The sequence below is a fragment of the Carassius carassius genome, chromosome 36 (assembly GCF_963082965.1).
Source record: "Carassius carassius chromosome 36, fCarCar2.1, whole genome shotgun sequence".
Classification (NCBI taxonomy): Eukaryota; Metazoa; Chordata; class Actinopteri; order Cypriniformes; family Cyprinidae; genus Carassius; species Carassius carassius.
Window position 1 is genome coordinate 28086048 of NC_081790.1, and position 72089 is coordinate 28158136.

The following is a 72089-nucleotide window of genomic DNA, read 5'->3' on the forward strand; positions in this document are numbered from 1 at the left end:
ATGCAATGACTTCAGTTTTTTCCTTGTTTAACTGAAGAAAGTTCTGGCACATCCAACTATTAATTTCATCAATGCATTGGCAGAGGGAGTCAATGGGGCTGTAGTCATTTGGAGATAAGGCTAGGTAAATCTGGGTATCATCAGCATAGCTGTGATAGGCAATTTGGTTCTTTCTCATTATTTGACTTAGTGGGAGCATGTACAGGCTAAACAAGAGCGGTGCAAGAATTGGCCCTTGTGGGACTCTGCATGTCATGGACGTCCACTTAGACTTATGCTCTCCTATACTCACATAATAGCCTCTCCCTTCTAAGTATGACCTGAACCATTTGAGTACCATCCCAGAAAGCCCGACCCAGTTTTCCAGTCTCTCTAGTAGTATGTTATGATTGACAGTGTCAAACGCAGCACTGAGATCTAGCAATACCACCACCGATATTTTGCCAGAGTCACAATTTAAGCGAATATCATTTATTATCTTAATGAGTGCTGTCTCTGTGCTGTGATGCGGTCGAAAACCAGATTGAAAATTGTCCAGTAGACAATTTTAGGTAGGTAGTGGAACCACTGGCAATAGATGGTTTCTGGAAATGCAAACAGGTCTACCTGAGCAACTCCGAACTGTCTCTAGATCAGCTGAACAACCTGGGGGTGCAGTCTCCACTCTCCTAGAAGTGCCAGAGACAGCTCATCGGCTGCCCTATTGAACACTCCTGGGATGTGGATGGCACGAAGGGACCTCAGATGCTTCTCACTCCACAGGAGGAGGTGGCGGATGAGTTGTGACATGTGATGGGAGCGTAAACCGCCTTGCCAGTTGATTTATGCAACTGTCACAGTGTTGTCTGTGTGGACCAGAATGTCCCTACCTGAAGGCGTCATCTAGAGGCAGCTCAGGGCAAGGCATACTGCTAGCAACACGAGAAATTTATATACCAATGCAGTTAAGGACCCGGCCAAACCACTGAGACTGCATGCCCGTTGTACGTGGCCCCCCTGCCTGTAGCCGAGGCATCTGTGAATACCACAGCATGCCTGGATACCTGTTTCAAGGGCACTCCTGCCCATAGAAACAAGGGATCTGACCAGGGGCTGAAGATTCTGCGGCAGTCCAGGGTAATCTGAACCTGGTGAGTACCGTGTCGCCCCTCCCACCTCGGGACTCAGTGCTGAAGTGGAACTATCACAGCAACTCCATGCCAAGAGAAGAGATCCTCTGTGTTGGCATGAGTTTGCTCTTTTCCTAGTTGACCTGAAGACCCAACTGGCTGAGGTGCATGAAGGGCAGGACCCACTGCTTTTCATGTGCACAATGGAATAAAGGCTGTAAAACCCCTACCTCATATCGGCTGGATGGACCAGCTCTATCGCATCCATTTGCCAGCAGGACTGCGATTTCCACACGCCAGACAGGGGCATCGACAGCCTTGAGTGAAGTAAACCAGATGCCCCTAAACATGATGGGACTCCGAGACGGACTGGAGAGCGCTAACCAGGCTCCGAGAGATGTGACGGCCTGGCCTGTGATGGCAAAGGGTGGAGTCTGGGTGTAAAGTGTAACTCACCTGATTCCTCCGTGTGCAGGAGAAAACACAGGGTCTCAGCTTGAGGCTTGTGAATGCCTGGTGGGTGACTGCATGAAGTGAGGATTCGAATGCTAAAGCCCTTATCTGGTTCCATGAATAAGCAGGAGGGGTGCTCTTTGGCAACCCACTGCTGCCTGCTGGCAAGAAAGGAGGAGGGATGTGACCCTGTGATGTTCTGCCTGTGACCGGCTCCAAGATGCTGCCAGATGGAAGGCTGCTGCTGCATGGGGGTGAGGGCAGCCACAATGGGGCACCCACGGCGATGAGTAGGCTGAGGAGCTGTGGCCTGGGTGAAAGCAGCAGGTTTCCTCCAGCCCATAATGTGTTTGACAGCCTCTGTCTGCTTCTGTGCCACAAAGAGCTGCTGGGCAAAGCTCTCGACAGTGTCGCCGAAGAGGCCGATCTGTGACATGGGAGCAGTCGGAAACTGTACCTTATCATGCTCCTCCATGTTGGCCAGACACAGCCAGAGATGGTGCTCCTGGACCACTTATGTGGACATTGCTCAAAATGCAAGGTCTGTCACAGCACACAGTTAATGTAGAACAGCCAGGTCATGGCCACCCTCATGCAGGTCTCTCAGGGCTTTGGCCTGATGGACCGGCAGTAGTGACATTGCATGGAGGGCAGAAGGCGCCTTCCCACAAGCTCTGTAAGCACTGCCATTTAAGCCTGACAAATATCTACAGGCCCATGAGGGGAGACACGGGTCCCCCCACAGAGTGAGTCAGTTGCGTGGAGTGCTTGAGGGGTGACAAACTTCCTCTGGGAAACCTGTCACCATGGTACTCAAATAACCTCTGACTCTGTCGGACGCAGTGCCACATTTAAAGTAATGGAGTCTTCCATGCAATGCCAAAATGGTCATGTCCCCACTAAAAGAACATGCACCATCCACGAACGCTTGCTCAGCATTATCAATGCCCAGACATGTGAGACAGCGATTATGACCATCCCCTAGGCGCCAGAAAGCGACTGCACCCAGAAACCCACGGTGATGAGACATCTTTTTTCTGTGAGACCACGACCACCACTGCAACACCGTGACGCCCACATTCTCTCTTGCAATCACTCGAAGAGGAGAGCAGTAGTGATGCACCACCGCTCGGCTCCGGGGGCAAAAAGATAAATGAATGCGGTGCACCTGCTGCCTCTTATACTCACGCGGGGATCAGCTGCAGCTGGATGCAATAATCGCATGCCAATGTGCATTGGCTCTTTTGGTTTTCACTCAAAGTGGATTGGTCTCTCTGGCGAGATCCCAATTCGTCGGTCATCACCGATGTGACGTTGAGAGTGACAGACTGAAAGTGAACCCTGCAGCTCTTTTCAACAGCATAACATTATTTTGCCTCCCTGGGTGGGCACGAGCATATTCACTACATCAGCTACCAACTTGTTAGATCTAAAGTAAGACGATTATTGTTATTCTGCTCTGTTATTCCCAACAAATGATGAATTAATCTATGACACAAACTGTTTTTTCACTCAACTACATTACTTCATGTAATCTTTTCTTTTTTCTCCTGATGCACTAAACACTAGTTACTTGTTTATTGATTGCAGATTTTTTATTTTAATTCTTTACTTCGTAAACTCTCTTAATGACTTTTTTTGATTCTCTCCTCTGATTCAGATATAGCAAAATCTGTCTCTCAAAGTCCATATTAATTCAATGCAGTTACGAAACATGGCTCTCATAATTTCTCACACACATGCACACACGCTCCTTTCTCTGTCAAGACACTCTTTCTGCATCATATACTCATTCTTATTATATGAAAGAAACAAACAACTTAAATATTTTTACTTTATAAATGGTGACAGGAAGATGTCCAAATAATCTATGTACAGTAAATAATCAAATGGAAAGAATCTAGCCAAATTATAGGAATTAGTTTTAGTTTTTGGAAATAATTCTTCTAGTTTTTCAATACACACATTGGTTTGCTCCATACCATAGAAGCCACAAACTTACACAAAAACGTTACATTCAACACATTAATTTTCACGCAGAGCTCATTACAGCACAGTTAAGACCTCAGCCAAACGATTAATATAACACACTCAGCTCCTAACACTAAAACAATGAATATCATTTTTTCAACATTTAGACAATACAAAATAAACACTGGCCCAAAGAATAACAACTATCTGTTCTCTCAACTCATGAGCACCTGTAGATTAAGGCCTTCTTCTTTGAGGGCTACTATTGGGGCCACTCTAACCCACCTGAAAGAGGCTTCCCAATTCTCCCCTCTCACCTCCACTTCGAATGCAGTATCCACAGGTTTTACTCCCCTCTTGAGCAATGCATATCTCATGTTAAAAAAAAAACTCTTTATTAATATATTTACTTAAATTATGTGCAACTTTTGAAATCTGGAAATTTTGTTTCCTGTTCTACCATTAATTCTAGATTAAATTTGTTGAAGCCCTTTCTCTGATCACCACCGAAGGCTGATATAGCAGGCCATGCAAACAATTTTGAAATAAAGCTGGAAATCTGTGCCCTTTTTTTACATGTCATTCCCCATACTTTTCACATTATCAGTACAGAATACTTGCAAAATCTCTACCCTAACATTTCAAACTCAGGCAATTATCATACAGAATAATATGACTGGTTTTTCATGTATATTAATATACATATATTAACATTCCTAATATTATATCCTAATACCTGTAATTTAGGGCACCACCATAGTGTGTGAGTTACAGAATGGAGAAACCTGGAAAAATGCTGTGCAATTTTACCTTGGATAAGTATAATCTATGCAATGTTTTTAACTGAATTAAATTATGCCTTACATTAATTGAACAGGTAAGTGTGTTCTCAATGCCTTCTTCCCAACTGTCTGAATGGATCTCTAACCTTAATTCTATCTCCACGGCCTGCTTAATTTTGCTGCAGAATACTATAGAAACATGACGCAGCCCCCCGATGCAAATGATTAAACTTATTAATTTCTTCAAATACATTGTGTTGTCATCACATTAATATTTGACATCTTTCTTACACAAAATCTCTAACTTAAAAGTAGAAATATTGATATTAAAGGTTTTTTTTTTTTTGCTCAAATGAGGCAAATGTCCCATCTATATAGAGATATTTAAAATTCTTTGAATGCCGTTCTTCTCCCATTGGGTAAAACTTGAATCAAGCAAACAAACCAAACCATATACTATCTGTGTACATGTCAGGAACCATTAAATAGGCTTTAATCTGTTTCCATATTTTCGGGGGATTATTTATAATAAAGTGATAATCATATAAGGCCGGGTCAGTTCTAATAGGACTTAAGAAGATCAGCAAGAGATGTCCTGTTGCAAAATGCTTGCTCCATTCTAATCTAGGACAGATCTCTATCTGAATCAGAAGGCTGCTTTCTCCACCATGTGAAAATGAACTTAGATTAGCTGCCCAGTAGTAACATTTTTTAGTTTTGCATAAATGTTTCTTTGATGTTCTCACATTCTTATAATTCCACACAAAATAGTACAATTATTGTGTTTAGTTGCTTAAAAAACTCAGTGGGATAAAACAAGGGATTGCCTTTTAAATGTACAAAAATCATTGGAGTACTAACATCTTGCCATTGACATGGGCAATTTTCTCCAGGATTCAATATTTTGTTTTCAAATGATCTAACATTCATTGATAATTTATCTTAAGCAGATCTTTAGGTTACATTTTAGAGTTTTAATGAACTGACTGGGTTTTACACACATTATCAGTTTCCACACTATCTAATCTGTAGCATCTCCCTTTTCCGGAACTTCCTTCTGTATTCTTTATTCATAAGAGCAGTCAGTCACATAGGCCATAAATCAGTTAATCTGGCCTTGAGGCCTTCAAATGCACTTGGATCTCATACTGCACATGGCAGAATAGCTTACAATTACAAAAAAACATACAAAGGAACTTCTTCAAATGTTTTGTATAGGATATGAAATATTTCATCACACATGGTAATATTATTTACTCCCACTGAGTCAATACAGTGACTGGTGATGTGTCTTTTCACTCCACCCATTTCGTTGGAAGTGAAAGTCAAATCAAACTTCTCTGTATAGTTTACAGCACGGCCACCACAAGGAGAGAGAGAGAGAACATTTACAGAAGCGGCGAAAGTAGCCTATGGAAGACAAAAATAGAAAATCTGCAAGTCAACATTCAGGTCAGTTAAAATATATGCTTTTATTAAACTTACATGCAAACCTACGCAGATAGTTCCAGAGCGCTGCTGATTGTCCAGTGTTATTCTAGACGAAGACGAATGTTGCCTTCGAGTCTAACAATAAAAAACAACACGAGGCAGAAGTTATAGAAATGTAAACTCAATTTAAAAAAGTGAAACGTTTAAATAACGGTAGATGTTTTGCGACCCACCCACAGCGACATCTGCGCATCAGAGTAGCGCGTCTTAACGCGTTATTAAACGCGTTACATTCATATTCAGGGCTCATCTGATTTTTTTGTAAATAGTATACTTTATAGTATGATGTTTAGTAAGTTTGGTGTTTTAAGGTCTTGGACCGCAGTAAAGATAGTTTGCGGTTTGATATTCTGATTTCTTTTGGCTATTAATACGCAGTGCGCTGTCATAGACATGCAAATAATACCGAATATCGTTCTGCATGATTTGTGAATTCCGGTGACGCTGTCCTTTGGGCCGAAATCAGGTTTTGGTAACACTTTAGAATACTGTTTCTTACTTATTACATAACTAATACGGAACTATTGAAGAACTAACAGGTAATTTTTCATTAACACTCACTACTGTTAACTACTAAAGAAGATATGTTAACTAATCAGTATGTAATACAATTTTATGATTGTGTTAAGTAACAGTTAGCTAATCAATAACTAATGTATTCTGTCATACCTCCTGAAGAACTACTATTAATTATCTACTACGGTTCAAGAAAAATAACTATGAAGTAACTACTAATGAACAGTTATACACAATTACATTGAATTGTGACCCTTTCATATAAAAGTTATTAGCAGTAGTAGTAGTAGTATAAAAATGCAGTATTAATAAATGCAATACATTTTACAGAGGTTTTGCCTGTATAGTGAATTGTTTTGTGAGTGTGTTTTGTAAGAAATCAGCTTCCAGTAGGAACCCTACCAAGACTCCAGTGCCTTGCGATAATTACCTTAGTTTTTATATTTTATATATAGTACTGTATGTGTGCCTCATCAGCATATACCACATTACCATTAATTCAGTTTCTTTATGTAAGGCAAAGTCTAAGGAAAAGTGAAAATCCAGGTAACCAATTAGTAATTAATAAAGAATTATCAAATAATTCTGCATGACTTATTTCAAACCTGGAACATTAGGCCTACTCTAAAGTGAAAATATTGGGAACCCATTAGTAATTAATAAAGAATTATTCGAAAATTCCTCAAGAATTATGTAGAACCTGAAACAGTATTCTAAAGTAAAACATAGGGAACCCATTAGTAATTAGACTTTCGCCGAGCCCCGCCCACCTTAGTTACTGTTGCTACTTCCGACAAACAAATGGTCAAACACGACCAGCGCGACAGATTGCCATGACGGGAAGAGGTATACCCGTGCGTGTCAGTGACCTTTTTTGGAGTAATACCTCCGTGCAGAGGTGGAAAGAGTACAAAAATATTCTACTCAAGTAAAAGTAAAAAGTAGCTCATTTAAAATTTACTCAGAGTAAAAATTACTTAGTTACATTTTAACAGTGGGAGGGAGTCAAAAATGGGACAGGCCAACGGTGTCAAACTCAGTTCCTGGAGGGCCACAGTCCTGCACAGTTTAGATATAACCCTAATTAAACACACCTGATCCAGCTAATCTAATCATTTAGGTTTATTCAGGGCTGGACTGGGACAAAAAATCGGCCTGGGCATTTTTGCCCAGACCGGCCCACTATATGATCATAAACACCACCCATCTTTGCACGCCCTTAATCATATGCATACCAACTCCTATTCATTAAAACCACTAATGCCATGTAATGAGTGAGTATAGGAACGAGTGAGAGTTAACCGATGAAATAAGTCAAAATTGTATATTTATTAATACAGTTGAACTATACTCCACAGCGGTGAATTCTAAAACAAGCTATAAGCGGCTCTGGCATAGCAATACCAGTGTTTTTTTACAGGATTTTTGTTAAAACTATGGTGGTGTCTCCTCGGTCCTTCTAGGGGGGTTCGGGGGCATGCTCCCCCCCCCCCCCCCCGTGAGAAAATTTTGTGCATTTTAATGTTAAATTCATTAATCTGGTGCACTTTGAGAGTTCAAAATTAAAAGCTCCAACCCATATTCAGTGTGCAAATTAAACAAAGAAAAATTCAAACCTCTTTTAGTTACAGTGTCTATTTACATTACACCTATACATAATAATAGTTATAATATTAATCCAATGACAGTAATAGCCATATTTTGTAAAACAAATGCACAAAAAAATAAAGGAAAATTTCTTAATTAGTTGTACCAATTTCTATACTTGAAAGAGATAAGCACATGATCTTTTATTTTGACGCAAACTGCATCAAGCTTTTATTTTGGCGGAAAACATGGTTTACAAACGCCTCTTATTAAATTTCTAGTGAATTGCGGTAATCGTCAACTATGCAGATGTGGAAATAATCTACACTCATGACATGGCCTAAGTGTTTTGAAAGTAGTTCTGCTTACCGCAGGCTCTACACTTTCTCATCTCTGTCCTGATCCTCCGTCCTCACTATCATCATCTGCCACAGGAGCTGATGAAGGTCAGAAAACATATATTTTGACACAGTTTACAGTGTCTGCTTTAAGGGCCTGGTTCTATTTTTTCACGCTATTTATCTGCACATTCCTTGCGTTTCTTCTCCATCTTTTTTTACAGATACACACTGACACTGCTGCCGCTCGCTCACTCGTTTAGAGTTGTGATTGGGCCAGCCCAGTGTCAATCAAGAAAAGAGCCAATGGGCCGCTGATCTACATGTTTCATGGGCTGGTCTGTCAGAAAAAAAAAAACTAACACTGACTTTGACCAATGCATTACACCGGCACAAACCCAGCGCCGCAAGCAAAACAAAACGAATGGGCCGCCGATGTACACATTTTATGGGCCGTTTAAAAAAAAAAAAAAAAAAAAAAGTATGAGTATGAGATATCGGCCCAAAAAGCACATCGGCCCACCGGGCAAATGCCCGGTATGCCCAATGGCCAGTCCAGCCATGGGTTTATTTGAAAACTACATGATATGTGTGCTGGAGCAGGGTCAGAACTAAACTCTGCAGGGCTATGGCCCTCCAGGAACTGAGTTTGATACCCCTGGGATAGGTCTATTAATCTCAAACTAGTTGTTTTTAATTAAAGGAATCAGTTATTTAGAATAATAAAACATTTGGGCTGTTACCAGGCAAATCAGTATCAACAAACTCATCTTTTAATGCAGAAGATTCATTGGAAGTGGCATTTAGATGTATTACACTGTTTAGTGAAGGACAAGAATGCATTTAACCTGCAGTTACAAATGCATGAATAATGTTTTGATATACAAGACATAAAATGTTGAATACTCATTTGAAATGATAAGAAATTAATTATTTTAAAAAATCAAAAGATACTTTAAATGTGAAATTAAAATGGCCAGTATGTGTCAGCAAGTCACTGTTAATAAGTGAGTCATTGCGATTGAACCGAATCATTTAAACGGTTGATTCATTCAGGAACGAAACACTGTCACGTTGCTCAGAGACGCAAAACTGTGCATTGGTGGCTGTGTTTGGATTATTTTCTGTTGTAGAAATAGAGCTAAAAAAGGCAATATGGTGTCTAAAACGCAAGTCTCTTAATTAACTTGTTTACTGAACTGTTATATATATGTATGTATATATTCATGATGATTTTTGGAGGAAAAGATGGCATTCTTTGTGTGATTTTGATTTAATATATGAAATTATATAAATATGTGAATTTTCTGCCCCTATATCTTCAATTTTGTGATCATTCTAAATGCATTTTAGGAGACTGAATTACACAGTGAAAGAACGCACTATAAATGCGCGCGCACATCATTAAAACAAAAATAGCACACTCCTCACCACTGTCTTTTTGGCTAATTTGTGCAAAACCTCTTGCTAAAATGTCAAAGCTTCATTTTAACCACCAATGCAACGACGCAATTATTTAGCTTACCTCTACATTCTTGCGAAGGGTTGATGTCTTGTCGAGATTTTATAAGCTGCTAGTTTGGTCTTCCTAGGCAAGTACAGCTTACACTGCATAATAGAGCATACATATGGCCATGGGTTCACTTCATTTCCTTCGAGTTCAACTTCAGAATATTACGGGGTTTCGTTTTCAGCGGTGTCTGCACCACTAACGCCTGTTTTGACCGTCTGCATCTTTCTTGTGATTTTAGCGCCAGTTTGCCCTCCTGCCCATTATTTACTGCCGTAGTTTCCAGGGAGCGATTTATTTTTTTTATTTTTATTTTTTTTACTCAGTAATTAATATGTTTTAAAATGTAGCGAAGTACAATACTTCAATCAAAATATACTTAAGTAAAAGTAAAATTACAGATTTTAAAAATTACTTAAAAAAGTATTAGTACACAAAAAAGCTACTCAATTACAGTAACGCGAGTAAATGTAATTCGTTACTTTCCACCTCTGCCTCCGTGATATCCTCCAGATCGAGGTAAAAGGGGTTACAGTATGCCGTGGAGGGAAAAAAGCGAAATCTGAGAAACACCATGACCTGTACCTCAAATGCAACCAGCACAGCCTTGTGTACCAGTCATGCTCTTGCACTGCCGGGAAAGTTCTCTTTCATATGTTATAGGTATGTGACAATCTGACCTATATACGCACGAGCGCTTTGTTCCCGCGGCTGTGTTCCCAGCAGGTAATCAGCGCCAGACGCGTCGGTGACTTAGGAAATCTTTCTTATCTTTGCTTTGTGAATACCTCTAAAGCCCATATACTAGTAACGTAAATTACGTCCTCACGTTGATTCTCACGTTCGAATTTCCAAGTTGTCTGCCGTTAGAAGAAAGTTATAAGCGAAGCAACATTTCTCTCGTGTTTGCCATCAAAATCCGCTATGAAGGCGAGTATTTTTTTGTTTCAAACCCAATACTTTTGATAGAATATACATTAAACTTGAATTAGGTGAAGTTTGGGATGGATTGTAACATTCGCATGTGTTTTTTTACGATCCGTTGTTGTCAAAAGCAGAATCGGCCATTCAATCATATTGGCTTCCAAAACTTCTCCCAGTTTTCATCAATCCGTGCAGTATTTTTCAAAGAAATCATACACAACGAAGGCTTAGAATCTCTAGATTACATTATTGGCATGATTTTGTCAAACATATAAATAAATACCATGGATGGTTATGTATTTGTTTAGGAACAACTGTGCTTCTGGCTGCCTGCTAGGTCATGTGACCCGTTTCTGGCAATCTGATTGGCCGAATCTTAACATTTCAGCCCATGTGTGCTGTATTATTCCTACAAACATTGTGAAAATAATTCAATTTTACCAACTCTGTGCAGAATAATACAGCACACATGGGCTGAAATGTTTGTAAGATTTTTTTTCAAAAGTAAGTTAAAGCAGCAAAAAAAAAAAAGTCTGTAGTACTTGTAGGCTTACAAGTATATATTATATATAAGGGTATATTACTTTTTGAAATATAAATATCATATTATACTTAAAAATAAATAAATATATACTTTTGATATAATGATATCATATTTTTAAAAGGCTGATTATTTAGATTTCATATGGAAATATATGCGTGGATTGATGCTCTCGGTTTCATTAATTAGTGGTTAATTAGAAATAATAATTTTTTATATATACCTTTTAAAAAGAGATCATCTTAATCTTGTTGGGCAATTAATTACCTACACTGTGGTGTTTTAATGATGCAAATAGACCAAGAAATGAGGAAGTTATGATATTTTGAAGTGTTTGATCAAGCGGAAGAGGTCACAGGTTTTCATTGTTTTATTGTTATAATTAGGTACAAAATGACCCCTAATTTCCGAATTTAAAAATTCCATAACTTTCTTAATAATTATCCGATTTTAATCATTTAAAAAACATTTTAAAGTTATTTTTATTATCTATCATATGGTTATGATTATATATTAATTTTCTAGTATTGATTTTTTTTGTCACATACCTATATGTTATGGTCTATTATTGTCTATTGCGAGTAGCTATTTTTATTATTATCTTGGTGAATAAAGGTTTTAAAAATGATAACTAAATACTAATTGAGTCTTAAATGCATAATGTAGACATATAGGCTAGCATATAGGCTGATGTTGGCATTATTCTTTTATTACATTTCAGCTGCTATGGCGAAGCAAAAAAGGCAGAGTCTTTATCTTAATTAATTTCGTTATTGCCAAATACCCATCTTAATTTAAAAATTATCTTAATTAAAATTTTTAAAAAAGACTCGTTTTTATTGGTGCGTTGGCCTATTTATAGGCTAAATGAGTCTATACCTAGGGCTATTTAGAGTTCTGAGATGTTACGATGTCACAGAGGACTTATTTTATTTCTTTGTTCAAACTTCCAAGTGGCCTATTACGTTAGTCATGTATAAATTGTTAAAACATGTATAAATGACTCATTCTTGACAAAAGGCAAAAGAGCTGTGTGCGTGCGTACATTTGAATAATGTCGGGCTGTAAACGGGTTCGGGCTTTTAAAAAGCTGTCAATCAAAATGTACTTGTACCTGTCAGGCCTAACTTTTAAGGCCCGATTACAGCTCCATAGTGTCCGATTTACAAACGCCGTGGGCACACCGCTTCACCATCTTGCTTGGAGTCAAAGTTTGTCGGAACTGCCTCACATAGTAACGGTTGCTATGATGTGTGATTGGACAATGGCCGTTTTGGGGGAGGGGCCGGCGAAAGGCTAATTAATAAATAGTTATCAAATAATTCTTCAGGACTTATTTTGAACCTGAAACAGCAGGCCTATTCCAAAGTGAAATTATAGTGAACCCTTTAGTAATTAATAAAGAATTATTCGATAATTCCTCAAGAAGTACTTAGAACCTGAAACAGTATTCTAAAGTGAAAACATAGGGAACCCATTAGTAATTAATAAATATTTATCAAATAATTCTGCAGGACTTATTTTGAACCTGAAACAGCAGGCCTATTCCAAAGTGAAAACATAGTGAACCCATGAGTAATTAATAAAGAATTATCAGATAATTTATATTTTATTCAATTTTAACATGCATACTGCCCACATTTAAACTAATTTAACAAACATTTCATAATAAAAACTTAAACATTTAGAAGCAAACAAAATGCATATTTAATTTCCATTATAGGCTAATAAGTGGACTTTAACAAAGTTGGAACTGTAGTAGTACTTTGTACTTGTCCTTTTACTCAAGTAACTTTGAAAATGAACAGGCCTACTTATAATTTTACTGGAGTAATATTTTATTGGGGTATCTGTACTTTTACTCAAGAACTTGATTTGTGGGACACAGCCTGATTATTATAGTGATTATTTGCATATAACTGTTCATTAGTAGTTACTTCATAGTTATTTTTCTTGAACCCTAACTAGTAGATAATTAATAGTAGTTCTTCAGTACTAGGTATGACAGAATTCATTAGTTATTGATTAGCTAACTGTTACTTAACATAATCATAAAATTATATTACATACTGATTAGTTAACACATCTTCCTTAGTAGTTAACAGTAGTGAGTAGTGAGTGTTAATGAATAATCACCTGTTAGTTCTTCAATAATTCCTTATTAGTTATGCAGTAAGTAAGAAATGGTATTCTAAAGTGTTACCCAGGTTTTTTTTCCGTAGTGACTCTTAATTTTATAATGCCTATAGCCCCGAAAGTTGGACACTTAGAGACTCCTCTAGCCACATTAAGTGTTTTCTTATAACGGTTTTATGGGAGGAAAAGACTTAGCGTGTTATTAAACGCGTAGCATTCATATTCCAACGGCTCATCATTTTTTTTCTGTAGATACTTTATTAGTATGATGTTTAGTGAGTTTTAGTAGCCTAAATCCTCCTTCGGTTGTAATATTTATTCATATTAGTTTTCATATTCATATTCACTGCCTTCTATGTATGTTTTTAACATTTTATTTTACTATAATAATGTTTTATTTTATTTATTTATTTATTTTTGGGTTCAAAGCTGCATACTTTTTCCCTTTTTCATGTGGAGTGCTGCTAAATTAATGCATAATTTGGATTATGTTTTGTACAACTTTTTTCTACTTACAGTTAACATTATTATATATCAATTGAATCCATGTTTATTATTATTATGAAGAATTTTAAGTCACATTTTAATAGTTTTAAGTGCATATGTTACCATTCAGTCTGTACATGCTTTTGTATGGTGTATCCTGCTGAAAATCAAAATAAAATGAGGGGGAAAAACTGTTTTCATGTCATTTCACTGTTTCATTCTTTAATAATTGCATGCCAAAAGCATGAAAAATAGTATCTTTTTCACTCTATAGTCATATTTGAAAATTCATAAAAAATAAAATCAAATTGTTTTCTGCAATCAGCAGACTCTTGCTGTACACATACATAAGTACCACTAAGATGATTTTCATATCCTTTAACTATTATTAATAACTATCATTATTTAATAATTGCATGCACAAATCGTGAAAAATGCTATTTTTCACTATGCAGTCATATTTGAATTATTTATTTTTGGCTGTTGACTGTGTATTTGACATTATGTTTGGCTTAGTGAAGGTTTTGGTAATTTTCATTCTGCCTTGTGTGTTCGGTGTCTCTGTCTTGACATACAACATGAATATGTCATGACTTACAGGTGAATGTTTACAAATATTTATATGTTAGTTTAAATATACATTTATGTAGCCTTTTCCAATTTAACATTTTATCTGGTCTACCAGATAAAACTTTCAGTGTTGTTATGTACTATAAAATGTCAATTTTAATGTACTTATCCATTATCACTAATCTCATGTTATTGTCACTATCCAGCAAGATCATCACGGTCAGAAAGGTATTACTGTTAGTATAGTGATTACTAATTTGTATATTGTGGTACATATCTTCATTGTGGTGATTGGTAGAATTTCTCAACAATTCAACAAGTCAATCTAGTATTCCATCCAAAATGTTCTATGGCGTCGTTCTCATTTCAGAAGGATTTTCTTTATATTTTTCAGTGCGAATGTATTTTACTACATTTTTTAAAAGTAATGAAAATTTATGTACAAATTAAGCTGTGGAACTGAATGTGGCAAGACTGTTGAGCTGCACAAGCAAGGCTTCTCACAACGCGTTATGGGACAAGTGGAAATATATATACAAATATATATATTAGAATAAACACCTTTTCAACATCTTTTCAAGATCACCGGACTCAGAGAACTTAAAGTATATATATGTGTGTGTGTGTGTGTTTGTGTATATATATGTGTACACATGTGTGTATGTGTGTGTGTGTGTATGTATGTGTGTATGTATGTTTCTGTGTTTAAACACGGTGGTCAAAATTATAACAACACTAGAATTTTTACCAGCTAAAAATAGCTTAAGCAATTATTTATTTTGCTGTAATTAATTCAATTATTTTTTGTGTCAGCAGGAAATATCAGTATACATTTCCAAATATTTATTTTGCCATTAATTGTAATAATCCACTGAGATTTTTGTCTGACAACAGCGAGTGCTTTACACAGAGATCTAATCTTATCATCATCATCAGTCTGTCTGGAGTGACATGAAAAAACAGAACAACCTGAGACAGACTCGATCCAGAAGAACTGTGGCAACATCTCCAAGATGCAACTAAAAAAAATTCCTGCAAAGCTACAGTACTGTTAAAAGTTTTAGGCACTTATGTAAAATAATTTAATGTGTAAAAACATTAAATCAACATTTGGTGTTAGCATCCTTTACATTTTTAAAGAGCTTTTGCCCTCGGTGCACTTATGCATTGTTTTTAGGTAGCTTTGCATGTGGTTTTATAGAGGAGTAAATAGCATCGGACAGGACTTTGGTAAGCAGTTATTAAAAAATTATACAGCAAAGTAAAATGACAATCACTACAAGGGACCTAGGGAAATGTAGAACAAGAATATTTTGGAGTTAGCAGAAAACGAATTGAATTGAATTTTTTTTAATGTCTTTACAGTGAGGCAGTAGATTGCATTGTTCATGATTTGGTAAGCAATTATTAAAGAATGAAACAGTAAAGTAAAATTACAATCCCCACAGTGGTACTTGGGAACATGTAGAACAAGAGTCTAGTGAAGATTCCTGAAAACAATGTATGAATTTTCAAATAGGACTATAGAGTGAAAAATATACTATATTTCATGATTTTGGCATGTAATTATTAAAGAATGTTACAGTAAAATGATTTGAAAATCACCACAGTCATACTTAGGGATGTGTACAACAAGATTCTGGTGATTGCAGAAAACAATTTGATTGGATTTTAAAATATGAATGTTTAGTGAAAAAGAGAAACGTCGTGGTTGCGTATGGTAAAGTCTCGGTTATGTATGTAACCCTCGTTCCCTGAAGGAGGTAACGGAGATGTTACGTCAGAAAGAGACTGACGAATGGGATCTTGCCCGAGAGCCCAGTTACCTTAGAGTGGTTACAAAATGTCAATGGTACGCCGAGTACCTTGACGGTATTTGCATCACTACCTCCACCCCACAGAGCGGGTATATAAGGAGCAGCACGAGCAACTCGCATTCAAGTCTTCACTGAGGAGCCGAGCCCAGAGACCCGGCCGTTCAGCGGAACAGCAATGTGGCAAGGGGACGTAACATCTCTGTTCCCTCCTTCAGGGAACGAGGGTTACATATGTAACCAAGATGTTCCCTTTCAGTCAGTCACGTTCTACTTTACGTCAGAAAAAGAATGATGAATGGGGTCCCTTACAAAATACCACATGGCTTCCAGTGACCTGTATGAGTGATAGCACCCTGTTGTGAGGCCAGCACGAGTGAGGGCCTATAGCTTACACGGAATACACTGGGTAGCATATTCCAGCGGGACATATGCTAGCAGGCTGCCTGCTCGTAGGAGGACTTACGAAGGCAGTTATCAGCCAAAGGTGGTGATACACATGAACTCTGAGGTACCCATCCCTTAGGGTGGAAGTTTCAATGACAGAGCTGGCAAGGTGCTTGCCAAGGGAAAAACACATGCTACGAAGAGACTTACTGTGGACTTACACACGTGGGATTGCCCAGAAGGGGAATCACCACACATGGAGGCACCTAGTCCCAACACAGGGCTGACCGAAGGGGCATGTACGCAAGTGCTGGACATCAACAGTGCTGGAGGAACCCAGGGTTATGAACTGGGGAACTCACCTGAGGAGAATAGCGCACGCATCCAGTCTGTGGAGTGGAATGGTGCAGCAAGCGGATTGACACAGAGCAGCTCCATACTGGCCTGAAGGGGTGAATACCCAGGAGAACACTGGCTCTCTACGGAGATTATAAAATCTCTCAAATGTGTTAGGTGTCGCCCAGCCCGCAGCTCTACAGATGTCTGTTAGCGAGGCGCCATGTGCCAGCGCCCAGGAGGAAGCTACACTCCTAGTTGAGTGAGCTCTCACCTATAAGCCAGGACAATAGCATCCACTATCCAGTGGGATAACCTCTGCTTGGAAACAGCCTTTCCCTTCTGCTGGCCTCTGAGTCTGGTCTGAGTTCTGTCTACATAAGTTTGGAGCGCATGTACTGGACAGAGCAGCACCAGGGCTGGGTCTGCCTCCTCCTGGGGCAGCGCTTGCAAGTTCACCACCTGATCCCTAAAAGGAGTGTTGGGAATTTTGGGCACTTACCCAGGCCGGGGTCTCAAGATAACGTGAGAGTTTGCCGGGCCCGAATTCCAAGCACGCTTCGTCAACTGGAAGTGCCTGCAGGTCCCCTACTCTCTTCACCGAAGCCAAAGCCATCAGGTGTGCAGTTTTAAATTATAGAAACTTTAGCTCTACTGAGAACAAGGGTTGGAAGGGAGCCCTCTGCAGTGCCGATAGAACCACTGCGAGGTCCCAAGAGGGGACTTGCTGAGGGCGAGGCGGATTGAGCCTGCTGGTCCCTCTCAGGAACCTGATGATCAGATCATGCTTCCCAAGAGACTTACCTTCAACAGGGTCATGGTGAGCCAAAATGGTGGCCACATAGACCTTCAGGGTGGAAGGAGACAGCCTTCATTCCAACCCTTCCTGAAGGAAGGAAAGCACTGACCCGATCGGGCATTTCCAGGGGTCCTCACGACGTGAAGAACACCAAGTGATGAAGAGGTTCCACTTCAAGGCATAGGCGTGTCTGGTTGACATGTATCCAGCTGAAGTGATGGTAGTTACCACCTGAGGTGGCAAGGTACCTAAACCTTCCGTGACCCGTCCAGAACCCACACATGTAGGTTCCAAAGATCGGGACGTGGGTGCCAGATGTTGCCCCGTCTCTGAGAAAGAAGGTCTTTCCTCAGAGGAATTGGCCAGGGAGGGGCTGTTGCGAGGAGTACAAGTTCGCGAAACCAGGTCCGGCTGGGCCAAAAAGGCGCAACCATGAGGACCTGCTCCTTGTCCTCCCTGATCATGCACAATGTCTTGCAAACAGGTCTACCTGAGCATCTCCAAAGCATTCCCAAATCAGCTGAATCGACTGGGGGTGGAGTCTCCATTCCCCGGGACGAGATTGTTGCCGTGAGAGCTCATCGGCTGCACGATTGAGCCTGCACAGGATTTGAATGGCATGAAGCGACCTCAGATGTTTCTGACTCCACAAGATGAGATGGCAAGCGAGTTGCGACATGCGGTGGGAACGTAGACCGGCCTGGCGGTTGATGAACCCTATGGTCGCAGTGTTGTCTGTACAGACCAGAACGTGCTTGTCCTTTAGCAGGGCCCTGAATGCGGATGCCATATGCCCCAGGAGCCTCTGAAACAGTTACAGTGGAACTGCTCTCTTGCCCTCGAATTGTCTCAGGCAATTCAGCAGTGACTGTGTGCGCTTGTTCGTAAGCCGCGCGAACATGGCGTCCGAGTCTATTTACATACCAAGAAAAGAGATCCTCTGCACAGGGGAGAGTTTGCTCTTTTCCCAGTTGACCTGAAGACCCAGCCAGGCGAGGTGTCTGAGCACCAGATCCCTGTGCTTGCATGACTGCACTCGAGAGTGAGCTAGAACCAGCCAGTCGCCGAGGTAGTTGAAGATACAGACACCTCGTTCCCTGAGAGGAGCCAGGGCTCCCTCTGCGACTTTCGTAAAGACACGCGGAGACAGGGCCAACCCGAATGGGAGTACTTTGTACTGAAATGCCTACCCCTCGAAAGCAAACCGAAGAAATGGTCTGTGTTGGGGAAGAATGGAGACATGAAAGTACGCGTCCTTCAGATTGATTGCTGCAAACCAATCCAATGGACGAATGCATTCGAAAATGCGCTTGGGCATTAGCATCTTGAACGGAAATCTGTGAAGAGCTCGGTTCAAGGCGCGCAAGTCCAGGATTGGCTGTAACCCACCTGTATTCTTGGATATTATGAAATGGGTGCTGTAAAAGCCGGACTTGTCGGCAGGAGGGACCGGCTCTAGCGCGCCCTTTGCCAGCAGGGTCGCGACCTCCGCGCGCATGACAGTAGCATATTTGACCACCATTGTCACACAAACACCCCGAAAACCTGGGGGGGATGCCAGACTAACTGAATTGCATAGCCGAGCCTGATCATTCGGATGAGCCAGCGGCCTGGGGAGCTCTAGCCAGGCTCCCAGAAACCGATCCAGCGGGGTCAAGGGAACTACAGGCGTACCCACAGTGGGGCAGCGAGGTGGAGCAGACAGGTCCCTTAGCGGGGGCAGAGTGCGGGCACTCATCTGACTCCAAGTAGCAAAGAGGGAATGAGAAGACAATGCATTCTTGAGCTGGCATTGCATGGAAACTGCCAAGGGGAGAGGAAAATGAGAGCGGCGAGGAAGCACGTTGCTAACTGTCATTCGTGGCCTCTTGGCACCCGGAGGTAGAGGAAACAGCTCTTAGTGAACAAAGTGTTCTCCCCCGGCCCTCCTCCAGGGAAAGGAGTGGTCCTGTCACCATCTCCTGATGAGCTGACATCCCCAACTCCGGGTCACCCGTCTCAGGAACGCCACTTGGCCTGCCGCTTGGCAGGTTTAGGGGCAGAGACGGGCTGCACCGGCCTTCTGCAGCCGGAGTGAAGGCTGCTGCTGTGGTCAAGCGGGAGTGGCGTGGACCGCAGGGGGGTGCCCTTGGCGACGAGAAGGCTGAAGCGGCACCTCTGCCACCGATGCAGGATGGCCTCAGACTGCTTCTGGGTGGCAGAGAACTGCAGGGCAAAATTCTCTACAGAAGAGGCCAGCCTGGGAGACTGGGGAGTTGAGTCAGATCTGACTCCCTCATGTCTGCCAGGGTCAGTCATAGGTGGCGCTCAGTGCTTAATTTGTAAATTGTGAGGTCCCGGAACAAAGCGGGGTAACGGATCTGGCATGTGATTACAGGAGGGAGATATAATGGAGCACTCGCGCACATTGCTGGACCAGTTTAAGTGATTTTAAGAGCGTGCATCAGTTGCATTTAGGGTCTGTAAGGTCATGAAAATGCCATGCGATTTTATAACAACAATTTCCATGCCTAAAAACGTTTTGAAAGAGTTGTGGAATTTTATTTTTCAAATCTCTGTGAAATAGTTATATTTAATCAGGTCCTACATTTCTGTAGTTTTAATAATTCTCGCAGCTTTCAAGTTTATAATGAGGTAAATCCCTGCATTTATTCAACATAGCTTGTAGGTTTGAATAATAAAATAAATCCACACAAACAAGATTCAATCAGTCGTTCGAAACCATAAACTCTCTCGGAGCGTGCTTCTCATCAGCGCATCTTGTCTGCACTTCAGCGACCTGCTGCAAGCTGCGATACAAGACTCACTCACATTTCGATCGGGACAGCTGACAGAGCTGTCACTTGACTTGACTAATCGGGCGTGACTAATTGTTGCATTGTCACAAAAATGTATAATTTGAACACCTTTTAAGTATTTTAAGCCATTTGGTACTCGGGCGCTCCACATGCTGTATTAGGCTATGTGCCCTCGCAGTCACATCCAAAGCTTGCACATATAAAGCGGACTCGCGAGTATTATATAAGAGTTATTTTCATAGTTTGTTGAGTTTAAGCAACCAAATACACACAATATGATGTCTGATGGTTGTTGACAAACAAAACAGTTTCATGGCACACTCTACTAAAATACAGGGGGGAAGGAAAGAAAGGGGGGGGGTGTAATCTATAATTAAACAACACTGTGTCGTCAGTGTTTGTGTTGTATCAGACATGTACAATTAACATTAGGCTATATAAAACAAGCTCAAATGGAGTTAACAAGGTCTTTGGCTGGCGAATGAGGAGATCTGTGTTTTGTCCGCATCTGAGGCAAGTGCAGTGCATTTTATGCTATCATTGCCTTTTAAAGGCTATATAACATTTATTTTTGCTATATGTGCGCTTAGTTTTTCTTGTTGTTAAGTAAACTTGGCCAATGTCTCATGATATAAACGATAAAGCGCTTATGCACGGGATATTCAAAAACGTACAAAAGTATATTGACTAGATGGCAAAAAACATACTTCTCCAGTCTTCAAACACACACAGACAATAGCCTTTACAGACATAGTGTTTGAGTAAAGAAAATGCTGTAGCTACTATTCAAACAGTTTGTTTGCCCTTGCTTTGCGGATAAGCGGAGATCTGTCTCCAGGCTGTGCGCGCATCAATCTGAGTGGAGGCGCGTGAAGTGACGAGGTTTCGCGAGAGCTTGAGGATCCAATGTTTTACTGACAAGCTGTTTTAAATACTTATCATTGGTTAAATATTTGTAAAACCCTCTGATTTAAAATAATAATAACGAATTATAATAGAGATATGAATTTTGGTTAATTTTTAACGGAACATATCTGTCTTCCGTACGGAAACGCCACCCCTGGAAGAGGGGGATCCGCCAAAATGAGGTGCCGGATCCAATTTTGCAGGTGCCGGATCCGGCTTGTTCCGGCACAAATTAAGCCCTGGTGGAGCTCCTGGACCACCAAAGTGGACATCACATGACCCAAGGAGCGTGAAGTAACCTTCGTCGCCCAGAGAGCGAGGTCGGTAGCAGTGCGCGCCTCCTGCAAAACCCCTGGGTCAGCACTGCCCCCGTGCAGCTCTTTGAGCAGCTTGGCCTGGTTGACTTGAAGGGTGGCCATGGCGTGCAGAGCAGAAGCGGCCTGACCCGCAGCTCTGTAAGCCTTGGCCACAGTGTGGATGAGAACTTACAGGCCTTGGAGGGAAGCTTGGGACCACCATGCCATGCGGAGGTGCTCTGAGGACACAGTTGCATCACAACAGAACACTCCACTGGGGGAATCCCAGCATACCCCTTGGCCACTCCGCCATCGAGGGCAGTGAAGGCGGAGGAAGCACCAGAACGGTTTCAGGCAGTTAAAGGTGCCCTCAATGAACTGGTCACTTCCTGGTGCACTTCCGGAAAATACTAAGCGGGGGCTGCTGGCGATCAGCATGAGCAGCCCCCTGGAACCAATCATCCAGCCTCAAGCGCTCGGAGCAGGGTGGAGGATTCTAGTTAAGCCGATGCACTCAGCTGCCCGGGAAAGCATGGCTGTCAGCTCGGGATCAGACTCTGGCAACGCTGGCACTCCTGAGGGAGGCAACTCAGCCGAATCCTCATCTCCCGAGGACTCAAGCCGGCCTAGTGATGCGGCGCTCGATATAAGATCTTCCTCCTGAGCCCCGAATGAGATGTCAGGAGCCTGAAAGGGTCCAGGAACTCATACAGAAACTCAGCTGGCTGCGGCGTTTGTGAGGGGGGTCATGAGGATAAATATACAATTGCACCCAGAAACACATGGGCGAAATTATGTCTTTAAAAAGACGCAAATTCAACCTGTTACTCTTTTGTGAGAGAAAAACTCTTTCAGTGGGGCTGAAGCGCTCAGGGGAACGTGGGAGGTAACTGCAGGAAACCCAGATGAACCGCTGAATTTCGCCGTCACACCAACACCAGCTGACTCACTTGTAAACACTCCAGTGAAAGCAGCAAGCGATGTGCTTGGCTCCGAAGTGAAAGCTTGAATGCGAGTTGCTCGCGCTGCTCCTTATATACCCGCTCTGCGGGGCGGAGCTCACAATGCAAATTCCGCAGACCAAGGTACTCAGCGTACAATTGGTGATTGGGCTGTTGGGTGTGATCCCATTCGTCATTCTCTACTGAAAGGGAACCCTCATTCCGTGAAGGAGGGAATGGAGACGTCACGCTGGTGACTAATTTGGATATCGCTTCTATAAACCAATCTACTTTGATTGTAAACTAGACAAGCCAATACACACTGGCATACAATTATTGCATCCAGCTGCTGCTGATCACAGTGTGAGTATAAGGCAGCAGGTGCAATGCATACCAGGTTTTCACTGAAGAGCCGGTCCGGTGACCCGGTGGCTCAGCAGTGGTACAGCAACTGTGGTGATGGGAAATGATGTCTCCGTTCCATCGTTCAGGGAACGAGGGTTACCATATGAAACCGAGACGTTCCCTTTCAGTCGGTCACTCTTGACGTCACATTGATGACCAACTAATTGGGATCCCTACCAAAGCGCCATGGGTGCTGCCCCTTCCAGTTCCCTGTGCGAGCTGTCTGCGCCCCTATTAGGTGTAGGCCACGGAACAAGTAGTTCCACTCACCATTGTCAAAGCACTACCGTCTCGCTTGGAACAGGTAAGCTGCAGAAGCCCCAACCTTCCCGAAGGAGTTTTGGGAAGCAAATATACATATAGCATCCATTTAGGTGTATATGGAGAAATTTGAGGTGATTAAAACTGACACTAACCGGGGCCTCTCTGTGCCACTTCCCATTCTACACGAAGGCTATAGAACCTAGTGAATGTGTTAGGGGTTGCCCAGACCACAGTTCTACAAATATCTGTTAACTCTTTGAGTTGATTGAGCTCGCAACTTTAAGGGGCAGGGCCCACCATGATAAGCCAGGGTTTTGGCGTCCAGAATCCAGTGGGCCATCATCTGCTTAGAGATGGCATTCCCATTCTGTCTGTTTCCATAAAATACAAAGAGCTGGTCTAAGGTCCTGAAGCTTTGTGTCCGTTCTACGTAGCATATCAGTGCTTGGATGGGACAGAGCAAAGCCAGGGCTGGGCCTGCCTCCATCATGGGCAGTGCTTGCTGGTTCACCTCTTGGTCTTTGAAAGGTGAAGTGGGAACCTTGGGCACGTAGCTGTGCCGGGGCCCCAGGATTACCTGGGAGTCAGCCGGCTCAAACTCTAGGCACAAATCGTCAACTGAAAATGCATGCAGGTCCCCTACCCTCTTGATGGAGGCCAGTGCAAACAGGAGCAGAGTTTTCAATGACAGAACTTTAGCTCAACTGAATGCAAGTGATGTAGCACTAGAGTCAGGTCCCAAGAGGGTATAGACAGGGGCCGGGAAGAATTTACCTTCATGGCCCCTCTAAGGAACCTAATGACAAGGTTATGCTTACCTAAAGACTTCCCATGCACGGGGTCATGGTACACAGCAATAGCGCCAACCTGGACTTTGAGGGTGGATGGAGGCAACTGGAGGGGATGCCAGGCAAGTTGCGACATCCGACGGGAGCACAGACCACCTTGTCAGTTGATGTACGCAACATTCACTGTGTTGTCTTTTGCTTCGTAAGCAGCCTTTGAGGCAGTTCAGAGCAAGGCATACTGCTAACAACTCTAGGCAATTGATGTGCCAATGCAGCTGCGGTTTTGATTTCAGCAAATCATTTTGACCGAACGCAGACAACGTGATTAATATTCATGAACCCAGCAGCTCATCAATTCATAGTGCATTGTATCAGAATCAGAATCAGAAAGAGCTTTATTGCCAAGTATGCTTGCGCATACAAGGAATTTGTTTTAGTGACATAAGCTTCCAGTAAACAGAGACAACAACACACAGACAAAAAAAAAAAAAAAAAATTTACAGGAGAATTACAAATTGGCAAGTAAATAAGTGTATAAACATTTGTGCTATAAATGATAATGGAATAGGATTGAGTGAGATGCAGGAATGTTCTAGGATGGAGAGGTAACAAATAAATATAAGGATATTGCACATTTTTGCATAAGCATAAGTTTAAGTGGGAAACATTTAACTGTTCATGAGGTAGATTGCCTGGGGGAAGAAACTATTCTTGTGCCTTGCTGTTCTTGTATTTGCGGCTCTGAGGCGCCGGCCAGATGGCAAAAGTTCAAAGATGGGGTGACTTGGATGTGAGGGATCCAGAGTGATTTTCTGAGTCCTTTTCCTCACTCTGGATGTGTACAGTTCTTGGAGGGTGGGCAGGGGAGCACCAATAATCCTTTCAGCAGTCCGAACAGTTCTCTGTAGTCTTCTGATATCTGATTTTGTAGCTGAACCAAACCAGACAGTAATTGAAGTACACAGGACTGACTCAATGACGGCTGAGTAGAACTGTTTCAGCAGCTCCTGTGGCAGGTTAAACTTCCTCAGCTGGCGAAGGAAGTACAACCTTTGTTGGGCTTTTTTCACAATGGAGCCAATGTGATTGTCCCACTTCAGGTCCTGAGAGATGGTGGTTCCCAGGAATCTGAATGACTCCACTGCAGCCACAGTGCTGTTCATGATGGTGAGTGGGGAAAGTGCAGGGGGGTTTCTCCTAAAGTCCACAGTCATCTCCACTGTTTTGAGCGTGTTCAGCTCCAGGTTGTTAAGACTGCACCAGACAGCCAGCTGCTCAACCTCCTGTCTGTAAGCAGACTCGTCACCGTCCTGGATGAGGCCGATGACTGTAGTGTCGTCTGCAAACTTCAGGAGCTTGACAGAGGGGTCTTTAGAGGTGCAGTCGTTGGTGTACAGGGAGAAGAGCAGAGGGGAGAGAACACATCCCTGAGGGGCACCAGTGTTGGTGGAGCAGCTGTTTGACATGAATTTCCCCAGTCTCACTAACTGTTGCCTATCTGTCAGAAAGCTGGTGATCCACTGACAGATAGAGCTAGGAACAGAGAGCTGGGTCAGTTTGGTCTGGAGGGTTGTTGGGATGATGGTGTTGAAAGCCGAACTAAAGTCCACAAACAGGATCCTCACATAAGTCCCTGTTTTGTCCAGATGTTGCAGGATGAAGTGCAATGCCATGTTGATTGCATCATCCACGGACCTGTTTGCTCGGTACGCAAACTGCAGGGGGTCCAGTAAGGGTCCAGTGATGTCCTTCAGATAAGCCAGAACCAGTTTTTCAAACGACTTCATGACGACAGACGTTAGAGCCACAGGTCTGTAGTCGTTAAGTCCTGTTATCTTGGGTTTCTTTGGAATGGGGATTATGGTGGTGCGTTTGAAGCAGGAAGGCACTTCACACAACTCCAGAGATCTGTTGAAGATCTGTGAAAAGATGGGGGCCAGCTGGTCAGCACAGATTTTCAGACAGGCTGGTGTAACGCCATCTGGGCCTGGTGCTTTTCTTCTTTTGTTTTTCTTGAAGACCTGGCGCACATCATCTTCACAGATTTGAAGAGCAGGAGGTATGGAGAGGGGGATTGCAGGAGGTGTTAATGGTTGTGTAGGGAGATGGTCAGAGTGGGTGTTGGGGGTTTCAAATCTACAATAAAACTCATTCAGGTCGTTAGCAAGTCGTTGATTAGCCTAATGTATATACATTAGTATGATAGTAGAATTAGTAGTAGTATTATCTTTTAATAATAATTAATATGATCTATTACTATTTTTTTACAGAAACCCTAAATGACCAAAAATATCTTAAGCATCACTACCAGTCTTAAGTTCAGTTAAAATGACAAATATGCATTCATTAGGCCTAAAAGTTAATTTTTACATAAAGGCATTGTGCTAGAAATATTACTATTATTTAGTAAAATGTATGTGATACTGCTACTACTTTTGAAAAAAATTATAAAACTTTATTTTTTAAAGAAATAAATCACAGTATTTCTTACATGTTTTAATTTTAATAGCAAATCCCCTTTATTTACCAAAAATAAAATCTGTTTGCATTTCATAAATTAAAAGACAAATTAAATTTGGGTGAAAATTGTTTACTGTTTTTCATAATTATATAACTTGTAGAAAAACTTTAAACACAATTGTAAAATAAGTATAAACAATGGCATTGGTTTTATTTTTAGTGCTAAAAAGTTTTTTTTTAAATTAGCATATTTTTGTGTTTTGCTTTGGTACCAAAATTGGTACCGAGAACCGTGGATTTTCACTGGTATCGGTACCGAATACTGAAATTTTGGTACTGTGACAACACTACCGCCTACCACCAGTCTGACGGTCATGTCAGATTTTTGCCTGATATTTTTTAGTGGTTATGGTATGATTAAAACTCGATTCAATTTAAAATGAGTAACGTTTTGTTTTTAAACTTTTTATCGAAATTACACATCACATTTTATATCACATTATACTTAATTACATTTTTATGTTCTATTGGGGGGGGGGCTTGAGATCATCGCAGGGGGGGCTAATATTTTTATTAATATTATTGTATGTATTGTATGTTTTGTTGTAAATGAATGTTTCCGATCATGTACAGCTGAGAAGAGAGTCCACTATATAAACTGTATTTTCACTATTTTGTTGAAATAAATCTGGGGTTGTGATTGCTCCTGTTACTGGGCAGAAGTTCTTTGTTTCTCTAAACTCTGCTAGGAATGTTACGGGTTCAGTGTTACTGTATCGAATGCTACAGAACATCATTTCAAACCGCCTCATCTTTCTACTTTTTGTTCATAAATACCCTGAAACATGAGAATTTGCTATTTTGTCAGTATTTGGTGTATCTCAGCAGCACTGGAGCTAAACCAGCATCACTGAAGATGATCTCCAACATCAACACAGAAGCAACTTTTGAGCATAACAAGTTGATCACTTAGAATAGTCTTCTTTCTGGCCCTAGAAGAGGAGAGTCATTAGAGCTGGACTTGAGCTAACCACATGACTTGTGTGACCGGTGGGATTAAATGAGTCAAAGGTCAAGCACAAAGAAGGATCCATAGGTCATGCGAGCATGGCTGAGAGCATCAGACCAATGGCAGCAATGAGTGATTAGAGATATTTTTAGATTATTATAGTCGGAATGGCTGAAAAATTAAACAGTAATACATTTAGTAGTACATTACTTGTGATATTGAGTTGATAATGATAATCGTAATTGAATCGAATCGAATCGTGAAACCAGTGAAGATTCATACCCATATTTTTAAGATGGCAGTACTGACATGCAGAGATTCCAAATATAAGCAAAAAGCATTGAAACTGCTATTTCTGTTAAAATGTACAGCTGTAAAGATGTGTTTTCACAGAAGAAGAAGGAAAAAATGTAGATCTAGAATCGTTTTGGAATCGGATCGTTAAGTGTCTAAAGATTTCCACCCCAGTACTGGTGATACAATGTAACTGCTCATTACTTTTGACCAATAGGTAGCCCTGTTATAAAATTATTATGGTATTGTCAGTGTGAGATGCTTGTGCAGAACCGTGTTATTGTTGTATTATATACAGTACTATATTATTATTTTGTGTAAAACCAATATTATTTTAATTTTACATACAGTATGTCAGTATGCCCATTATATTTATACCATTAAGTATAGTAAGTGAATAATGGATGTTTATGCACTGAATGTAACGAAAAATACAGCTAAATAGTTTATAATTGTTATATAATTATAACTTGCAATTATAATATAATTCTACAGATTTTTTTACATATAAATTTTCAAGCAATATGCACACTATCAATGTACGACATTTATACTTTTTTCGAAATACATAACATTTCAAAGAATCTTACTGCTGTGTCTATATGGTCAAAAACACCCTCACTATTTTAATAGTTGGTGCTAAATGCTTTAGTCTTCATACATACAGCAAGCAAGCCAAAGACAACAGTAGTAAATAAAGAAAAATCTGTAAGATGCCGATACTGGAGTAAAAAAGCCTTTGGAGAAACCAGACTAACCAAAAACACCAGTTCTCCTCTGTATATATAGTCTGAACATTTGGTCCAATGTCAATGGTAGTTAACAGTGTTACTGCATTGATTCAGCTTTAAGGTTAAAGGTTAATTGTGCCATGTACAGGCAGTAACATTGTTTTCTCTGTGGCCCAGGTGATGCAGGCAGTGTTAGTGAAGAGTTCTAAGGTGCAGTCATCCATTCATGAATCCGTGCTGTTTAGCTGAAACTGGAAACAGTTCATCATATGTGAAGTCCATTGTGGAAGATTGGGGAATCATAATTTTTTTCCTCTCTGCCTTTGTAATATACAGTATGCTGGAAGACTTTCTTGACATCATGCAGAACGGGTTCAGAATAGATCAGAAGCAGGAAACATCCAAAATCACTGTAAACCGTAGAGGTTTACAATTCTTGCAAAAATCAATTTATGATTTATGTGTATGTTGTTATAAAAACAATTAAACAGACATAAATGTAATCTGTTTAACTCAGTCTATTTTGCATTCAAACATTGCTTTAAATTCTTTCACCTGGCTCTTTTAGCTGACAGGTGATTTATTTTAGTAGAGCTTGTTTTCTGCCCCCACTATTTGGAAAGACTAATACAAAAATACAAATTTATATATATATAATATATGTCATATTTTCTATTATTCTATAGTTATTGTTGAACTTGCGCCATTAAGTCATATGTCAAACAAACTAACAAAAACCTGCTGCAATGAAAATATCCTCCTTTTGATTTATTGTGCCTTAATTTACTATTAATTTCATTCATAATTATTCACTTACTGAACGCTATTATAAAAGTATACGTGTTTGTTTATGTTAAATAAAAGATAAACATGAGAAAAGAGTCGTATCTTCACTTAAAATGTATCTTGAACAATCAGGTCCCACCAGGGCCGTGCACAGACCTTTTGAGGGGCATGTGCTGAAACTGAAAAAGGGCACCCCCCTCCCTTTTTTATATCAAGATTATTTAGTAATCTGGAGGTAATTCCCCCACACCGGTCTCCATCACATTCTCTTGATCTACACTAGCAGTTCCATACTGGCTTTCTTCTCTTGCATCTCCTTCTGGTAACTCTCCTGCAGAGGCTCCTGTATCTTGTTCACCAGCAAATTCTTGTACATCATCTATCGCTTCTCTCTCTACATCTGAATTACTACTTACTTCCTTTTCTTCTTCCCTGCTACAAACTGGCCTAATCCATGAAGTAAGTGAGCTGCTACCCTTGGCTGCCTGCTGTCGCTCCCTCTCCTTCTTTTTCTTATTTCTCTCTTTACGGGGCATTGCACTGCAACCACCAAGTAATCAAAATTTATGTAAGTGCAAAAAAAGTTTTTTTGTCAGTATTATTTGTAGGGTCTTGTCTTTGTACAAAAAAGTACAGTTGCAGTGAAAAGCATTTCTGAAGGATCACGTGACACTGAAGAGTAATGATGCTGAAAATTCAGCTTTGATAACAAAAATAAATTACATTTTAAAATATATTCAAATAGAAAACAGTTATTTAAATTGTAAAAATATTACACAATATTACTGTTTTTGCTGTAATTTGGATCAAATAAATGAAGCCTTGGAATGAATCATGAATTACATTCTGCATGATAAAATATAAAGATTTCACAGTGATCTTCTGTAATTTTTTTTTAGTTACTAGGCCTACTACATTACTGTAGTAAAACCATGTTTTACTACATTTTATACATGTGAGGACGAGGGGAGAGTATACCATAACATGATTAGCCTAAATGTTAATAAATTAAGTGTAGCAGCAATCATAAATCAAAGAGGAAATTTCTTAGAAATATGTTATCTAGGTGACGAGGATCACTTGTCGCTCTGTGTAAGTTCCAGTACGACACAGCGCGGGGGCGCACCTGTTATGGTTTTCCGATGATAAAAACAAATTATATGTTGTTGTATTACTTATCAATATATAGTTTTTGACCAGCGAATGTGTGCAAATGTGAATTTTTTTTGTTTGTCCGTCATTTAAACGGCGACGGCGCCTGTCGCTGCCGGCATCACATTACATTTTCATCTACAGGTTACAAACTAGTTTTTGTAGCTATATAGACGGAGCGCTCATTTTTTTTCCTGTGGTAAAATGCATTTGGCCAAAATCTTATTTTATAAAAGATGAAATGCTACTATATGCACAGGCTATTTAAGTGTTGGCTATGTATTGGCTATGACTAGATGGCAAATGCTAGCCCTCTCTCTCAGGCGACTTCCCACATGTCTCAGTCAGTGAGTCAGTCAGACATCAAATAAATAAAATATGAGCCTTTATAGACATAGTGTTTAGTAGTACTTATTCAAACAACAAGATATTTATTTACCCTTCACAAAACTTTGTTCAGCTCAGCTGTTGTCTACTGTGCGGCTGCTGTGGAACTTCAGTTGATTCAATGAGTATAGAGGGGGCGGAGTTATCAGCTTACTGACAGCTTGAGGATCGAATAAGATTTACACAAGCTCGTTTTAAGAACTTTCATTTGCTAAATATTTGAAAAACAGACAGACAGACGTGAAGGGTGACCAACAGCATTGATAAATAAATAAAAAACACCAAAAAAAGGGCACTTCGGAGTGTAAGGGCAAAAAGGGCATGTGCTCTGCACAGGTTGAGCCCTACCTGTGCACGTGCCTGGGTCCCACCCATAGACAGTAAAAGAAATGGACACAGCGACCCCATTGGATTCAACGGAGACAAGTGAAGTCAATTAGAAGCACCCACTTCCTGGGGGTTGAGTGTACTTTTTACTTTTTTTTACTTTTTATTTGACTTTTAGGAATTACAACGGCAGTCAGGGGATATTTCAATAAAGGCTTATTTCCTCCAAATTTACATTTATGAATACTAAATTTAGCTAACAAAAGAAGCAGATTAATTAAATAATATTCCTTATGGTAGGATTTGTCATAAGAGAAAAAAACTAATAATACATTTTTAAAGCACAGTTGAAAGCTGGACATGATATGAGCTTTAATAAAGGAACAGAAATCTAAACAAAAACAAACTGAATGAGGACAACTCCAAAATAATTGATAGAATGTTTCATCGTGTAGATCACAAAATGTACACAATGTATCAATTTCACAATTAAATCTGTTCACAAGGAAATAATTACATTGGTAAAATTTATAAATAAGTTTAAGCAAGATTTCTTTGATTTTATTAGTAATTAATTATTTATGTGGGAGTTTCCTGATTTTATACCATAACAAATTATCAGCGAATCCATTCCAGAATAATATAATAGCAGGTCTGGAGACAATATCCCTTTGGAACAAAGCCTGTATACAACGGTTATTATTTTTAATACAGAGAATGGAGAAACAGATCCGTCCTATTTCAGTATCAGCAGGATCCAACGAGTATGGAGAGAGCAGAGAACAGGTTTTTTAAGATTAATTTTTAGACCAGAGGGGATAGCATCCATAACCACAGCAAAATCCCTAGGAGTAACTGGAATATTTAGAAAGAAATTCAGAGTAGGTCAACATAAGACCATCATGGTTATAAAGTTGCCTGACAAAAATTATATAATAACAAAACCAATTCATAAGAAATAAAGATTTAGATTTATATAGAATGTGCTTATTACTCCAGATAAAACACCTGTTAGGAGAGAAGTTTTGTTTATAGATTAAATTCCAAGAAAGAAGCATCTGTTTGTGAAAATTGGATAGTTTTAAAGGAAGTTTGGTATGTAGTCACAAAGTAAAAGGAATTGAAGACCACCAACTTGTGAAAAGATAAATTGAGGAATAATATTCCAGATAGATGTTGGTTTTTTAAGGAATTGCTTAATCCAGTTAACTTTGAAGGTGTGATTAAGGGTGGTAAAATCTAAGAAGTTCAGGCATCCATTTTCAGTTGAGTTCATAACCACAGATTTCTTTATATAGTGGGTTTTATTTTTTCATAAGAAGTTAAATAGCATTTTATCAATAATTTTACAAGTATTATCGTTAACTGCTAGGGATAGCGCTGCATACGTAAGTCTCGATATGCCCTCTGCCTTTGTGATCAGTAGTCTCCCCCTCAAGGATAGGTCTCTCAGTTAACAATGATTTAACTGTTTCTTTGTTTTGTCAATGACTGGTGAAAAATTAAGTTTACATCGTTCCTCTTCATTCTTTACAATCTTAATGCCTAAATATGTGATTTCATCTTTAATGGGAATATTACAAATTGACAGAAGATTACTGTTTTTAAGAGACATTAATTCACACTTATTTAAATTCAAGTAAAGCCCTGAAGCTTTAGAGAATGTGTGGATAATATTCAGGGCTAAAGGTATTCTCCTGCATCTTTAAAAAAAAGTGTAGTATCGTCTCCTAATTGACTTATGATAATTTCCCTGCAAACTGCAGTGATTCTTCTTAAAGGGCTCTGTTTAACATGGTCTGCAAGAAGTTGTGAACAAAGTAAAAATAAATATGGAGAAATAGGGCATCCCTGTCTGATACCACTACTGAGATTAAATCTGGGTGAGGTGCCATTAAGCAGTTTGACTGAACAATTTGCATCATAATATAAAGTTTTAATGGAGTTAATAAAGAAATCACCAAAACCAAATTTGTTTAGGGACGAATATATGAAATGATGTTCAATAGTATCGAAGGCCTTATGGAAGTCTAAAAAAAGAATGAAACTCTCATCTGGATATAGATGTGGGTAATCGATGAGGTCCAGTAACAAGTGAATGTTATTTGAAATGTGTCTATTACGCATTAAACCGGACTGTGTGTCATCGATAATGGAATCCAGGGTTGTTTAATTCTAGAAGCTAATAAAGAGGCAAAAATTTTATAATCATTATTAAGTAAGGAAATTGGTCTCCAATTGTCTAAAATTAAAGTCTCTTTTTTTGGTTTGGGAATTAAGATAATTAGGCCTTGTGTCAGGGTAGGCGGGAGCTTACCATACTCAATAGATTGGGGGTCGAGCGTACTGCGCAGACTCAAACTGAGCTTGATGATGTAGATGTCTCCTGAGCAACCTGTCTGACAATTGTAAGTCTTCTAATAGATGTACCAAGAGAAATCTGAATCACCCACCGAATCTTGCAGACGTTGTTGAATAATTTTGTCCCGTTGCTTTTATGGACTCTCTATGGGCTTCTCCCTTGACTTTATGCCTCCACGTCCCCCCGATTTCCTCATAGACAGTAAAAGATTGCCTGCGATCTTCTCCTCCTGTCCATACGGTAATTTCTCTACTGTGTGACAGAGAGTCGCAGGTTATGATGCAATTGTTAGCCTATTTTTTACAAAAATTGCTTCTACGGGGCCACAACGTAAAATACAAGGTAATGGGGCCTGTTATACATTTTCATGTTTCTTTAGAAAAATAATGAATGGACAAGTGGAGTCTTTAAACGCCTCAGATGTAAAGTTATTCACTGTCAAAGTGACGCCAAAATGAATGGGAGTCAATGGAATGCTAACAGCAGGTGGGGGTCCGCTAGCCAATGGCGGTGCCCAGGGGTGCTTCAGTAAAATATGAAACCCTGTCCCCCTGGTCCCACCTAGCGACTAGCGAGGACCCTTAAGATGGCGGCCGTCGCGATGCCTGTGCGCAAGACGCAACGGAGGCAGTTGTCCCGAACAAAGGACACGAGACAGTTACAATAAAAATCACTAAAATCTTCTAAAAATACACAAAAAAAGTACACTAAAAACCTTTTAAGACTTGTGGACGCGTATAACAGAACTATAAGGGTGCTTAAACCCGCCTCGCACACGCAGGCATTGCAGTGGCTGCCATTTGGGTGTGGAAGGGAGGGGCGATTAATGATTTGAGCTGATTTTCTTATTAACTACTATTATTATCCACTGTCCTTGTACAGTAATATGATAATAATAATAGTAATTCCTTACATTTATATAGCGCTTTTCTAGGCACTCAAAGCGCTTAACATAGTCTGGGGGTATCTCCTCATCCACCACCAGTGTGTAGCATCCACCTGGATGATGCGACGGCAGCCATTTTTCAACATTGCAGGATTTCCAAATGTAGTTGGAGCCATTGATGGAACACACATTAGGATTCAAGCACCTTCAACTCATGAGCCATTGTTCGTTAATAGGAAAGGTTATCACAGTATTAACGTGCAGGCTATTTGTGATGCCAAACTAGGATTGCTCAACAGTGTTGCTTGTTGGCCAGGATCAACCCATGACTCTAGAATTTTAGTGAATTCCCAAATTCATGATGCATTTGAGAGAGGAGAATTGCAGGGTGTGCTCTTGGGTGACTCTGGTTATCCACTAAAACCCTGGCTACTCACACCTTTCTCAAATCCAGTCAATGTGCCGTAAAAAGCTCGGTACAAAACAGACCATACCAAAACAAAAAATGTTATTGAAAGGTGTTTCGGAGTCCTGAAATGAAGATTTCATTGTCTGCATGCAGAGCTCAAAATGAAACCAGAAAAAGTCTGCAACATAATCTGTGCATGCGTTGTTTTGCACAACATGGCAAGGTAATAAATATGTTTTTAACTGTAATTAAAACTCCTAGCTACATATTCCCCAATGATTTTAAATTAAATGAGTAACATATCACTTTCCATTTAATAGAGATCTTTCACTCCCAGACTTGGAGGAAGACCAAATTTGTGAAGAACCCACTTTCGAGATTACTGAGGCAGGAAGGGAAGATGGATCTGGGCGTTACATTCGACAGATGATCGTAGAAAACATTTTCTCAGTTTGACTGAGAAAAATGAAAGAATTTATACTTTCAAATTAAGTGGACATATTATAATTTATTCATTGAGACAATACTTACAAAATATTTGATGCATAGTATCAGTACAATCAGCTGAAATATGATATAATCTTCAAATCACTACACATTAACTTATACTAAAATTCTTCAAATCTCTTAAATATATCTAAAGATTCTGTATGTAAACATTACATATGTAAATTCAAAATTAAATACCAGTAATTATTTAATAGACAATTGTTTGATTAGTTATTGGACAATGGTCGATGAGATCTATAGTTCATGTCCAAGTTTTTGTAGCTCCAACTTTAGCTTAGTTTTCTCTAATTCTAGTTTTTGTATTTCTAATTTTAGTTTAGTCTCTTCCAGTGTTAATATTTTATATTGTTTTTCAAGTATATTGTTCATGGTTATCTTGCTTGGAGTATCTTTCTGTGTCTCGGTGTCTGAGCCACTTCCCACAGGTGCCATTTGGGTGCTGTCCAAATCGTCATCTTTAAAAATAAATTAAAAAAAGAACAAGAACAACATTAGCAAAATTAGAAAAGTGACAGGCACGGTATTTTTTGTTGTACTTTTTTTCTGAAAAAATGCACTACATGCTACTTCACCCTTTTGTAGTTCATTAATTTTAGACAAAAACACACACAAAACAATTACTTAGCTATGTGAACGGGGACACTGCATAGACTTCTAGTTTTTTTGTGTGTCACAGGCTATGTGAACACACAAAAAATTAGTGAAACATTGAACAGGTTAAATGGTCTTTATTGATAAAAGTAGTCTGATTATATATAATCTGAAAACACTGTCCTGCAGCAACTAGCCTAGTGATTGCACAGCACTACATGGTATTACAAGTGATTTCCCCTAACCGGTGTCCACTTATTGTATTTTATAATATTTGTATTTTGTTGTAACCGTTTTAAGCAATAAAGTAGCCTACTCGATGCTAGTGCTGTATCTTGAATAAGTCCGCTTCGCGTCGTGCCTTCAGCCGTGACTCACAATAGGCTACAGCACAGCCGCTTGTACGTTATTGCTTACTTAAACACACTGTTAATCTGTTTTAAACTAAAAACATTGTTGTGAGGAATAGTAGAGGGCTGAAAGATTGAACGCATAGCTTACCTTCACTTTGTGTTGTTTGGTCATCCTGGCTTGTAACAGGAGCTTCGTCATTTTGAGAGACCAATGTCAGTGTCACCTCGCAGTCAACTAGAAGATAATAAGTGTTACTCAATCTAAAACAGAGCAATACCCTACATTGTTTAAAATGAAGCAAAAACAATCACCATCAAAACATTATTACTCACGAGACTGTCCAAGCGGGGTTGATGTGACAGCGGTATGAGACTGTGTATCTTCCGCCGCTGTGGGTAACGTCTGCCCAGATACTCCGCTCTCCCTCCCCCCGGGGATTCCCCAAAACATCGGAGATTCGTCTCCGTATATTTCAATGATCCTTTCCGTTGTCCTTTTCAATTTAGGAGATGGTCCTCCCCCCGTTGCTGGGTTTTTTTCGCTTAAAAATTTCATTTTTTGCCTCTTGAACCATATTTTAAACCGTTTTTAAACATCTTTGACAGATCGTGAGACAGATGGGTTGACACTTCTAACTCTTTCCGTAATTGTGGTCCAAGCTTTGTGTTTTTTGCTATTGCCGTTGTAATCGTTAAATTTGTTCATTAAAGGTCCTATGACATGAAAATTTCACTTTCTGAGGTTTTTTAACATTAATATGACTTCCCCTAGCATGTATGTGGTCCCCAAGTTTCTAGAAATTTTAATCGGTGCAAATCAAGATTTTACTATCTTTCTCTGCCTTTGAGAAAACGGAAGCTCAAACGGGCTGATCTGGAATCTCCTCTTTGTGACGTTGTAAAGAGAAATGTTACCTCCCCTTTCTCTGCTTTGCCCACCCAAATATTTACATATAATTCAGTCGCAATGTCAGCACAGGCATTATAAACAGACTTTTATGATATGGATTCGACAGCACCGGCACAAACAGTGAGTAACAGTGTTCATTAATGCCTGATCTGTGATCAGTGATTTCTGATGTGTAGCTAATCATTCGTTCACACAGACTTTCTTTCTAAATCGTTTAATACTGTTTATGCATCAGTGAATCAAGCCAGTGACAACGATCAACTTCACATTGTTTCTCTTAGTAGCATGAAACAAACGTGTTATTTAAATTGTGATTTAACTACAGAGAGCGATCAAAGAACGCTCCCTTTTTTTCGGAGCTCTCACACATCGCGAGTATATCTGCACACTTGCCCAAACTGCCGTTACAATGAATGACGCTGTTATGCTGCACAACAAAGCTCTTATTGTATTCATGTGTTTGCTGTTAGATGTGGTGAAAGCATTTTGTGAGAGAAAACGTGTTGCAATAATGACGAGATGACTGCATTCACGCGATAAACAGACTCTGTCTAGTCAAATGCTCATCACTGCAGCCTTTCATGTGATGAGAAAAGATCGAAAAAATAATTATATAATCAACAAATCCACGATTCGTTAATCTCAACAGATATATATATATATATATTTGAGAGGGGTTCCACATGTAATACGCATTTCAAATGCAAAGATGTCAGCCAATCACAACAGTTGTCGTTTACTCGGAGTCTCACAGCAGACACGCCCCTTCAAACAGAGCATTCAAGCCAGAGGGCTATTATCAGGATATAAAAATGCTTTTTATTTCTAAATTTTAAATGTACATCTCATACTAACAATATAAGTATACCTAAGGAAACATTAAAAAGCATTTAAAGAAAAGGAAATAATCCATGTCATGGGACCTTTAAAGTCGATTTAGCAGCATTGTATTCCTCTAATATACAAATATTTTCAGCAAAGGAAAACTGTGACGAGCGCGTACTGTCGCCCATTTTGTTTAAGTTGTTCAGCGTCTTATTTTTCCCACAAATCACTGCGATTTAGACTGTCTTAATAAAGATAGGTGTGAGCTTATTTTATGCAATGGTCTTTCTTCAGTGACTTTAGTTAGTCAGACTATTTCTTAGACACAGTCTTAAGATAATGACTATGTTTATGCAACCGGCCCCTGGTTATGAAGATGGGAGTCTCTCACAGTGAGGTCAATGCCAGCTAAGATTTTGAAAGCCTTAGTGATCTGAAACAAAGAAGACGACAGCCAGAAGGTGCACAGTAATATGCTCATGCTTACAGTAAGTAGACAGCCTAAAGTCCCTTTTTACCGCCGCGGGTACCACCGCCGCGGTGTCTATAAAGTGCATTTGCAGCTTTTGACCGCTGAGTGGCGCTTTAACCACAAGTTATCAAACAAGCGCATCACAGCACATTTTCGCAAATAGACGTCAGTTTTGCCTCGCTGATGTGTTATATTTGACGGCTTCAGTCACGAAAAAATTGAAAGAAAAATACTATAGTTAAAATTTTTCATATATTTAATATGTAATATTCACAGTTGAAAGTTTGGTACTTATGAAGTTATGTGCATTTATTAGAACGAATTCAAGCAGGATAAATGTCAAGCCTGTGCCTGAACCTGTGATTATATTTTCTCTAATCTACATGGTATTAAACCATATTTTAGATTTGATACATTTAAAAGGTGTACAGTATTATTTATATTATATGAATTATGTGTTATATTATTCAAAAGAAATTGTGGTTTACTTTGCATCTGAGCATTAAAAGTGGTAGCCTATTTTAGGGGGGCAGGCTACATGGATTAATATGCAGGCGGTACCTGTCCTTTATTTTGACAGATAACGTCTTGGGAAAAAGACATTTGTCTGTAAACTGATTAAAAAATTGTTGCATGTTTAAACGTGAAGCGCTGTATAATTTCGCAACCAGTTCATTATATTGAAGTACAAATCCAAACACCAGAAAGTTATGCATTTTATGAATAATGAAATATTATGAAAAGTATGCATTTTATTTATTCACATGCAGTATGGTTGTTGGTATTTAGCAGTTAAAACCTATTTTTAAACTTGAATTTAAATACTATTAAAGTAACTTTAAAATATCAAGGAGTTTATAAATTAAAAAGCATAAAATGTCACAGTGCATGTTAAATAGCCTAAATGAACTTGTGTTAATAATATAATTAGAACTAACAATATAATTCGATTTGTTTACATGAACAACTCCTGTATAAAATGGGACAGCAACCTTTATATCAAACATTTTTAAATTGTCCACAGCTGAGCAATGCGAGAGGGGGATCTGCGCCAGAGCGCTGAAGTGAATGTGATGAACGAAGTCATTTTCAGATGCAATGGAAAAAACAAAAACAAAAATAGCCTAGGTAAGGCCCATGCAGGCTCTGCTCTGAAGTATATAATAATTATAATTACTGTTAACCCAGAGTAATAAATTTTAACGGATTAATCGCCTTTTTTTCATTTGCTGCATGTTTTCTTTCTTTCTTTATTTTTAAACACTAAAAAATAAATTAAGTTTGTGAGAGAAAAAAAAAAAAGAGTCGTGTATAGGTTTCATTTTAACGGATTAATCACCTATTTTCGTTTGCTGCATGTTTTTTTTTATTTTTTATATTATATAATTCATGTATGAATTGCATTTTATTACATTTAGAAATAATAACGGCTGGCCTAATAATGTTATCATGTACAAACAGGATATATTTAGTTCCCTTTACTTTACAACAAATCCTTTAAATTTAACAAATATATCAGAACAAAACAAGAATTAAAAATAAAGAATTCTAATGGATAAATATAATTGCAGTATATAATAATATAGGCTTAGCTATAATCAAACAAAAAATAATCATTTAAAGCTAAGCATAAGGTAAGGTTGGGCTTTCTCATTCTCTCACTCGGGAGAAATCCGTTTCCATATTCATATGGCGTTATTTCCCTGTCAAATGTCGAGAGCGCATAATTGTAGCGCGAAAGTACATTAATATAATGCGCGAGCGTCAATCTCTCTGCTCGCGCGCGGAATATAATGTGCGGAGCGCGAATCTCTCTAGTTGCTCTTGTAAGAGAGATTCCATGTACGATGTCGCATTTTCATTGGTCAGTCATTGAAGCCTATTTCTGATTGGATGTTGCCGTTTTGACAGCGTTTATGCCAAGAGCAAAGAGAAAGAAATTGAAGATAAGAGTACTTAGCCATGCGCGAACCCACGGGTCGCAGTCTATGCACATACACGCTTACTTTAAGCGAAGAGGAGAGATTCGCGATAGCACTGAACACGTTTTAAGTGCAGGCATACTCTCTGAGTGAGCCCAGAGAAAATTCTTACAAGAGCAACGTGTATCTGAGAGCGCGCACCTAGTTCCCGCGCTCAAGCAGAGAGATTCGCGCTCCGCACATTATATCCCGCGCGCATTATATTAATGTACTTTCGCGCTAGAATTATGCGCTCTCGACATTTGACAGGGAAATAACGCCATATATTCATGATGTTGCCCATTTGAAGTTTAAGTATTATTCATGAGGTAAAATAGGGTTTGTCGTTCACGTGTGTTTCAGTATCGGTGGAAAAAAAAAATCATAATTAACAATATGTGGAGTAAGTGGACCGCTGCTAATGCTGAATGTATGGTGAACGACTGCTGTTTCCAGTGAATATGTGCACGAGACACCAGCGCGATCAAACAGCAGAAACAGAAAATACTAAATTTTTTAGATCACACATAAGGCATTATTCAAAAATGCAAAGTGTTAGTAGTTTGAAAAAGTCAAGAATAAAAACAGAATTAACAATAATTATTGCTAAATGCTGGACCGTTCCCATTTCGCTCTGCATATGGAACCTGAAGATTTTTTTTTAAACCAAGAATGAACCGAAATGAAAATGAAATGAAAACATTTAGCTTTCTATCCGTTTATATATATATATATATATATATATATATACACATACATGGGCCTTATATTTATTTACTGTTTAATAACAATAGCATGCATATGATCATTTGTGTAAAGGTCTTTTCATTTTTGATGATTAGACTGTAGCCTAAGACTATCTTACGTTTTGAAATTAACTCACTGTAAATGTTTGAATATTTTTTAAAGACGTTACAATGTTATATCATAATTTTATTGTTGTTATACTTCTTCCTTTTATCTCATTTTACAATTACATTCATTTCGCAATCCATCCCTTTGCGCCACCTGGCGGTAGTTTCACAAATGATTTTAACACGCGACTGAATTACAGTTACCGCCGCGGCACCATGGTACATGCGGCGGTAATGCCCAATTAGGCTACCTACTGTATAATGGGGAGGGAGGGTTGCGAGCCATTGAGCATACTTACCGAGCAGTGGTGCCACGTATATATGTCCCATGTCTAATAGGAAAATGGTAGTGATTGGAGCGATTTGACAGCTGACTGCATGATAGCTGATAGCCTACTGGCTAGCGAAGTGGTATTCTCCCCTCTAATGAGGCAGAGAATAGTGGGCCTCTCTTAAATTAAATAGCTGGTAATAGCAGTGAAGGCTATTCTCTCCAGCGGGAGAACTGCAAGAACAAGCAGCATGTCCCTGAGCTTGATATGAGGGGTAAGAAAGTAGCGTGAAGACCCCCCAAAATTTACCTCGTTCCATTTCTGTAAATGAGAAAGATAATGTTATGAGATGTCCTTAATGCAGCCTTTGCTAGGAGAGGGGTATTCTCCCCTCTAAACGCGAGGGAGAGAATAGCAACTCCCCTCTTGATTTAAGTAGCAGGGGTGTTCATCCCCTGCTGAAGGATGAACAGCAGTCCCCTGCAGTTATAACAGCAAAGGGTATTCTCTCCAGCTGGAGAGAGCAGCAGTCACTTCCTTCTGAGGTTAGTTCGTCACTCGCTTGAGGGATAGAACAGCGGTCCCCAACAGGTATCGCAGCAAGGGGTGATCTCCCACGAGGAAAAACAGCAGCCCCCCCCCCCTGCTTTTTTTCTCATCTCCTTCTCATCCAACTTATTCTCCATCTCCATTTAATGTTTTATTATTATTATTATTATTATAATTTACACATAGCAGCAAGGGGTTCTCTCCAGCTGCAGAAAACAGCAGTCCTTTTCCTTTTTCTTACCCTCCTCCTCATTCTTCTCATTCTCCATCTCCTTCTCCATTTCCTTCTTCTCATCATCCTCCTCATTCTTCTCATCCTCCTCCTCCTCATTCTTTTCATCCTCCTCATTCTTCTCATTCTCCATCTCCTTCTTCTCATCCTCCTCTTCATTCTTCTCATCCTCCTCCTCATTCTCCTCCTTCTCCTTGTGGTCAGTGTTGTATTATTTAATTTATTATTAAATGTACGTAGTACGAAATATCCACTGGTTATAACCAACACTCCAACAGCCTCAGAAGCCTGTCCAAAATCGGTTCATGAAGAGAAAACAGACATGTCAGCCGGACACTCTCCTACTGATAATGGCACTCACGTGGTGCTCGCAGACTTGTCACAGATGAAGTAAATAAAATGCAGAATTGTCAAATACACAGGCGTTTCAGAATGTTTCGTGAGCACAGATACTTTACACTGCTTAATACGGTGCCATATATTTCAAAAATAAAGTTCACATGATCATATGCTTTTTAAATGTTAATACAGAGGGGTATATATGCTCTGATCGGTGTAGTATGATGAGATTTGTGGCCATTATTGGAACTGAAATGTTGAATAAACCCTGAAACACACGTGATCGTCATGTAGTGAATCTGGCCAATTGTGAACAGCTGTGTCGTCATCAGCGCTCCTGCAGTCACTCTGGAGAACTGCGGCGGCTTAGTCAGCCGGCTGCTCTCAAAACACTCTCACGGTACTTTGATGCCACGCGTGACGGTCATGTGCATCGGCGCAGTCTCAGTCGGACAATATTTCTAACTGGTATGCACTGCTTCAGTCAGATTGCAATCGGTTTGCACAGTACTTGTGAGTCGAACAGACCTAATGCCTGATGCTCAGCGAGTCAGCTGCCTAAGATCAGATGCAGCCAGTACTTCTCACTAGTGATTCCCGATGGTTTCAGAAGATGGTTAGTCCTTGTCGCCCCCTGGTGTTCAGAGAAAGGTACACCAGGGTTCTTACGCCTTTGAGTAAATCCAAGCACTTCCAAAGACATTTCAATTTCCAGCACTTTACGACTGGGTAAATGATTTTTTTGCATACATACTGTACTCTTACATTAGTTAAGTGCACGCACAGAGACCCCACGGACACCCTTACTTGTAAAACGTTTGGATTTTGGGCACATTAGCAATTTCATTGTTCTAGATAAATCATCAAATTGCCAACAGGTTGCACATTTAGACTGGTACAACGGTTTGTATGCATGTCCTTACAATATATAATGTCCTTAGATTTGTCACAATAACAATTAAGGTTTGTGGGGGAATGACATGTCATGTTCATACATCCTTCAATAAGTGATTTTAGTAGCATAACAGATGGTTAATCAATTCGGGATTTAATTTACAGAACGTGCAACAATATTCCTGATTGATGACTGATGATTCCACTGCATCTCACGGACTACGCCACAAATTAATTATTGTTTACGTCGTTTCTGCTGTTTGTGATGATGATGTTCGAGAGAGTCCATTCCAGCGACGCATCTTCTGAACATGAATGTAGCGTTCAACGCCGTGTGTGATTAATTATAATGCCAATAACCTACCCTGATGTTGGGGATCCCTGCATAAGATTGTATGCATGCAGTCTTAGAATTAGTCTTAGTTTTTTTTTTTATTGGAGGGCTTGCATTAATAGAGCACTACAGCTACAGGCGCAGACTGGAGCAGAGCTGCTTATAAAATGAAACCATGGTTACCCATTCAGTAAGAAGCAAAAATTAACCCAATGTGTGCATTTCTAGGCACTTATTTGAATCCAAGCATTTTTATAATTAACCTTGAAAACACTGCATTAAATTTTCAGCATTTTCGAGGATTTTAACACCCGTATGACACTGTACGACAACAAATGTGACGAGTATGAAGCCATGACCGTTTGATCAGGTGCGCGCTCAGCAGAGGCTCGCAGTGGAGCCAGCGAAAGCATGTATCCCTCCTATGCAATGGCATGACTAGCACATGATGTTGGACAATAGATAACCTCACAAGCAAGCAGTCCCATATATTGATAGCTTTAAGCAAAGACCTTCTTAGTGTGTGGAGTGGGGCGGGATCGCCTACGGAAATAGGAGTAGCGAAGGGTGCTCTTTTAACCAGCTAAAAGATCAGCATGCACCTGTAAAGCAGTATGCCATATGGTCAGACTCTAATTTAGGCAACAGCATAAGCCCTTGTCAGATATGTTTTAGAATTGATACGAGCAAAATTTACGATCTGTACATTTAGTATCAAGCACTTGATCGATACACTAGTTTGAGCAAAAGCAGATCACTGATTAAACCCAGTGTGTTGGTGACGTCAGATAAGTTTGATGAAGCATCCCCAATAGATGAGCCTGAAGCAGCAGCCCGTTGATATCGACATCTTAACCACAGATTATCGAGGCTCGTGGATATATTTAACTGGTAGTGTTACCGGTGTGGTAATATGATAGCATGCCTCACAACATACTGAACAATTAGTTTGTACAATAGCAATGTCTGAGCATGTTCGCCAAAATAGCACTAGGCAATAAAATGAAAGAACTTTGCTTAGCTTCGTGAAGACGTCCAGAGATTTATTAAAGGTGAAATTGACAGTTGTTCGTGGATGCTCTGATTTTGTTGAATATATAACTTCTTCCACCGGGGGGCAGATGTTGTGTAAAGTTGTGAGTTGGTCGTATTAGTACACTTTGACGATGAATCTCGTGCAAAGTATCTACCGTATTTTCCGCACTATAAGGCGCACTTAAAAGCCTTTAATTTTCTCAAAAAATGACAGTGCGCCTTATAATCCGGAGCGCTCTATATATGGATCAAGGTTTTGTTGACATTCCCTTTAGTACAGCTCCATCTAGTGGATGCATAACGCAAACCCAGTAAAACATTTGACTGCAGTATCTTCTATACTATACTATACTATTCTATACTATATCTCCTTATAATCCAGTGCGCCCTATATATGAAAACAGTTCTAAAATAGGCCATTTACGCGATAGCTCTCACGAGCAGTTTGAGCCTTGCGAGCCGTTGAGCATACTTACCGAGCAGTGGTGCCACGTATACTGCATCAGCTGGTCACAGCCTATAACTCCGTGGCCTGACTGAACTAACGCTGCGCTCGATGAAACTGATTCCTTGAAAAGCATATAAATAGAGCCTGTTAATTGCTCATGAATTAAAACAACTTTTGAAAATGACTGTAACTCAACCTGTGTTTATGCAAATGAGCCTGCTCTGTTTGTCTGTATTAGCATAAAGAGACAGATCAGGTTTCTCGTGCTCAGCACAAACATCACAACTGTTGTCCAGGAACCCAATAATACAAAACAATAAGAAAGCAGTTCTCTAAATGTTTCAGCCTGTTATTCTGTTTTTACTGAATCCTTTAGTCCACATTATTTCAAATACATTTGGTCTGTCTTTTATTGTTTATTTTGTCACCAGTATTTAAATGCAAACACCATGTTTACAGAATCCTGTATTTTTTTAAATGTCATCAGGTGCCACTGATAAAGAAGTTTTTTGCAATTATTTAATCTTTTGTTAATTTATTTTAATAATAAGATTACATTTCTAAACTATAATATCGCTCTAAAACTCAACTTCAACTGAAGATAGTTCACTCAAAATGTTTCCATCATTATTCGTCCTTGTGTTGTTGACTTTCTCATGTTGTTAATTTTTTCTTTTGTGGAACACAAAAGAAGAAATGTAGAAAACAAATAACAATGGAGGACATCATAACTTCCACTGAATAATGGTTCACTTGACTTTGGAATATTTAAAGACTTCAAAAGACTAATTTAGAATAGAAAGCACTGGTACTTTAAAGGGGTTATATTTTACTCTTAAAAACATTTTATTTTACCTCAGGAGGGTATGGATTTTGACATCAAAATAGATATCTGATATGTACGTCTATAGCAGTAATGCATTTACAGTCGCAGATAATTAAAGTGACGTTCTCTTTCTCAGACCAGGAACATCTCAAGAAACAGATGGAAATGCAGGAAGAGATCAAAGGAATGATACAAGAGATTGCTAGAGAAAGTTCAAACATTGGTAAATATTAAGCCATTTTTTTGGTTCCTTTTAATTCTGAGAGATTTCAAGTTAAAAACTAAATAATATGATATGATAATATATATGCATGTATGTAAGTAATAATCTGTGACTTGGTGTTCATTAATTAGAGGCAAACAAAAACACGGTCTGTAGGCAAAGAACCATCCAACACCTGGCCATGGACTATCCTGGTGTACCATTACCATGTTATATTGGTTTATAATTTCTGTGTCTTTTCCAGTTTAAGATATTAAACTTTTAATATTAGGTGACCTCACAAAGTATATAGGGTGGATAACGGCAATGTGGGACACTTTTAGCGAAGTTGACTTCCATATTTCCATATGACGCCAAAATCATACATCAAAATGTTATATCATTAATAAATCAGAAGAAATTTTTCAGAAATTGTAATTAAAGGGGAAATAGCACATATATTAGTGCTCCTTGTGGCAAATAGTTTAAGAATTTGTGAATTTCTAATGTGTGACAGCTATTTACAGCAATAATAATAACCATGTAATGAAGTAAATGAAGATAGCAAAATAATTGAATAAAATTGTTTTGAAAAGATGTAAAAATTGTAACATGGAATGCCTTTAAAACTTATTATTATTAAAAACATAGAAGTTATTAAACTTCTATAAACTTCTAATATATATATATATATATATATATATATATATATATATATATATATATATATATATATATACTTTTGTTTTTTCAAAAGCTTGTGTTAATCAAATTGTAATGGTAAAAACACTTCATAACAGAAATGAGCAGTCCTGGGCAGTCATGGACTCATCACGGGTCAGGATGTTGTTGTCCTCTAGTCGCTAAATTGTGAATCTAGAACTTAAAACAAATAATATTGCTGCATTATAAGCCCCCTAATTGACAAAATTACACGTATGGCATTTAACATTCTTAATGCACATTTTTTCAATTGAATGACATAGTATATTAGACTGTCCCACATTAGTCAAAACATGCTGTCCCACTTTTTAACAAAGACAACAAAGATTTCTTTAAATAGAAAATATTCTTAACACATTTTAAGAATATTATTGCAAAATCTGATGTCTAGATTCATCACAAATATAATTTGATAACAATTTAGAACATTATTTTATTTATAACAGATTTACATCCTTAATATTAATTTAGTCTAAAACCTATGTCAGTGTCATTTCAGTGAACTTTACAAGAGGTACTTCCTGTTTGTTCATTTTCTTGGCCACATTTCTGACATTAGACAAACTATGGGGACCCTGGTTCTTCAATAGAAAAAAAGTTGTTGAGGTGGCAAATAATGTTCATCAAATCATGTTCATTATGTAAACAATTTTACTTAACTTATTTTATATAAAACAATGCTAATTAACTTTTTTTTGTTCCGTCTTATTTTAGTAATTTTAAATCTTCTTGAGGAGTTTTTCTGAGGCCCCATAGTGAGCGAAGGCAAATGTGAAGTTATCATTTTTTGAAGCGTATACAACATCTTATAACATCTTAAATTCCTCTCTCTTTTTCAGATCTCAGGATTGTGCTGCTGGGTAAAACTGGATCAGGGAAGAGTTCAACAGGAAACACCATCATCGGCGACTCTGTGTTTAAGAGTGGTATGTCACCAAAGTCCATTACTAGTAATTGTCAAAGACAACTGAAAACAGTGGAGGACAAAAACATCTCAGTGATCGACACTCCAGGAATGTTTGATACATCCATGACTGAAGGAAATGTGAAAGCTGAAACAGAGAAGTGTGTCTACATGTCTGCTCCTGGTCCTCATGTATTTCTGCTGGTCATGAGACTGGACGTGAGATACACAAATGAGGAGAAAAACACAGTGAAATGGATTCAGGAGAACTTTGGAGAAGAAGCTACTCGATACACAATCATTCTGTTCACTAGAGGAGATCAGCTGAAGGGACAAACATTAGATGATTATATCAGTGAAGATAATGATCTCAAGGCTCTTATTAAAGTGTATCGTGATAGATATCATTTATTCAATAATGAAGACATGGAGAATCGCTCTCAGGTCACTGAACTGCTGAAGAAGATTGAGAAGATGGTGAAGGAGAATGGAGGACAGCACTTCACTAACGAGATGTATAGAAAAGCCCAGGATGAAATTAAATGGGAGGCTCTGAAACAAAGAGCAAAAGGTTATGGCAGAACAGCACTAGAAGTAATAGGAGGAGGAGCAGTCGTAGCAGGAGTAGTAGCAGTGGCAGGAGGAGCAGGAGCAGCAGCAGCAGCAGTACGAGCAGCAGAAACAGTAGGAGCAGCAGTATTAGCTAAAGCAGGCTTGAGACTGTAATGCACAGTTACTCTAAATGACAAAAAAATTAAATAAATATTCTTCTGACAGCTGTATGTGGAGCATATCATGTGGCATAGTTGTGCTACCCGAGTTTGAGTCCTTGCTTGTGGTCCTTTTCACACTTATCCTGTTTCGCTTCCTTTCAAATGCTTTCCTGTCAATATAAATGTCAAAAATATGAATATGCTGTTTCTAAATGTCTAATCAGTTCTTTGCAAGCACTTGCAGATTTAATAGAGGGACTGAGTAATTTGTAAAACATTTGCAAGCATTGTATTAAATGTTTTAATTATTAAGTATGGTTTATTGATTAAAATGCTGTATTTAAATTTTTGTTTAGAAACCACACACACACACACACACACACACACATGCATATTCACATGTACTTCCTGATCATCTTTGTTCTACCTGCTTCAATGGATAAATAAAGTTGTCGTGTGGAATTCACTGGACTCTGTGTTCTTATAGAAACCCCTGCTGGACTCAAACCAGATGTTCTCTTACGAGAGCTCTCTCGTACTGCGTCTTAGCTAAGACGCTACGGGAAAAGTCTCTTTTCACGAAATACTGAAGCAAAAAATTATCCTTAATTTTGTATTTTTGTAAAGCGCATTTGAAGCAGTACACAGCCATAGGCGAGATGGCTCGTTCGCTCATTGGCTTGTTCTGAGGCAACTGCACAGCCTATCGAGCGCAGGCTGATGCAACATCAGACCAATAGTCTTCGCGCCCTTCTTGCCACTTCCCGCCGAAACGGGTGTGGCCCAACCTATAAAAGGAGCTCGAAAAGGCTGACTCACCTGATATTTCATCTCTTCAGCGGAACTCACGCATCGCTGGATCACGAAGGAAGCAAGCGCCGTCTGAGAGGCATATCAGCGGGACGAGCCATTCTGAAGCTGCTGGCCTTCGCCGCCTTCCACTGCCGCTCCTGCTGCGCTGTCCGGCGCCTATATCCTTTCAATTCTGTTATATCCAACTGTTCTTTATGTGTGTGTGTGTTCGCCCTGCGACACACACTCGTAAAAGAGCTCGCGTCTTTTTTAAGATGCCTTCCTGCGGCTCGTCAGAGCCCCACTCAGCGAGGGAGACCGGTATGTCATCTGTGTCTCCTGCCTGGGTGAAGATCATGCAGCGCTCGCGCTCGCTGACGGCGGATGCCCTCACTGCGAGCTGTTGCCATGGTGACTCTGAGGACTCGCCTGGCCTTTTTCTCTGAGCCTGCATTCTCCGCTGCGCTGAGGCGCCGTAAAAGCGACGCTTCCAGCGGATTCCGGAACCGTCTTCAGCTCAACCGAGCTCGCCGGTTCGCCCTGCTTCACCGGCCTCCCCTGCATCGCTTCCCGATGGGCAGCGCCCGCTGTTTGCCGCCGCGTCGTCCGAGGAAGTCGATCTCAGGGCCGCATCGGGGGAAGAGGACACGCGCTCTCTGCTAGCTTTGGGCAGTGAGGGCTGGGCGAGCTCCAAGGATCTCGCGCCTTCTGCTCAGAAGCCCAGCAGACGAGCTGACATCGAGAAGGAGCCGGGGCGAGTGCTCACGCTGGCCGCGACGAGTCTCGGCCTCGAGTGGTCTGCACCAGCGCCCCCCCTCTCGTTCCCGGCTGGATGGTATTTTCCTTTCGGATGAGCGTACTTCTCAAAGCCCACCTCATTTCTTTCTGAGCTTCACGAAGATGTGGCGAAGGCTGGGAACGCTCCATATTCAGCGCAAACTCGTTCGTCTGTCTCACTAGCATTCTCCACACTGGATGATGCTAAAAACAGGAACTACCAGTCACTTCCGCCGGTGGAACAGGCGATAGCGACGCACCTTTGTCCGCCCTCTGCTGGATGGCGGCAAAAGCGGTGTTGCCATCTAAAGCCTGCTGTATGACGCTGCGTCTGCACTACTAAAGCCTGCTGTATGACGCTGTGTCTGCACTACTCACGATGGCTGCTTCATCGAAGCGCATGTGTACGAGTTCCGCTGTGCCCGAACTCTCACCTAAGCGCGCCGCTGTTTCAGTTCCAGGGATTGTGACTGTTTCAGCGTCTTTTGCAATGCGCAAGCCTGTGCGGTTGCCCGCTTGCCTGCACACAGAAACCGTTATCACGGCTACCCAGATATTTCCCGAAAAAGGTGTAACTTCTGGTGTCCCGGCCACGGATGATGGTGCTATAAATGTAGTGACGATGCCCACTGCTCAGTGCCCATCTCCACATGTAAGCACAGCCCTTCGCACAGGGCTCGCGCCCATAAAAGCGACTCGATTCGATCGCGCGCACTACATAGTAAACGTGCCCACTCCTCAGTGCCCACAATCACTATGTCACACGCGTCATGTGGTTTCTGTAAAAACGAAACCCGTGCACGTTCGTCCGGCCACGGCCGATGGTGCTATAAATGTAGTGACGATGCCCACTCCTCAGTGCCCATCTCCACATGTAAGCACAGCCCTGCACACAGGGCTCGCGCACATAAGATCGACTCAGATTGGTCACGCGCGCCACATAGTAAACGTGCCCACTCCTCAGTGCCCACATACGCTATGTCACACACGGCGCGTGGTTTCTGTAAAAGCGAAACCCATGCACGTACGCTCTGCCCAGGCAGACAGCGAGTCGAAAGTGGTAAATGTGCATGCTTGCAGCCTACAGTTACTCGCAGACATCACGAGTCCAACGGGACCCGCTCAGCCCTCCCCCAATCGGTTAAGCACCGGGATGGGGTCGAGGACGAGCGATCTGCCCGCTGTGATCAGCGCGCTCCCCGCCTCAAATGCCACAGGCGTAACGCCCATGGTGCAGCGCACCCAAGCGCCGCCGTTGCCCAGTCAACAGAGCACGCTTCGCATCCAGCCCTTAGCCATTCATTACAAATGCATGGTCAGCGCTTCCAGGGGTTTCGGATTGGGTGCTAGGCATTATAAAGAGAGGCTACTCGCTACAGTTTTTTCGACGCCCTCCACGCTTTTTAGCGTGCGTCGAAACTACGGTCAAAACAGAAGTAGCACACATACTTCGGGCCGAAATATCAAAACTGTTGAGCAAAGGGGCTGTAGAGCCTGTGTCTCGAGCTCAAAGCGAGGGGGGGCTGTACAGCAGATACTTTCTGGTGCCAAAGAGAGACGGGGGTCTCAGGCCCATACTGGATCTAAGACAGCTGAACAAGGCATTGATGAAACGCAGTTTCAGAATGCTTACGACCAGGAAGCTCCTCGCGCAGATTCGAAGAGGGGACTGGTTCATGTCAATAGATCTGAAGGACGCGTATTTTTAAATACAAGGCATACCAGTTTACAGTCCTGCCGTTCGGCTTGTCCGTGGCTCCTTGTACGTTTACGAGGTGCATGGATGCAGCGCTCGCTCCTCTTAGACTCAGAGGCATGCGAGTGCTGAATTATTTGGACGACTGGCTGATTCTGGCTCGATCACGAGCGGAGCTCGTGGAGCACAGGGCAGTTTTACTCGATCACCTCGAGAAGCTCGGTCTCAGTGTCAATTTGGCGAAGAGTTCGCTGAACCCCAGTCAGACGATTCTGTTTTTGGGTATAGTTCTGAACTCGTGTTCCATGACGGCGCGGCTGTCACCACAGCGCGCGTTGGGCATTCAGCGCGCAGCGAGTTCTTTCCGCTGCGGCGCGACCGTTTCGCTCAAGCATTGTCCGAAGGTGCTGGGTCTCATGGCCTCAGCATCTCCGGTTCTGCAGCTGGGCCTGCTCCGCATGCGCCCCCTGCAGCTTTGGCTGAAGGCGCGGGTGCTGCGCAAAGCGTGGGTATCTGGCCGACTGCGTCTCAAGGTCAATCACACAGCCCTGAAACCCTGGACAGCAAACGGCTGGTACCAATCAGGTGTAAGCCTGGGGACTTCCTCGAATGTGAAGATGGTGTCGACGGACGCCTCCACTTCGGGATGGGGAGCGCTGCTCGAGGGCAGACCGTCCTTTGGCCTGTGGTCAGAACGGGAATAGCTCCATCATATCAACTGTCTGGAAATGCTGGCAGTGGAGAACGCGTTGATGCTCTTTTGTCCCAAAATCAAGGGCCACCATGTCTTAGTCCGTTCGGACAACATGTCTGTGGTGTCCTACATAAATCGCCAGGGCGGTCTCGGGTCCCGAAACCTGTACAGGCTTGCGGAACGCCTCCTGGTTTGGGCTCAGCGCAACATGCGTTCGCTGAGGGCAGTGCCTGTCCCTGGGCTACAGAATCTGGGTCCCAAACAGGCTATCCAGAGGCAATGTTCCCACGGGCGAATGGTCTCTACACCCGCAAGCAGTCCGGCTGTTGTGGGAGAGATTTGGCAGGGCGCAGGTGGACCTCTTCGCGTCCCACGGAAACGCTCACTGCCCCGCGTTCTTTTCCAAGAACGAAAGCGCGCTGTCACGGAAATGGTCGTGCTGCCCGCTTTATGCTTTCCCTCCCGTCTCCCTCCTTCCGCAGGTGATAGAACGGGTGAGAGAAACGAGATGTTCAATACTGCTTGTAGCACCTCTTTGGAAGAACCATCTGCATTTGATGCAGTTAGCAGATGTTGCCCCGTGGCCAGTGCCGTTGAGGAGGGACCTCCTCTCGCAGGCCAGGGGTTCGATTTGGCACCCTCAACCGGAGTTGTGGTCCCTCCACGTGTGGGTGCTCAACGGTTACCCGCTGATCTCGCAGTGGGAGTGCTAAATACCATCACTCAGGCTAGAGCTCCGTCGACACGACGTCTGTATGCCTCGAAGTGGTCGGTGTTCTCCAGCTGGTGCACAGCTCGAGGATGTTCACCCCTTGTGAGGTGACGGAGGTTCTCTCCTTCCTACAGGAGCTGTTGGATAAGGGCAGAGCCCCATCCACGCTCAAAGTTTATGTGGCGGCCATCGCAGCGTTTTCTGAAACAGCGCTCGGTCAGTCAATAGGAAGGAATGATTTGGTCATCCGCTTCCTTAGAGGAGCTAGGAGGCTGAATCCTCCCAGACCTCCGTCAGTCCCTATGTGGGACCTCGCGGCGGTTTTGGAGGCCATGAAGGGTCCCTCTTTTGAGCCCATCGTTTAAGACAGTATTCTTGTTGGCTCTCGCTTCAGTGAAGCATGTGGGTGATCTGCACGCGCTCTCGGAGTTTGCGCCTAATGACTCAAAGGTCATACTCAAACCTAGGCACGGTTATGTGCTGAAATCCCTCAACACGCCGTTTCGGGCTCAGGTTATTGCCCTGTCTGCCCTGCCGGTGTCAGGAGAGGATAGAGACTCGAGTCTTCTTTGCCCTGTCAGGGTTTTAAGAGCTTATGTGTCTCGCTCTGCTGCCTTTTGACAGACTGAGCAGCTGTTTGTCTCGTCCGGTGGACGTTCCAAGGGAATGGCTGTTTCGGGACAGACTCTATCCAGATGGATAGTTGACGCTATAGCGTTAGCTTACGCTTCCAGGGGCCTTCAGTGCCCGCTGGGCGTCAGAGCACACTCCACAAGGGGCGTCGCCTCATCGTGGGCGTGGTCTACTGGGATCTCCTTGCAGGGTATATGTATGGCGGCAGGTTGGGCCTCGCCGTCTACATTTATCAGGTTCTATAACCTGGAGGTCCCCGCCTTGCAAGCAAGGCTGTTGTCGGTATAGTCGAATCAGGGCCCTGAGGGGAATTCTGAGTTCACGAGCGATATGCGCTGCCGACTGTTATATGGGCAGTATTGCGTAAGACCCGCATTGCCACATTGGTCAGGCCTTGCCTCGGCTGTGTGATGTCATATTGCCGCATCTACGGATGCTGCTAGATATAGGACGGAGGGCTTTTTTTCCCCTTTTCTGTCCTGGACTCTCTGTGAGTCCCTCAGGTGACTGTGCACTGTAAATCCTGGGCGTTGCTTCAGGTTTATTGGTGTGTGATCCCAACGCGCACGGCGTTTTACATTGGGTTCCCGTAGCGTCTTAGCTAAGACGCAGTACGAGAGAGCTCTCGTAAGAGAACGTACTCGGTTACTAAACGTAACCTCGGTTCTCTCTAGAAGAGCGAACGAGTACTGCGTTCTCTGCCGTGCGTACGATTCACTCTGGTTCGCTTCGGCGATGAAATAAATCAGGTGAGTCAGCCTTTTCGAGCTCCTTTTATAGGTTGGGCCACACCCGTTTCGGCGGGAAGTGGCAAGAAGGGCGCGAAGCGCCCTTATTGGTCTGATGTTGCATCAGCCTGCGCTCGATAGGCTGTGCAGTTGCCGCAGAACAAGCCAATGAACGAACGAGCCGTCTCGCCTATGGCTGTGTACTGCTGCAAATGCGCTTTATAAAAATACAAAATTAAGGATAATTTTTTGCTTCAGTATTTCGTGAAAAGAGACTTTTCCCGTAGCGTCTTAGCTAAGACGCAGTACTCGTTCGCTCTTCTAGAGAGAACCGAGGTTACGTTTAGTAACCGAGTACGTTTTCTAAACCCTAAACCCTTCACAAAATCTATTAATGACATTTGCCACTGTCTCCTCTTGGTTTGCTAAGTTGGGGATGGCCTAGTTAATATTTGGCAACATTGGGGACTAGATCGCACAGACACTACTGGATTGGAGCTGGACAAGCTGTTTTTTCCAAAGCTGCTTTATAGATGACTTAAACACATTTCATAATTTATTAACTTTTCAAAGTTATTGAACAGAACTGAATCAATGTACTAACTTTAAACTGGGAAAAAAAACTTTACAACTTACAGGTTTTTGGTTTCTAGCTCTAACATTTGAAAACACCCTCATCGCTGTTCGATTATGGTGTATCGTGGCATTCCAGTAGAACATCTGAGGATATTTCACCTGTTTTATGAATAATGAGGTTTCGGATATACTACTCTTTTCAGGTACTGTTTACTTTGTCAATAAGGCATATTTTGAAACAACTTTAGTATACACACATCCGAATTAGTACACCAGCCACACTTATTCTTTCTCCTACTGCTTTTTGCCTCTATATTAGGGAAGTATACGTTTCGGATATAGTGTATATTATTAGAATGCATGACTGTGCACTACAGCCATATATCTTCCTATGACACACTATTATTACTGCAAAGAAAATACCACAATTATACATCACTTGTGCCAACAAATGTAATCATCCATTGAAACAAATCCTGCATGTTAACGTGAGCATGGTTTGTGGAACTTCACATAAATCACGGTAAATTTCCTTTAAACTTCGTCAAATGCACAGAAACAAACAAAAATCGAAGTGGTCTAATATTCACATTAATGTTTATAAATAAGACATAGCTTTTTAAATCAATGATCCATGTAATATTGCATGTGACAAATCTAAAGCCGTCTGACATCTGCTGGTAAGTCAGGTGAAGTTCTGTGTTCACACACATATCCCCATGATTCCCAGATGATCCATAACAAATTGGGAACTACAGCTTTGACGTGTAAATTGTAATGTGCGTGTGATTTTTTCAGGATTGTTATCCAGAGTAGTAACACACATGTGCTAGGTCTTCAGCTATTTCTACTGTTCAGTAGGCTAATTGCTGTAGAAACTAGGAGGCTGTGTTCAATCAAATGATCTGAGCTCAGGATGGTTCTTTAAACTCTACCTTACCAGTGGTGCATCAATAATGAGCATGAACATCCATCGCAGGTCAGGTCCCGATGTAAAATCAAGCCATGACTTATTTAATGATTCTCTATCATTGATCAGCTTAGAACAAGAGACATGTCAGCATCTGAATATTCAGCAGCACATTCAAAGTTGACAGAGAATATTTAAGGCCATTAAATGGAAGTTTTTTTCATCTCATCTGCTTCCTCCAGGCCTCCAAGACTGAGGCTTCTGGAAATTATTCCAAACTGCTCTTCACAATATGCATTATAGATCACAAGAGCAGCTCTCCGAGTCCAGACAGAGGAGAATTAAAGGATCATAAAAGGGAAAGAAGCACTTCCCATTAATTGTGCGTCATGTTCGGATTTTATACATCTCTTTAAGATTTCTTTGCCTTCGAGCACAAATGCAAATCAGCAGTTCTGCTCTCGGAGGGCCACTGTCCTGCTGAGTTGAGCTCCAAACCTCATTAAACACACCTGAACCAGCTAATCGAGGTCTTTCAGACGGGTGAGGTCTGAGCTGTGTCTCAAGACTGAGCCCTCCCTCATGTACGGTCTAAAACAGGACAGCAATTATATTCTTTTGTCATCTTTGCAGGAATATAATATGAAGATTGTAGAAGGAATATACACACACACACACACACACACACACACACACACATATAATAGAACAGTCTTAGAACAGTCAACATGTCGTCAATCATTAGAGTTGGCAGTAAAACTCTGATTCTGACTCTGAGTAAAAACTGAAAACCTACTGGATGAAGTAGTAGGAACAGTTCCACTAACAAGAAGGTCTTGGGGACTCTTGGTTTTCTGGTCCAGAGACACTTCCTTCAGAATTAATTTCTCATCGTGCTTCAAAAAACACCAGGTGCATGAGTTTAATTAAAGGGGTGAGGAATCCTGTCATAAACAAACAAGCAAATATACAAACAAAAAAACAAACATGTTTTGAGACAGTAAATAAGAAGAATCAGTTTTAAAGAAGATCTGAAGCTCAAGAGAACATTGATCGTAGTTCCACAGAGAAACACTAAGTGTCAGTGTGCACTCATTCTTGAAGCTCCAGTGTTTCTCGACTCACTTTCAGAGCTAAACAGATCAGTCTACTCACATATTATTGTAGCACAGTTTGTGCTGAATACAAAAAAAAAAAAAAAAAAAAAATACCCCCCAGACCATCAAACATGTATTACACTTTGACCAATAATATGTTATTTGAGATCAGTGTTATTTATTTTTGTCTTTAAAGATGTTATATGCTCCTCAAGAAAAATGCTTCTTTTTTCATCTTGTGAAATATTATTAATATTTAACAATAACAATTTTGCGCTGCTTATAACCCTTTTATTCAGGATTCTTTGATGAATAGAAAGTTTGAAAGAACAGCATTTATTTAAAATAGATTATTTTAATAGAAAATTCTGCTTTGCATTACACACACACACACACACACACACACACACACACACTAAAAAGAAGTCGAATAAGTATAGATTATATATTATAATATGATAGACAATTAAAATATATGCTTTCTTTATATATGTCCACTATCACATATTTCAAGTTCAGTTCTGGGGTGAGGCGGGCCTATAGCAGTTGATTTAAAATACAGAATAAACATGTTCAGGGTATGACAAAATGTATCCAATCAGTGTCCTCAAATCCATTCTGAAAAAAAATTATTTAATCGCCCATAACAAGGCACTACTAAAGTCAGAACTAGTCTGTATGGGCTGAATAATGCACACCAGTGTCTCCAAACCAAGTCACTTCTGCTCATCAAGGCTACATTTGAAGAACAGAAAAACAGTAATATTGTGAAATTGTCTTAAAAATAAAAATAATGGTTTTCTATTTTAATATACTTTAAAATATTAGTTTTTTCTGTGAAGCAAAGCTGAATTTTCTATTTAAAAATGTTTTTTATATTAAGTAAATGCTGTTCTTTTTAACGTTTTATTAATCAAAGGGTTATAAAATATCAAGCAGCACAACTGTTTTCAACACTGATAATAAATCAGCATTAAAATTATTTCTGAAGGATCATGTGACACTGAAGACTGGAGTAATGATGCTGGAGAAATTTCAGCTTTGCATGACAGGAATAAATTATATTTTAAAGTACATTAAAAGAAAACGTTTATTTTAAATTGTAATAATATTTCATATCACAGGTTCTTTTGTACTTTTGATCAAATAAATGCACAATGAGCCTCGCTGAGCAGAATAAACTTTAAACATTAAAAAACCTTACTGATCCGATACTTTTGAACAGTATATATACTGTACACACACACTGTATTTTTGCACAAGCACATAGCAGTATAGCCGCATGTCTGGTGAGTGTTTTCTAATGGATGCTCATCGAAGATCGATTTTAGGATTTGAGAATCAATACTTTGATAAACTGATATTATCAACCCAGCCCTAGAGTAAATGATCTGCTCTGTGCTTGTCTGATGAAGCACTGAATCCTGTGTTTATTCATGTGTGGACTGGAGACGTGAGGCATTCACAGCTCAGTCTCATGCTGTTTGCTCTTCTCCCAGTCTGTTCTTTCTATCGCAGGACACTCAGGGAAGAGAGATTTGAATGTGATGACTTTGAGAACACGTGGAACCGGGGAACTGACACCGCTGCCCTTCTGTGGCTCACCGTGATGCTGTTCCCCACACAACACCAGAGACACGCACAGTAACCTTACATGTACTTCAGACATAAGTGTCTGGCTCAGGATAACATACAGCAAAAAATAATGGAGCTGAGCAATACCAGACATCCCTGGACTAAAATCATTTAACACTGGCCCAATATTTAATGCCTTCTGTCTTTTATAAATGTCATTTAATTAACATTTTAATGATCAGATCATAGACTTTCTTGAGTTCTAACTTGTTTCACTCTCAAAAAAAAAAAAAAAAAGGTACAAAAGCTGTCACTGGGACATTATCTTTTCAAAAGGTATACCTTTGTATGTAAAGTGTGCATATTGCTACCATAAAGATGCATATTGGTACCTAAAGCTTACATATTAGCACCTAAAAGGTACAAACATTTACTTTTGAAAAAAGTACCACCCCTGCCAGCGTTTTGCTTTTGATTATTTACAACCCGAATTCCGGAAAAGTTGGGACGTTTTTTAAATTTTAATAAAATGAAAACTAAAAGACTTTCAAATCACATGAGCCAATATTTTATTCACAATAGAACATAGATAACATAGCAAATGTTTAAACTGAGAAAGTTTACAATTTTATGCACAAAATGAGCTCATTTCAATTTTGATTTCTGCTACAGGTCTCAAAATAGTTGGGACGGGGGCATGTTTACCATGGTGTAGCATCTCCTTTTCTTTTCAAAACAGTTTGAAGACGTCTGGGCATTGAGGCTATGAGTTGCTGGAGTTTTGCTGTTGGAATTTGGTCCCATTCTTGCCTTATATAGATTTCCAGCTGCTGAAGAGTTCGTGGTCGTCTTTGACGTATTTTTCGTTTAATGATGCGCCAAATGTTCTCTATAGGTGAAAGATCTGGACTGCAGGCAGGCCAGGTTAGCACCCGGACTCTTCTATGACGAAGCCATGCTGTTGTTATAGCTGCAGTATGTGGTTTTGCATTGTCCTGCTGAAATAAACAAGGCCTTCCCTGAAATAGACGTTGTTTGGAGGGAAGTATATGTTGCTCTAAAACCTTTATATACCTTTCAGCATTCACAGAGCCTTCCAAAACATGCAAGCTGCCCATACCGTATGCACTTATGCACCCCCATACCATCAGAGATGCTGGCTTTTGAACTGAACGCTGATAACATGCTGGAAGGTCTCCCTCCTCTTTAGCCCGGAGGACACGGCGTCCGTGATTTCCAACAAGAATGTCAAATTTGGACTCGTCTGACCATAAAACACTATTCCACTTTGAAATAGTCCATTTTAAATGAGCCTTGGCCCACAGGACACGACGGCGCTTCTGGACCATGTTCACATATGGCTTCCTTTTTGCATGATAGAGCTTTAGTTGGCATCTGCTGATGGCACGGCGGATTGTGTTTACCGACAGTGGTTTCTGAAAGTATTCCTGGGCCCATTTAGTAATGTCATTGACACAATCATGCCGATGAGTGATGCAGTGTCGTCTGAGAGCCCGAAGACCACGGGCATCCAATAAAGGTCTCCGGCCTTGTCCCTTACACACAGAGATTTCTCCAGTTTCTCTGAATCTTTTGATGATGTTATGCACTGTAGATGATGAGATTTGCAAAGCCTTTGCAATTTGACGTTGAGGAACATTGTTTTTAAAGTTTTCCACAATTTTTTTACGCAGTCTTTCACAGATTGGAGAGCCTCTGCCCATCTTTACTTCTGAGAGACTCTGCTTCTCTAAGACAAAGCTTTTATAGCTAATCATGTTACAGACCTGATATCAATTAACTTAATTAATCACTAGATGTTCTCCCAGCTGAATCTTTTCAAAACTGCTTGCTTTTTTAGCCATTTGTTGCCCCCGTGCCAACTTTTTTGAGACCTGTAGCAGGCATTAAATTTTAAATGAGCTAATTAAGTGGATAAAAGTGTAACATTTCTCAGTTTAAACATTTGCTACGTTATCTATGTTCTATTGTGAATAAAATATTGGCTCATGTGATTTGAAATTCCTTTAGTTTTCATTTTATTAACATTTTAAAAACGTCCCAACTTTTCCGGAATTCGGGTTGTATTACAGTGTGCCTTGGTTTCACAATATACTAGACTAAAAGCAATGCTTTCAGACGCGTGATTTCTGTATACTAGACGAACTCCTTCAGCAGATGTTCTTACAGTCGTTAGAAATTTCCCTTCGCTGTTACACAACACACAGAGCAACCGTTAAACTTAATGAGTCCCAAAAGATGTCAGCTTACTGTCATTGATTTCCACCATGTTTATCGGCTGGCAGCAGTGGAGTTCTTTGGTTTTCTCCAAACAAACACTCAAGCAGCCGTTCTGTCACTCGAGGGTCTGTAAGGCAGTTGTGGGCTTCAAATTGCAGCCCTATGTGTTAATTAATTATACAGCCAGTGCTATTAACCATGTTATGCTCCTGATTTCATCAAATTGCATTGGAGAACTGGGTCCCAATATTTCATAGAAATAGTTGAAGCTGTGTTATGTGACATTTAGCAAGTACACACCATTGATTTGTGCATCGCTGCTGACTTATACTGTATATGCCTACAGAACTCATGAGACAAAATTATTATAAATATAGAAGTGAGGCGTTCATGGAGATGTTCATTGAATATTTTGGATGTGAGCTCTGTTTAAAATCATATCAGCTAGCTCAGTTTTTAGCAGTGACTTGTGAAGAACATTTTGAAGATAATTGTGAACCTGTGAGGTTTAATGGAGCATCTCAATAATGCTGCAAGATCTAAATCAGTATCCAGGTTAACCATTGTGCCCTTAGAGGACAAAAACATCTGTTTTTAATTTTTTTTTTTTTTTGCCGCTTTCACTGACAGGTTTTTTTTTTTTTTTTTTTTACCAACATCAGTCTTGATCATAACTACAAATGAGAAAAAGAAAACAAGTTATCATTCCATTTGCCAGTTTGTTTACATAATGTCACTGTTCTTTCTTTAAAAAACAAGCACATATACACACAAATACAACTACAAATAAAATATTTGCCATATACTCAATGCTAAGTAGATTATTATTATTATATTATTCTTGGATAAGTCAATGAAACAACGTTCTTTTTGACATACACACACACACACACACACACACACACACACACACACACACACACACACACACACACACACACACACACAAAACCTACCATTGACAAACTCAATTTTCTCAAAAGTGATGCCATTGTGTGGAAAATTGCCAATAGAATGAAAGCCTATTAACAATAAATACATGATTTTATGCTTAAATGACATTGGGATTAAATATTGCCCGTTTTATCATGTTTCAGTGATGACATTTATTTATAAAAAAAAATGAGGATGAAATATTAGAATTGCATTAACGCAGACAAAATAATCAAAAAACAAACTAACAAACAAAAACATTGTTTTATAGCTACTGTTAATGGAGAGTACATTTAATGACACAAGAACCCAAGGAGCAAAATATTAATGTGGCCCATTACTGTGATCTGTCGGAGGAATTGACTGTACAGAACAGTTCTCCATATTGCAGTAATGCTTCTCCTGAATCATGTATTTTGTATTTTTTTAATTTATTTTATTTTGTATATATTGCTGTTGGAGAAAAATTCTGTAGGGCTCACATTTGCTTTGACACCAAATTTCTCAGCTAGTAGTCATTATTGCGTCCTTGTCTAGTGATGCAATAACGCGTAACTGTGCTCTTTCAAGGACATGAATGTTAATCAGCTTTTATAAAGCACTATGATCATCTTTTGTCTTTTTCTAATTGAACTAACCGGCAGACTAACGCCAGACAGAACAGGCTGTATGCTCCACTTATCTGTTATTCCACAGAGGAAGTTCATTAGCCGCTCTTATCTGCTGCCTCTCATTTGAGTTTACTGGAGGAAAACATATTCACCTGAGTAAAATATCAACACTCACAGAGTAACCTGTCCCTGTGATTTACAGCTCATCTTAATTGCCAGTGAAATTCTCAGAGAGGCTGTTCTCACACATGGAATGGCTCTGTTATCTTGTGAATCCTAATGGTCACAAATGTATACGGCATCCTCACAACTCACTCATCCTTTCTTAACTCTGCTTCGGAAGGAGTTATAAATAAAGCAGTTTGAAGAGGATCCCAGTGGGAAATGATTGATAGGTTGGCTAACGAACATTGCTGCTGTATTTTTTGTCTCCTCTCGCCTGTGTGAAAGTGTCTTCCCTAATGTAAACCTCACGTCCCATTTCAGAAGAGTCAGTCTGCTAAAGTAGAGGACTACTGATGGCCATAAACTGGCCTTGCACAATGAAGACAGGCATTGTCTAATCTGGAAGAGGAAGATGTGATGAAAATACACCTGTGTTAACCATTATGCCTTAGGGACTTTTTGTCTTTTTCAGTTTTTTTTTTTCTGTGTGTAAATTTATTATATATACATAACATAACATAACATAACATAACATAACATAACATAACATAACATAACATAACATAACATAGTTACAATTAAGGGCAATAAGGCCATCCATTAAAAATGATTTAATCATTTTAAGAATACAAACATACATTCTCTGTTTATAAGTTAGCAAGTCTTCAAAATATCGCGCGCACACACACACACACACACACATATAAATCTGTTTTCTTAATCTGCCATTTCCCAAAAATAAAAATGCATCAAAATGAATGTTGTTTCTAATAATCAACTTGTCCACTTAAGACTGAAATAATCCAAAATACATTCTGGTTAGTATGTATTATACAGAAACATGTAGAAATAAACACACAAACTAAGCAGTGGCCTTATGCAAACAAAATGGCATTTAAAGAGTTAAATAGCTAAAAATTAGTTTTTAACAAAAAAACAAAAAACAAAAATGGCCTCTGTTTAACAAGAGTTAAATCACACTTCAATAGACTAATAGATTTTGACTGTTTATGCTGTTTGTTATGATGCAGTATGAAAGGTGTTGAGGAAGCTACAAAGAACTTGTAGTTCGTATGTAGCCTGCATTGTGAATATGAAGGTTTCAAAACAGTTTGAACAATCGGTTCTTTCTTTTTATGTCCAGTGATTGAGGCTCACCTGCCGTCTGTGTCTTAATGAATGGATGCTTCCTGCCACTGATCAATGACCCTCACAATGACCTGTCACTGACCTCTCTGGCCATATATATCATTACTGGAGGCAAAGCATTGTGTCTGTGATGGATGAGGCTCAGGAGAGGTGGGCTGCAAGGTGGGTTTGAGCTGAACTGATCGTCCTCATGCACTTTCACCTTCACGGACGCCTGAAATTAAAAGCAGCGCTGCATCTCTCTGAAGCCCTTCATTACCCGATCCTGTTAGATCACAGCAGGAGAGGAACTGCAGTGCATTTCACTCAGCCCTGATGAAGCTGCCTATATCAGCATGCAGAGAGCTGGACCTTTATAATGAAGAGGCATGGCATTGCTATTGCACAGCTGGCAAAGAAAAGCTGTGTGTTACTGAAATGTATTTGTTTATAAAGATGCAGTTTCATTTTAGCAAGGCGCAGAGGTGCCAACAACCTCTATATGAATTATAGACCGTTAGACCAAACTCACCTTCATGCTGACCCACATCTGAAGTTCATATAAAGCAAGCCCATGTAATGCAAGTGGATAGTAAGGCAAGGCAAGGCCTTGCCTAATGCAAGTGGATAGTAACCCAAAAGATGAGTTTTCAAAGGTACATTTTTATAAGGTACACTTTTGTAGCTGTTAGGTACTAATGTGGACCCTTTAGGTAGAAATGTGTACTTTTTGTCGTTTACTGGCCCAAGAAAGCGTATAGGGACAGTAAACAAAATAACACACTTTTTGCATTCCTAGCATACTGTACATGTCACAAGAAGCGGAAAAATAGTTTCTAAAAATGTACTAGCTTAATCCCCTGGTGTGCTTTGATCAATTCTGACTAAATAATTTTTACTTTTTGGCTTTTTATAACTTTTTACTTCATTATGAAACACATGGGAAAAAAAGCACTTGACTCCACAAATTACAAGTTTGGTCTTACTGAAAGCTTATTTATTTTTGAGATATCAACTTCATATTTGGTACACAACTTGCTTATTTATGGCTTTGATTTTCTTGCATTTTGCATTTGCATGTGTTTGTGTTTATTTTCATAGAAAATACACTTAGATTTATATAAATTTATATAAATGTTCCCCCTTTGTTGTTGTTTTTGTTTATAACCTTTGTTCTTCAGCAGTAATCTGTCAAGTGTCTTCTTTAAAAAGAGACCAAACGCAAGATGTATGATTTGAAATATTCAGGTCTATTCTCAATAAATGGATTTCAACTATGTATAAATATAATCCCATAAAGTCCCCTAAAATGCAAAATAATAAATAAAAAACAAACTCAAATATTGCATTAACCAGCTTAGTCCTATATTAAATTAATGGTGTGTTTATGCTGAATTTTTCAGCATGGGGATAAAATGAAGCATGCATTTTCTGTGTTTTAAAATACATTTTGATACGAGGAGGATGGGATCTGTTTGTTTTTCAAACACTGCGTTGCATCCAGCCCTCGGAGCCAAACAGGACTGTGAAAGCGATAACACAATGCTTTTCTGGAGTGCTCAAGCCTTTTATTTGTATAAGTCTGTCATTGCTTTCTGATCCATGAGGTGTGTGGCTACTGGCTATTCTTCAAACACAATCTCTCTAAGATCTTAACTCATCATTGAATACACATTTTTAATTGATCAAAATTTGTACATTTACAAAATATCTTCCTGGAACATGATCTTTACTTAATATCCTAATGATTTTTGGCATAAAAGAAAAATCAATAAAAAATTTTTTTTGGCTATTGCTAAAAATAAACCCCAACGACTTAAGACTGGTTTTGTGGTCCTGGGCCACAAATAACAAAATGAATATCAAAAATAATTTTCTTTAAATTAAAATTTAATTTTGATAAATATAAATATTGTTTCTGTCCATAAATTTGTGTTTCCCTGTCAGATCACACCATTTGCCTCAAAATAATTCATTTTAAATGACATAATGAAAAGTGACATTTGAATATTGAGGAGCCATAAATAAAACACCAACAATACTATAAAACTACTATACTATACTCTTTCCTACAGCATCCATACAAAAACTGTGTGATTGTGTGTGTGTGTGCGTGCATCACAACTAAAACAAAAAAAGTAGCTCTCCCAGCATATTAGTGGAGGGAAATAATCAGACAAAAAAGAGTGACCCAAACTTATGTAAGGCATTTGAGGGCTGGCCCTAGATCCTCTGGGGCACTGTATGACTGTCGGGTCTCATCGAGGTCCGTCAATTGTCATGCTGCCAGCAGGAAGGAGACGAGTTCTAAGCATGCTCATACAGAAATGTGATGCATGACTTACATTACATTATTATCCATATATGATGCTTATAAGGTAATATATTATTAGCACCTACATACATTACATTATCTGAATATATGAAGGTATGTTTAAGTTTACAGCATATAAAATATGCAAAGGAAATACGTAACCTACATAAGTTAAAAAAAGTGTGCTTCAAGGGTATTTTTTATAGTTTATTGTCTGAAGACAGGGTTCACAAACTGTCTAAATATGGTTCATTTATGTACAATAAAAGTCTAAAATATAAAATTGCATCTTAGCAAAATATGTCAACATTTAAAATGTTATAAAATGTTATCATTGAAAATGGTGTTAAAAATGAGTTGAAGCAGCACTTTGTAAACCCAGCTGTTGAAGCACAAAACTACCAGGTACTAGTGGAGAAACATTGTTTTAGTCATGATGTGGGTTGTGCTTTTGCTCTGGTATTCTGTGCTGATGAATCTGATGTTCGCTTAATCATAGCAAAGCTAAATATACACTAGACTGCTATTCATATCAGATGGAATATGGAACATATAATTTATTAACACAGTTGTTTTGTGCATCTGACAGGTGTAATGCAATGTAAGCTATGTTGATTCGTGTTTTCTTACGGGTCCGGACATTAGTATAAAGTATGTTTTGCAAGTTTTAACCAGCATGGGATGCTGTTTTGCATGGGACCAGCATGGAAACAGGGTTGCTAAACCAGTTTAGTTTTGCTTAAGTGGTCTATCAGCTGAGTCAGCGGTATATATCAGCACTGTACCAGCTCTAACCAGCATAAATCAGCCTGGACCAATTCAAGCTGGTTTATGCTGGATTTTCAATTTCATTTTTCCAAACTCTTCTTTAGTACTTTAGTTCTTTAGCTATTAGTATGACAAAGTTGTATGTCCCAAATCTAGAAAAAATGAAACATCATTATGATCAGTTGAATACAGGTTACATTCGTGTTTATATTGAGTATGAGGGAATGACATTTCAGGCTTTTGATTTAATAAGTGTGGGCTTTTTTTCAGTGAATACATCAGTTGGTCACAGATTTGGTGGCATAAGGAGTATGCAGCAGATCACACAAAATTATTAGCCATCAAAACAAAGAGATCTATATATGGCATTATTGTACCTCATAGCTTTAACATCTTTTCTAGGTTATATGGTTCTTTCACCAATGACATTTCTCTTGTTTTCATTATGGAAAGGTGAATTAGAGATGGCTGCTTTCATATTGTGCTGGCAATCATCTAGCGTTGAGGTTATGTGTGTCTTGAGGGGAAAACGGTATATTAGGGCAGTAATTGCCCTTGTGGTCTTCGTGCTTGTTTTTTTTTTTTACGATAACCCCACTTTCTCCTGTGACTTTGACAAGTCCTCTCACCTCGTGCTCTGACGCCAAGACATTTGCATCAAAAATGTGCTTGTTGGAAACAAACATATCATGCTGCTCATGATGACTTGAGAAAGGGACTCCAGGGATCATGTGCTAGGTTGACATAGCTGTGTGTTGACATTGCCAGAGTTCTCTGACTTTCTTAAATGGTGCTCTCAATTAAATTTCACCCTTCTCTTCAATATGGGTGGAGGTGATGTTGTCCTTGATCATCAACAACATGCTCCTAGATTAGATAGCTGCATGTGCTCCATTTCTGAGGAACTGCTCTGGGACCTGGACTGTGTTTCCTCCCAGCCTAAATAAAAACATTTATGGGTTCTAAACACTCCTCCTGCATCATAATCAAGAGTACTCATTAGTTTCGTTTTTGATATTCTCTTGAGAATAAGAATTGATTATAACTGCTGTCATTGTCTGTTAACTGTTAAATCTGTCTAGAGATTTAAAATACCTTTTCGATACAGTTTAATAAAAATTTCTGTATTGATTTTTTCGACGGGTGTTTTACCTGTATTTTAAATTGTGCATTGCATTGATTTGTGCTTGTTTTCTTAAGACATTTTGCCAACCCAGAACATTTACACTCATGGAGTTAACTTATTATTTGGAAAATAGACTGGACCAGGTTCTGTTTAGAAGATGGCAAATAGGTCACACAAAACTCACTCATTCATAATTACTGAAAAGGGAAGAGAAACAGGTTTGTGATTTATGTAATAATCTGTTGAGTGTAAAACATATTTTAATAGAATGTCCATTTTTAAATGATACTAGATGGTGTTTTTATTCAGAAATGATATTAATAAAATAATATGATATTAAAATGATATAAAAAAAAAGGTTTCTCCTGAAATAATTGTAGAATTTTTATCAAATAGTAAGTTTAAAGTCTCTATATATTTGCTATGTTAGTTTATATTGTTTTTCTTTTGTATGTTGAATTGTAACTTTGTTGTTTTTATTCATTTTTTATTTTTATTTTGTTTGCGTATGTCTGTAGAGTTTTTATTCATTTTAATTTCAGTTGAAATTATTTTGGTACATCAAATGTACTAAACTGGCCAAAAAAATACAAAATAAAATAATAATTATATATATATATATATATATATATATGTATATATATATTTTTCTATTTTCATTTTCTATTTTATTTTTATTTCAAGTAACAAAAATGTGACTGGTAATTTTCTGCCAGAACATTTTTTTTACCTTACAAAGTATATTATCAGCATTTTTGGTGTCTTTTCTAATCATTACTCAGCCTGCTAAGTAAATGTGTTCTTTTCTGTATTGGATCACGTCAATAAAAGTGAGCAAATGTAAACACGCAGTGTGTGCTGACCGAAGACATTGGCTGAATCCCTCTAAATGACACTGTCAGTCACGCAGGATCTCATCCGTATAAATATAATATTTTCACAGGTAGTTCTCAGAGCTGTCACCTTTGAATGACACCATCCTCAGGTGAGGCTGTCCTCTGAGAGCGCAGAGCGATGAATGAGAGATTTCAGAAGACAGATGAGAGACTGCGCTTCCCGGGTCGTCTCCTCACTTCACCTCGGCTGTAACTCAGTGTATCTCGTAGTATGATGCTCTTATTACTAAGTTTGAAAGTCACCATGAGACTGCATCCATGTGCCATTTTAGCACAGGACTTGCTTTGATGCAGTAACCATTATGCTTCTTTTAATGAAAAGTCACATGAAATGTATGACTCTGAAATCAAAGACAAGACCTTCTTGATTTGATCATTCATGAACAAGTATCTCAATGGTGATGCTTATTTTTCACATAAAGCTGTTTGACAGTTAACAGCAGAACATGTTGGCATTTTGTAACACCGCAAATATCTATTAACTCCTTTAATGTGGGCTCACACTTCAGATCAGGCCAGAAGAGAGAAAATTGTGCTAAGTAGTCTATTTATGGGTGATGAGACGTGAATGGCTTTCAGTGTCAGATGAACAGTGTTTCAATCTAATGGCTTTTCCCTCTGGAGAAATGAAACCGTTCTCTCATTATAAAACACGTCTGCTCCCCTGGAGGCAAACGGTGGACTTAACTTGGCCCTTTTACCGAAGAATTGTCACTGAATTACTCAGCAAACCCCAACATGAAAATCATCACAATAATAACGGTCGCTCACCTTCTCAGATATTTTTATGTGTTTGCTGATGCCTCGTCAAACGACATCTGGAAAGGTCTGTCCCTGCTTGGTGCCCGCAAAATATAGATTCAAGCAGTCAACCTAATTAAACTTACACCCGTGCACAAAAGACCCAATTACTTTCACTTGGTGTATTGACACGTGAGATTGACCTTGAGGTAAAACAGGTCTGGATTGTGGCGCATGCACACACTACACTGCAATCCACACAGAAGTGAGGATTTAGTAAAATGCTGCCATTATATGAGTCACACATTTAAAAGGAAATCTGTTAGGGCCATTACATCTTAATAAGTGGTGTTTGTTAGTCCAGCACCAATATTACTAATGTTTATTTGGATTAAGGATTGATTGAGTAACATTTTGCTTTTTACATTACCAAACAAAACATGTCATTAAAAACGTGTAATTTTTTTCAAGTGAAATTCTACAAAAAAAGTATATGTGTGTGTGTGTGTGTGTATTTGTAGAAATATCACATGATAAAGTTTTAATGACACATTTTCTGCTGCATGAAGGGGCATGCAGTATATGATATTATTTTAATATGATATTCAATAGCAGAATTCTTAAGAGTTGACTAGTTGACCCAGTTCATTAGCAAATCACATCTAAGAAGTAGTTCATGATTAAAAGTTCACCAACAATCATGGGAATACTACAACAACAGCTAATCTATTCAACCATAAAAAACAATACAAATAATATTTCAGTAAGGTAGTCTCGCTCATTACTGTACACATTAATGATCTTACTCTTTAGTTATTAAAGGTATAGGTCAGCCAAAAATTAAAAGTCTGTCATCATTTACTCAAGTTGAGTTTCTTTCTTTCCTCAAACAAAAAAGAAGATATTTTGGAAAATGCTGGTAACAGTTGCTGCTCCTCATTGACTTTTCATACTATGGAAGTCAATGGTTATCTGCAGCTGAATCATTTTAGCAATATTAATGTGACATTTATAGTTCATACCTCCTGTTATCCTAGTGTCTTGTACTGGTAATTAAAGTAATATCACATGCAGGTGACAGGAAGAAAACACCTAACAATCATCCAGAACACCCTTGCAACACAATAGAAATGTGCTTAAAAAGGTTAACCCTTATGCGTTGTTGGGGAGGTTTTCGTCCACTAGGGGGTAAAGTTGAGTCTTATTTTGGCCACAACGTCCTTTGTGTTTGAGCTAATGGAATGATTTTTGGTGACAAATCTTATTTTGACCCATATTTTGGGAAAATGCTTTGGAATATTTCAAAAACTCAACGGTACACTGTGGGCAAATTCACTACCCTTTCGTTATGTTCGTGGATGAAAACATCCACTAAATTAAACTGCTGTAAAAATGTATCAGATAAATATTTTATTCAATTTTTTTTTTTGCATAAATCTATTAATCAACCTCAGTCCTGATCAAAACTACCAAATGTAAAAAAAAAATCCATGATTTTTACTCTTTAATTTCCAAGTTGATAAATGATGTCACTGATTTGGGAAAAAAACACACAAAATTACATATTTTCAATTTAAAAAGTGATTGTGGACTGGATTTTTTTTTACCTTTTATCACAGTCTTGGGCATGTCAAAGATTGGCTTTGATGCATTGTTAGTTTTTGTGCAGCATTAGATTTTAATTTTTTCTCCCTCATTTGTTGTTGGTGGCTGTTTTTGCCCCATTTACTTCCATTATAACAACATTTTTCGATTGCAAAGCCATGACACCATATAATCATGCATTCTTGATTGTTTGTGGTTTTCTCTTTTGGGAAGAGGTAAAATTTGTTATTTTTACAGTTGATCACTAGGTGGGAGCATTAACCCTTTAGATAGGCCCGTGCAAAAAAAGGCTTAGTTTCTGGCTTGTATATGGAGTTATATGGAGTATAACAGCAAATTATAGTGTGTGTGTGTGTGTGTGTGTGTGAGAGAGAGAGAGAGAGAGAGAGAGAGAAAGAGAGGGTGTGAGAGAGACCTTTGTGCACTTACCTTGATGTATCTAAAAAATTCAAATATGCACCTCATGCTCTCAG

General features: G+C 39.7%; 1 protein-coding gene across 1 annotated transcript; it reads left to right on the forward strand.

Moving 5' to 3' along the window:
- Window positions 1-5732: 5732 nt before the first annotated feature.
- On the forward strand, window positions 5733-49359 carry LOC132116817 (GTPase IMAP family member 4-like). The gene is made up of 3 exons (XM_059525682.1): window positions 5733-5767; window positions 46493-46579; window positions 48121-49359. The coding sequence occupies exons 2-3, from the start codon at window positions 46516-46518 to the stop codon at window positions 48909-48911; spliced, it is 855 nt and encodes a 284-aa protein (XP_059381665.1). The 5' UTR covers window positions 5733-5767; window positions 46493-46515; the 3' UTR covers window positions 48912-49359.
- Window positions 49360-72089: the final 22730 nt, after the last annotated feature.

Coding starts and splice junctions, on each gene's coding strand:
- LOC132116817 (XM_059525682.1), top strand. CDS start 46,516: ATGGAAATGCAGGAAGAGATCAAAGGAATGATACAAGAGATTGCTAGA. Junction 46,580..48,120: donor TAGAGAAAGTTCAAACATTG/GTAAATATTAAG, acceptor TCTCTTTTTCAG/ATCTCAGGATTGTGCTGCTG.